Source organism: Nansenia antarctica (assembly GCF_963989245.1).
Source record: "Nansenia antarctica genome assembly, chromosome: 12".
In the NCBI taxonomy this organism is placed as follows: Eukaryota; Metazoa; Chordata; class Actinopteri; order Argentiniformes; family Microstomatidae; genus Nansenia; species Nansenia antarctica.
In genome coordinates, this window is record NC_137682.1 from 9,370,236 (window position 1) to 9,442,324 (window position 72,089).

The 72,089-nt window shown below is 44.1% G+C and overlaps 2 protein-coding genes across 2 annotated transcripts; one reads left to right on the top strand and one right to left on the bottom strand.

Annotated features, from left to right (window-relative positions):
* Positions 1–6,464: 6,464 nt before the first annotated feature.
* Positions 6,465–20,853, bottom strand: LOC308168787 (nuclear receptor-binding protein 2-like). Its single transcript, XM_080543428.1, has 17 exons — positions 20,245–20,853; positions 17,194–17,316; positions 14,820–14,921; positions 13,564–13,604; positions 13,376–13,470; positions 13,231–13,254; positions 13,008–13,091; positions 11,852–11,907; positions 11,428–11,523; positions 10,518–10,650; positions 9,558–9,660; positions 9,159–9,209; positions 8,636–8,771; positions 8,428–8,481; positions 7,901–7,964; positions 7,164–7,219; positions 6,465–7,032 (listed from the first exon to the last, which is right to left on the bottom strand). Exons 1-17 carry the CDS (start codon positions 20,362–20,364, stop codon positions 6,934–6,936), a joined length of 1,437 nt encoding a protein of 478 aa, XP_080399554.1. The 5' UTR covers positions 20,365–20,853; the 3' UTR covers positions 6,465–6,933.
* Positions 20,854–27,476: 6,623 nt separating this feature from the next.
* cdyl (chromodomain protein, Y-like) lies at positions 27,477–45,398 on the top strand. Its single transcript, XM_080542837.1, has 7 exons — positions 27,477–27,756; positions 38,525–39,356; positions 39,854–40,116; positions 41,865–42,037; positions 42,554–42,764; positions 43,806–43,949; positions 44,845–45,398. The coding sequence occupies exons 1-7, from the start codon at positions 27,733–27,735 to the stop codon at positions 45,001–45,003; spliced, it is 1,806 nt and encodes a 601-aa protein (XP_080398963.1). The 5' UTR covers positions 27,477–27,732; the 3' UTR covers positions 45,004–45,398.
* Positions 45,399–72,089: the final 26,691 nt, after the last annotated feature.

Genomic DNA, 72,089 nt, shown 5'->3' on the forward strand with positions numbered 1-72,089 from the left:
AAAACAAGAGGGCCAAGGGTAAAATAAAAAAGGGAAAAGAGCTGGTTTACATAAATAAAGGCTATGTACACTATCTACTATACTATACTACTATACTATACAATAAAACACTGTGCTGTACTCTATGCTATGCTATAAATATCCTAACTTTTCCTATATCTGAACCTTATGTACACAAGGGTTGTCATATTGCACATAGTATTGTTGCACATGTTGCACATGTACTGTATGCTCTACTACTACACCAGAAACCCAGATCATACACTCACCGAGGACTTTATTAGGAACACCTGTACTACACCTTCTTATTCATTCAGGTGGTGTAATGGTGTGGGGAATGTTTTCTTGGCTGGCTACACACGTAAATACCAATCAAGCATCATCGCTTGAATGCCACAGCCTATATGAGTATTGTTGCTGGCAGTGGAAGGGCCGGTCCTAGGCGTTTAGGTGCCCTAGGCGAGAGTATGATTTGATGCCCCCCCCAAAAAAATGTTTAGGGGTGCCACCACCACCACCACATTAAGCCACCAGTACTGCCTCATCACCACCCACACATTCAACAGTAAAAATATGGACAACAATGGTTTCAAGACAAAACATTTTTTTTAAATAATTTAACAGAAATCAGAAAACAAGGTACACATAAACATATTCAAACATTAATAGTGCAATCAGAAATCAGAAAACAAGCTACAAAATTACCTCTTTGAAGATGAGTTGGTGTTAGCTAAAGCATCTGCATCAATGGAGGAACTCAATGATGGCAAGATAGGCTTGCGTGCCTCTTCGAGCACCGATTCTGGGGAGGCGGGTGAACTTGAACTTGTGCCGGCGGTCACCTCGTTGGGAGTAGGCCTAACGTTATCCTCCTGGGGCTGGGGATCATCTGAGCTCCAAAGTGATATCCCCAAGGTTGACATTGCGTTGAGAATTTACCTGTCCCTCCCTGTGTCCAATGCTACCGGTGAAAGATTATTTTCTAAGCTGGCATTGATTTTAAAAATCGCCTGAGGACAACCATGACCGAAAACATGGGTCATGAAACTAAGCACTGACTCATCGCTGTTGACCACATTCAACACAGTGTTTCGGCAGATACCTCTTCCTCAGACTACCATTTGGCATTATCTCAGCTCAAGATGAGTTCCAGAGGTGCGTGGATGAAACCTATGAGGGACTTGATGGCGTGGCAGCCATAGTCAATGACATACTGGTCTTCGGCAAAACTGAACAGGAACACGACCGGCGCCTCAGGGCTATGCTGAAGCGCACAAGGGAGAGAGGGGTGAGGCTAAACCCTGACAAAATGTCCCGTTCGAGTGTCGGAGGTCAGCAACTTTGGACACACGTTCTCACATGAAGGCATCTAACCAGACCCACAGAAGGTGAAAGCAGTCAAAGAGATGCAACCTCCATGGAGCAAGGCGGAGTTGGAAACAGTCCTCGGGATAGTCAACTACCTGACCAGGTTCGCTCCACGTCTCTCAGAGGTAAATGCACCACTTCGACTTCTGCTAAAACAGGACAGTGAATTTGCATGGGATGCCAATCACAACAGAGCATTCCAACTGATGAAAGATCTGATAACGCAACACCCGGGCCCAGTACACTACATACTTTGACCCCCAGAAAGAACTATGGCTCCAAGTAGACGCTTCCAAACGTGGCCATGGCACAGTCATACTCCAGGACGGCAAACCAGTTGCCTATGCATCCATATCACTCAACAGCACAGAAGAGAATTATGCCCAAATAGAGAAGGAGCTCTATGCAGTACTCTTTGGTTGAAAACGGTTTCATGAATACATGTAAGGCCGGAGAATGATCGTGGAATCAGACCACAAACCATTGGAAGCCATACTGAAAAAAAACACTGGCAGCAGCTGCAGAGGATGATCTTGCAACTACAAAAGTACAACATCCATATCCTCCATCACCCTGGAAAAGAGATACCGGTGGCTGACACACTGTCACGAAAGTCAATCGAGTACCACGCCCACGCCCTTGACGAAGGTATGGAAGCCCAGGTGCACACAGTCCTCAGCAGCATCCCAGTGAGTTACAAGAGACTAGCCGAAATCAAAGAGGCAACAACACAAGATACACAGCTTCCTGCACTGAGAAAAGCCACACTGGCCGGCTTGGTGTGGGTGAGGACCCTGGCAGCTGAGTTCTGCATGTAGGGGGTTAGTTACAGGCAAGATCACCTATTTAACATAAAAAATGAGGCAGACACATTTAAGAATAAATTCTTCATTTTATAAAACAACGCCCCCCCCCTCCTTCCTACGTGCCTGTATATGCACCTATATACTGCTTTGCACATTGTCCCAATGAAAATAGACAGGTTGCTTGACTGGCCGGTAGAGGGCATGGTTTCATACTGTAGTGAACGATGGGGTGGAGTAGCTTGCCCTAAGCAGGTATTCAACTCACGACCTTCCACTGACAAATCGGCCGTGCTAGCTACAACAAGAGTGTTAACTGCGTTGGCGGAGTTGCTAACGGGTCTTATAGAGGGTCGTTACACTATCCCCTCCGTTTGGGAGAGCGAGCCCTCACGCTTCACTAGTGGATACCAAGTGTTTCACATGCCTCACATGTCTCTCTGATGGACCTCACGTTGGGGTGCCATCCCACTAAAGGAACAAATTATCCATGAGGGTCAGGCTTCTTGTGTCAAATCCATAGCTTTACACCTATTATGGTATATTTGTTTTTAATTAAATATGAAATAATGAAAATAATCTTTGTTGGAGATTAGTTCCCTAGCTGGACCATTCAAGTTAAGGCGTGAACATGATTGTTTGGTGGAAAGTAAATAAAAGAATAGCCTTACGTAGGCTAATGGTAATCAGTTGTCTTGTGTCCCGATCAGTTCAGTTCAGCAGTTATGGCCTGCGGGCAAAAACTATTCCGAAACCTGTTGGTCCGGGTCTGGATGCTCCGATACCATATGCCAGATGGTAGCTGAGACAACAGGTCGTGACTGGGATGGCTGCTTGATTATCTTGCTGGCCTTACATATCTTACATATGGCTGGGAGCTCATGGCCCGTAATGAACTGGGCTGTTTTCACCACTCTCTGTAGGCCTAGGGCCTTACAGCAGTGGGCAGTGCAGCTGCCATACCTGATGGGGATACAGCCAGACAGGATATTCTCAATGGTGCACCTGTAGAAGTTTGTGAGGATCTGGGGGGATCGCTGGATCACTGGTTTCCTCAAACATGGTGGTCAGGTTAAAGTTTGCTAAAAAAGTACAGAAAAAGCCTGGAGATATCTGGAAAAAAGAAGAAAAAAAAGTGTTGACGACAGATATTGGTAATATTGTAAATATTGTCATGTATCAGAGTAATTGCAAGATTTATAGCATTCCACCTCATCTGTGAAACATGGTGGAGGGGGTGTTATGGTTTGGGGATGTATAGCTGCCATTAGAACTGATGAACACTAATTCATTAGGGTAATTATGATATTAGAACAATTACAAACTCTTCTGGGAAAATACTGTACCAATTATGATGTGGTGATGATTGAATATATAGATATATATCTAGATATATTATATTATTATGGAGTTTAACTAGGGTGCTCTTATTTTGAAGAAATCCTCATTTACATTCACCGGTGGGCGGAGTTACACTACTTGTGTTGCATTGGTTTTATTGGAACATTGGAGCCTGGGAGATGAGATGTATAAATATTGAAATAGAGGTCTCGACTTGCTGAAATGTGGCCACGAGATATAAAACATTCCTACGAATTGATATAAAGCTCACCACGATTCATTCTACAAAAGACATGGTTTGTTCCATCACTACAAAATGATAGGTCCCCAGGTTTTGATGCATGAGTTACTCAATCGTGCTTGGACCCTATAGCACCTCTGAAATTATTAGAGAAAATAGAAGAAAAACAATCTTCCGGGGAGGTACAGTTAGTTACCTCTTTGGATGAATCATGAAGTTGTGGGGCTCCAAATGGAAACAGGGTTCTAAAAAAATGTATACAATTATTTTCTGAATCTGAAACCACAAACCACATTTGCATTACGTAAGAAAAGAATGAACCAGCAGTGCAGGTATTCCAAACATCCACAGGTGCTCTGGAGTAGGGGAATCATAGTATGAATAAACCATGACAAGGTGGTTGTGTGGAATAAAACAATCCAGTTTCAGGTACTAGTGTGAATTTCAAGGGTATAAAACAACTTTATTTAGCGGGTAGAAAATGAAACCCATAAAAGCATATTGGCTTTCGTCAGGCTGTGTTATTTCACTAGAACATATAAAAAAGAGAACACAAAAGACAAAAAGACTAATTATTACCTCTTTTAATAATACAGCATTCATGTTAATACATTATTGTAGAATTTCAAACAAGTTGTACAAGTTGTATGAACAAAACAAGGTAGAAGTGATTCATCATGATGAGTGGTGTGACACCTACAGACTCAAGCTTTATCTCCCTTTCCTTTTGAGGCCCTCCAAATCAGGATGATATAAGCTCTTTTTTCCAGTTATAAATGTTTTGTAGAGTAAATTGTAACAAAGGCCACCTCCACTTTCTTTACTATGAAAATCAGTTCAGTGTAGTGCTGAAATGCAGAGAATAGTGTTGTTTTTCTTTGGTTAAAAGGCACTCCACGACAGCTGGGTTGCAACTTGCTTGAGACTACAACAAACTCATTTTACGCAGGTGGTAGGTTGAGCAGTTGGGTATTATTATTATTACAACTTGTTGGTTGACTTCTGCAATACTATTAGCATGTTAGCAGCCACAATGTAAGCCAGCTGGTTACACTCCTGTTTACAAGGTGGATAAACATGCTTTACTTGTAGGTCGACAGAGGCACCATGCAGTTACGGCCTTATTGAGTAGCATTACAAGTTAGTTTGATAAAAATTAGTTTAACATTCATATATCTTATGATGATACGGTGGTGCTGAGACACTGAAAGGTTATACTGTGCATCAGCGGGTACATGGAGGGACTCGGACCTCTAAAATCCGAAAATTGACAACCCTCCTCTAAGCAAAATGCTTTTTGCATAGCCCTTCCCGAACACATTGACTCTGCCCGTACATAAAATAATGATTCAATTATATGATGGTGATGAAACACAATCTAAGTGATGCTTATTGAACAAGGACTTGTTTGAGACAACGTTACAGCTTACTGAATGGGTCTTGCCATGCTAAATTAGCCTAACACATTTGGGGATAATATATTATTATAATACATGATTTAATACCAACACTTGTTCTATATTAATATGAAACACCAGTTGTGTGGTTTTGGTTTATAGCCAATCATATTTGTAAACAAATAATTTGGCTGTGTAAATATTTTGCCTATTGTTGGAATTTGAGTTTGTATTAAAGGCTTCTTATATCAGTAGAGTGAGTACGAAGCCTAATTCTATACATTCTTTATCAGGGGGCAGATGGAAAAAGCTGATTTTTCTCCATCCTCCCCTGATCAAGAATGAATAATGGTCATAGATGTGTCATGCTGGGCTTAAGCTATTGCTATTGAAGACTGAAACCTGAAAAACAGAACATTTGAAATTCCAAAAAGGCGTTGATTGTTCTCCATCCACCACTGATTAAGAATATATAATTGTCATAGACATGTCATAAAAGAGGAGGGAATTGGCCGCCTTTATTAGGATTATTACATAGCCAGCAATTACAATAATAGTTCATGCTATGAGAACTCCCGGATCCATGCAAAACAAGTCCACCCTTTGATACACCGATCCAGTCAGAACTGAGAACAGCGCCCATCTCCTGTGCTGGGCTTTTGGCCGTACAGAGAGAGAGCAAAAGGAGCACAATGGGAGCATACAAGAGCAAATTCTGAGGCATTGAAATATAAATACATTTTATAAAATGCTAATTGCATGGCCCTCCCCTTGACTGAAAAAACCCTCCCTGGACTGAAATGAAAACTGACGACCCTCCCCCAAATCCCTCCATGCATCCCCCATCATCAATAACGAACAGCCCTTAAGCCCTTAGAGAGCATGTGTAGTGTGTCAATGTGTATGTATTTAAGACATCAGTGACAAATACTTGTGGTGGGATGTTCACAAATAATTAATACTGACTTAAAAATGGAAACAAGATTCAAGGTCACAGAACGAATTGCTGGATTCCGATGCTCACTTTGAAACCAGTACACCTCAAATAGTAACTAAGCAACTGATCGTGGAGTGTTAATGTGCTAGGCTGGAACAGAAACGTTGTGTTTAAAGGATATTGGCAACACAGACGGAGTTCATGTTCATTCAACACATTTGTTCCTAAGTGAGGCACTTGGGAGTTGGATGGACCCAAACACACAATTGGAAATCAAATGTAACTGCACAGGGCTGGTCTCATATGAATTCAGTGGGTGTTCATGAGAGAAGAGGTAATGGCCCTAAAAGCAACCACACAGGCAATATGGTGATTATGATACAGGTGGAATGTAACCAAAAATAATAAGGAAATGCATTCTGAAAATGTGCATCTTGCTGGTAGCTTCCTTTATTATCATGTCATGCAGCCAATTAGGTTGTGTTTTTTATGGACCCATAAACTAGGTCAATGGTGAAAACCCAAAATACGAACTGTTTTTATGAATGCTAACGAAGGGGTGAACATTCTATAACAATAATCTGCCGCTGTCAAGCAACAACAGCTGCTGCTGTCTCACCATGCTGCAGTAGTAAATGGATGGATGGATCAGATTGGATGGATGTGTGGACTGTGTCCTCCTTAATCCTGGCCCCAAGTTCTTGCCACGGTAATCCCTCAATGCCCTCTCTAAAATACCTACCCAACTGCACTCTCGCTCTCCCTATTCCTCACTGTCCTTTCTTTCCACGGTCCGTATTCGAGGTTCCTCTTGAGGGCAGCAGTTGGGACTACGGTAACTATGTGTCAGAGCATCGTAGCCGTGCTAGTAGAGGACCCTGACGCCGTGGCCCAGTGCTTGCCCAGGGCGTCCTCCAGAAAGCCTGCAAGCTTCTCACAATCCTCCTGGTGAAGTGAGAGAAAGGTTAAGGTGTTACATTGGTGAAGAGTGGCCCTGTCCAGAAATAACCTCCTTCCTTACAGTGGTGTAAAACAAAACATGAAACATCGTAAAGATTGATTGAATAACAACTTACCTCACTGATCAAGCCGTAGTGAACAAGCTCACTAGCCAGATCGTTGGAGCTGTCAGCTAGATTTAAAAGAACAACATCACAAGGTAGAATTATAAGGATCCACAGATGCCTAAAATGCTGGCTAAGCTAAGAAGCTAAGAATTTGGTCACATGAATGAAAAGTCCTGGGTCGTGTTCAGAATGCTCAAAATGTTTTGAAAGCGAGTGCAACTTCCCACTGCTAATTACCTCATACACTACACATTCCTCATGTCAGTACACCTCTACTAAGACATGTGGCGACATTTACATGTTGCCACCACACAATTTCATTTCTATTAAATAAACTCTAGGTTTCTGTTCCAGTTTGAAATGAGTGACAAGAGTGCCTAATATATGTTCAGCTACCGTAGCATTGTGGGAGTCTATGAGGAAAAGCTGCTATTCAGAGTAGAGTACACCGGAAGCGTCTGAAATAATTAGGCTTTTCTGATACCGGTTTGCAGTTCAAATAATAAGTAAGTAATATCATTGTTTTGTTCGCTCCAACAACTGTTTTAAAGACAAGTGGGTGCTACATATTGGTAAAGGGGTGAGTTTTCCCCCATACAATGTGGACCACGTTGAGTATCTGGAAAAACGCTATAAAATCCAATCAATTATAGAGCATGTCGTTCCAGGGCCATATTGGTGGCTCAATGGCAGGGAATATGGCAATTTGCGGTAATCAAGTTATTTGAAACATTGGATTAACTTACAGGGCAGGATATCACAACTCAGCTGACGATGGAGCTTGTCGTCCATCTTGAGGAAAAGAGAGAGCTGCAGGGAGAGTGAAAGAAGGGGTGAAAAACTGGACAGGGAAATATCAGGTGGTCATCAGAGCATGATTAGATTTTGGTTTTCAAGATTAGGTTGTGTAAGCTTATACAATTGTGACACGGTCATGGTCATTTGGGCCGCAAGTCGGCAACCAATCAAAATGTTTGGACTTTTATTTTGAAACACGGACAAACTCGCTAGTCAAGCCAAAATACTGCACTGCAATGGATTCGTGAGTAATCCCCACTGCTACCAAGTTAACTATAATACTACTTTACATTGTTAGAAGGCTCACAAAACAAGCTGCGTTAGTTGATTAGTGAGTGTGTCATTGATTTTCAACACCGCTGAAATGTGTTTACATTTTTCTAAAGAAAAGTCAGAACATTAAATTGGATGCCGACTTCCGAACCGATTGACCAGACCGTGTCACAATTTGCTAGGAAATGGACTGTGAACTCACATGACTTCTGGTGCACTCCTCATCGAACTCCAAGTTACAATGCATCTGGACTACCTGTAATCCATCACACAGAAAGAAAAAAGTTTGTTCTAAACTAATTTGAACTACCATTACATGCAAAGCAAGGTTTCACTACCATACTATAATTTAGTTATGATACCTGTTTTTAACAGTGCTCATACAAACACACACACACACACACACACACCTTCCTGGTCTCTATCTCCTGTGGCTCTGGGGTGGGGGTCTTCACTGTCTCCATGTGCTCCTGGGAGGAGGAAAGGGCTCTGGGCATGGAGTGGGGCCGCTGGGACGCAAAATTCATCAAGGGGTAAATCCCATTCCTGTACATAGCACAGAAAGGGCCCATTGAATCAAATCAAATTAATTAAATTACTGTATTAGTAGTATTCATTTAAATATAACTTAATCTCTATAACATATGAGTAAGTACTGACATACTATCATAAAGTAAAGGCCAATGCACATTGCACACGGCGTGCGATTTTGTCGCACGACAACATTCGATTCTCAATTCACACCACCGAAGTGTGTGGGTGTGAATGGATAATCAAATGTTGTCGTGCGACAATATCGCATCGCACGCCGTGTGCATTGCGATGCGATATTGTCGCACGACAACAACAAGTGTATGTAAACTTTTGACCACAACTGTATGTTCAAGCATAAGGCTATTGACCCAATCCCTCCTCCCCAGCACCCATGCTTACCTCACATCCTCCAGAAACTTGCCCAGCTCTAGCGGGGAGACATGAGAGTACCTTTGGGAATGATATTTGTAAGTGAGACAACAAATCACCCAAGCCAATCATCGAAACAGCTTCTCGGATGACATCACCAATTATATACAGATACACAGCCAGTTTAGGATAATTGTCAGTATCTCCAAGTATCATCAACTACGTCATCACACAGGTAGAAAGGTAAGTGATTGGCAAAGACATAAAAGGCAAATTAATCGGAGAGGAACTACTTCACTGCTGAAATCACCGTCATATTCAGCTAATCGAAGCATAAAGTCGACTAGCATTCAAAAAGACCAATGACTTGTTAAATTCCCTATCATCATTCACAAGAACAACAGACATGAACAGATGCTGCCCACTCACTTGAACTGTACCCCGGGCCGGTCATCATGGTCGATCTCAGCCATTATGCTGTCTGGGTCGAAAGACTTGCATTTCTCCTCGAGGCCGTACTCAGGGAGCAGATCTGAGTGCACAAGGTAAGGACGTTTTTTGTACTAACACAGTTGATTTAGCTCATCAACAAGTGTACAGTAAACATGATGAATTATGTAGCACCCCTGTAGCACCCCTCTATAAAAGGAGAGTGATGGAGAAGACTGTAAATTAAGTAAGATGTTTATTCATAAACTTTTTTACTATGACACTCTGATTTTTGGAAAGAGCAAGCATTTTGTCTTCTTTTTTTCTCCTTGCAGTGTCCTCTAACACTTATGGAGGGTACTGTATGTGTATATTATATTCTTTGCATATAATTCTGTAGCTTTAGTTTAGTTCATGGACTTCCCCACTGTACTTTGTAACATCAACTGAATAACTGGATATTCAAGTCTCTCCAAAGATGATGTGCAGTATCTTATACTGTAAATAGGAATGTTTATCCAACAGTGGCTTATATTAGGCTTCTGCTTGTACAGTGACTGCTGTGAATTCACCAATGATTTATGCTAACATTATGAAGGGTCTCACGGTAAGACCACTCAATTGATCACGCTTTGAATTGCTACTCTTGGAGAGAGAAGTGTGTTCTGTTTCCCGAGTGAACAGATCATTCCATTACTATCTGAAGTTTGCTTGACTCCACGCAAGTGAACTCTTCTATGCTTGACACGTTTATCACATCTGAACCTCCAAATCAACTGAACGAGTGAAGGGGACTTGCTTTCATCTGGAGAATCGCAATTGAGCCTATACCCTATCCACTCAAATAGGGTTGGACTTCAGCTGGGAGAGTACCTTTACACCTTTACCTTTTTGAGGCTTAGCAGACACTCTTATTCAGAACAACAATAGATACATAGAACAACTTTTCACACTACTCACACTGGTTGTTAATAAAACAGTGGGCTGCCAGCAGTTTAAGGGAGTGCACCTCAAACAGAACCCTATGGAACAGCAGGTCATGAGCAGTTGGTCTCATCTTGGCCTCCATGCGCACACATGATTGGGTGAACTCCTGTGTCCATTACAGAAAACAAGGAAACGGTTAGACATAGAGTTACTACATACAACTGGCTCTGTTCTGCATCATTTATACATGGACCCAGGGCCATCTATCTGTTATTTGATCACAGATTTGGCAGGACTGGCTGAAATGTCTTTACTACTGCCAAGTCCTGTTGACCTGTTTTTATTTTATTTTTTTAAATGTAAGTGGGACAGTGAAGCAGTAGGAAGGTGTAGAGGTAGATAGACAGTAGGAAGGTGTAGAGGTAGATAGACAAGGGATGGCGGGACAGAATTGTCCAGAAGGGGATTGAGTCTGTGCACGACCCTCGGAATTGTGGGGATTGAGATTGTTACCACTAAGCCACAACTTTGTCACGGCTGTACTTTAAGTTGAGTAAACAATTGAAAGAAGGAAGAAAAGAAAGCGGTTAATATAGAAGAATGACAGGAAAAACAGAAAGAAAGATAGAAAGATTAGAAACAGTTAAACAGATGACATGATTGTAGTCTCAAGACCACCTCCATTATACTTCACCCCACTTTGACCTCCCCCGTCTCTGCACAGGGACCCCATCTGAGTGCACCACTGTGACCGACGGGGAGCGAACCTGTATCTCCTGCCCACCACAACAATGCCGTAGCCTGTTAAGCTAAAGTCTAGTCAATAGCACAGGGAGCTAACATGTTTGTTTGTGCAGGTCTCAGACAAGGTTGTCACAAGAGTGCTCTCAGAACCAACTGCATTACATGGATGATTTCAGTGTTCAGTTCCTATGTTACTTGCCCTCATGAGTGGGTCCTCCAGGGATTGTACTGCATAGCTGATGGCCTCTGTTGACACTGGAGCGTCCCCGTTGGCCTGAATCTCCAACACTGCCATCTACAGGAGGGGGAGGACACCGATTCAAAATACTGTAGGTCAGTCGACTCCTAATCAATGCAACGGATTGGGTCTGTCACAAGTACATGCACTAAACTAGAGAACACATGCATCAAGGGTAATTAAATTGCAAAGAATGTAACACATATTGGGACCGGAAAACTTAATGGGCCTTAAAAAAGGAGCAAAATCAGGGGTCTGTATTAACCCTGGTTTGAGTATCAATCAACAACTTTGTACCACACTAATATCATGGCATTGATAAAGGATGTAAGGGTGTTTATCATTCAGATGTTTTGAGAGAGAGAGAACGAGGTTTGTGACTCACCTCCAGGACACATATGCCAAAAGAGAAGATGTCAATGGAGTAGTCGTCTTCTGCCACTAAAATGGATAAGTGAGGGAGAGAGCAGAATTCGGTTGTTAAGTCGTGACGTGTTTCCGGGTCCAAAGTTGGCTGAGGCGCTGTCTTCGAAATGCCTCAGTAATAATAATAATTAAGCTTTTCCGAGGCTCAAAGACGCTGACAAATATGGGAAAAAACGGGAAAGTGCTGTGTCCCTTGTCGTATGAATAGATCCGAGTCTAAAAAACGATTGAACTGACATTCTACCGCTGTAGTACACTGGTACTCTGGTACAGGGAATTTCTGGTTTGGACCCGGAAATTGCTAAACGTCACGTTTGACGTCAGACAACCGAATAGGGTCTGAGTGCCTTGACACAAATTCACAATACAGAGCAAAACAACAAGCTAACATATGTGTGGTGGCCTGGGAAAACCCGTCGGATGTCGCTGGCGTTCGTTTGTGGCAAAGAGCAAAAATCGCGATTTTGATATTATGTGGTATTCTAGTACTTTGAACTCCATACTACATTATGGTGAATAAACATTTTAAGAAAACAAAAGAGAAAGTACTTATTTGTATGTTTTTGTGGTGGGTAGTTTGCTAGAGAAACAACGTCACGTTGAACGTGTCTCATTCTCAGTTAAGCAACGCACGCACACATGAGCGAAAGGAGAGACGATACTTCCACCTGTGTTATTGCCAGTTTACTGATGCTCACAATAAGCATAAAGTAATAACATCTTAACTAGAAGACACACAAATGGATCTGTCCCTCGCATACCGACGAGGCGAGCAGACTAACACCGCATCACAAGCAGACAAACGAGACTGGCCGATCTGCATAGGCTCCTCCCCCGACCCGGAGGAGAAAGGGGTAGTAATGACCTTTCACTTTTTTTGACATGATACATTAAAATGCTCATAACTTTTTAAAATAAAGGGCTATCTCAGTCATTCAACCAGTTATGAATAGCTGAGAACTTTTAATTTATGGAAATATAAAAAAATGAAAATGTCAAAATGCCACCATGTGAAGGGTTTTCCCAGGCCACCACACATATGCATTATCAAATGTATGACAGAACAAGGGAGTGAGAGAAGTAGGAGAAGCAGAGAGTTGTGCCACAACACTTACAGCCGTATTCTGGAGCAAAGTAGTGCTGGTTACTTTGGTCGTCTCGATGCTGGTGTACATTCCCTTGGATTGCCTCTGAGAAAACTAGGAATGGGACAAACAAACACAATAGATTGAAAACAAACATCTACACACACACACACACACACACACACACACTGTTGTACAATCCTTTCGCAAAGGACTAAGAAAAACATGTTTTTAAAAAAAAGGTATATCTTACCATTGACAAACAGCCTGTGCCACACTACAAAAAAGAAAAACAGAGGGTGAGGAATAAAACAATAATGTGGACTACTCTACTCTACTGCACGAAGTACATAGAATAACCATAGTTATATGTTTTTCTTGCCATCAAGTGTACAAACCTGACCCGATCTTGATGAGCCCATTGTGCTGGATGAAGATGGTGTCACACGTCAGATTGCCATGGATGATGGGAGGACCACAAGAATGCAAGTAGCTGCAAACAGATATCCAAAGAGTTGGAGCGCCTGTGAGAAGTGAAGTGTATTGTGTGTGCCTAAAATTGAGTGGCGGGTTTTTTGTCTTTTACCTAAGAGCAGACAGGATCTGAGTGCACCATCGCTTCCATGCCTAGAACCGGTCATACAAGCACACATGCAAAAAGACAGATAGAGACAAGATATACAGGGGGTGTTATAACCTCTGCAGTGGCAAGAAAAAGTAAGTGAACCCTTTTCGAATTACCTGCATTTACAGTTGGGTTTACCAAAACATATTCAAGTTACAGTTATATAATGAATATGGGCTTAAAGTGCAGACTCCGCTTTAATTTGAGGGTATTCACATCCAAACTGGAGGCAGGATTTAGGAATTCCAGCCCTTTAATATGTTGCCCCCTTTTTTTCAAGGGATCAAAAGTAATTGGACAATTGACTCAAAATCTGTTTCATGGATTGGTATTGGCTATTCCTTTGTTATTTCTTTATCAATTAAGCAGGTAAAAGGTCTGAGTTGATTCCAAGTGTGGCATTTGCATTTGGAAGCTGTTGCTGTTTGCACGGGGCCCTTTTCCTTTTTTATAATTTAAAAGAAAAGAAAAATAAACCCTGCAGACCCTTCCCCACTGTATAAAAAGAGCTGATGCATAATAAACTTTATGATAATTGTTGAAGTGCCTCTTGCTAAGATGTTTCTAAGACGATAAATAATATCACAGCACTGGTTTATCAAGTGTAGGCTATTTATAGCACAAGACTTGCGCTGAATGGTTGGGTCGCATGCAATGCGCACACGACCTTTGATGCGCACACTTGTTACTTGCCACTCATAACTTTATTTAGCCTATATAGCACAAGTCATGCATTGACCTCAAGTGCTGTTATAGTTGCCCGAGGAGGAGTTACAAAGTACTAGCTGACAGAGTTCCCAAACTTTTGCACAAGGCCTTTTTCCTTGTTTTATTATTTTGAAACGGAAAAAATGTATCTTGCTTTAAAATGTGATAGAATGTGTCAATTAATGCACAAAACCAGGTAATTACAAACGGTTCACATACTCTTTCTTGCCACTCTATTTCCATTACACAGAGCAGAACTACAACTTGTCATCGTTTGGTACTGCTTATTAAATTGTGAAACAGCAATTAGAGGTTGATTACAGTCGTGTATGTTGACAGATTTCTATCCCTTCAATAGGCGGGGCTGTGTACACAATATTTCAGTTATCTTGGTCATTATATGTGTATGTGTATGTGTATGTGTGTGTGTGTGTGTGTGTGTGTGTGTGTGTGTGTGTGTGTGCGTGTGTGCGTGTGCGTGTGCGTGCATGTTTGCACACGTCTCTCACCCTTGACCGACTCTCCGTCATGTCCAGCCAGTAATTGTGGAATTTGACAATGTTGGGGTGTTCAACATGCATCAGGCTCTCAAACATTTCCTTGATTCGGTCCTAAAAGATTACAAAAATATACAAAAAATAAATAAATTACCTGTCTGAATGAAAACTGAATTGTCTGAATGAAAACCTTATGATGTGTGTGTGTGTTTACTACGCTAGCCAAACAAGTGTTAGCTAGCTAGCTAGCTTTGTTATGCACGGTAATGTGTGGAATTAAAAATAATGATTCATTCATTGATTTGTAGATTTGCTGTAGAATAATACTGTGGATTGAAATGATTTCACTAGCCTACTTCTTACAGTATACGATGACTTCAACATCAAGTACAGTACACTATGTTCATGAGAGTCTATGGAAATGCATGCAAGCCTACACTAGATAAGTGTCCACACCTCTGACCTGAAATTTGGGCTACAGAATGACGAGGTGAGAGGTTCTGAGAGATGAGACCTGAGTCACCAGCACTTCAAGTATTTGTCATTGTATTAGCAATTCTATTTTATCAACATATAAACATATAGCCTACATATGTTACGGTACACAAACAAGGGTTTAAACTGGGTTTAAACAAGGGTTTAAACTCGTTTGCAAACTATGCAGTAAAGATGTGGAACGCCCTTCCTATAATCTTAAAGGAGTGCAAAACACTGCCCACCTTCAAAACCACTCTCAAAAAACATTTACAGGAGGCTGCAATCCGTAACTGGACCCTCTAAAACAAAAATCAGATTAAAAGACCCGAACTACCCACTGTACATACTTTGTGTTTTGTCCCCCGCCCCCACCTGTGGTGTATGTCCCCACCTGTCCTACCCGCTGTACATACCTTATGTTTTGTTGTATTGTTCTTCCCATGATGGATGTACGTTTATCTTGTAGATAGTAATAGTTATTTGTCTGTATTATCATGTAGATAGTACTAGTTCTTTTCTTATGTCTGTCTTACATGTAACGATGAATTGAAAATCAAGGACCCCAATTGAAATAAGCCAGTGGCTTTCTTGGGTTTTTATCCTTTTAGTTTGACCTTGTATGTAATATGTACTTTCATGTACCTACTTCTGCAAACATTCTAATAAAGTTTTCTTTCAATCAATCAAAACACAATTTTTACGATATATATGTGTTACGGTACATGTGGGAAAACTAGGGTTAGGGTTAGGTGCTAGGGTGCCGTAGCACCTAACCCTAACCCTAGTTTTCCCACATGTACCGTATTCCCACATGTACCGTAACACATATATATCGTAAAAATTGTGTACCGTAACATATGTAGGCTATATGTTTATATGTTGATAAAATAGAATTGCTAATACAATGACAAATACTTGAAGTGCTGGTGACTCAGGTCTCATCTCTCAGAACCTCTCACCTCGTCATTCTGTAGCCCACATTTTTGGTAACAGTGGGCAATCATTTTAAATGTACTGTCTTCTATTTTTATTACAGCTTTGATGCCCATTTAGCAGAAGCTTTTAATCCAAAGTGATTTACAATTACAAATTACAGGGACATTCCCCCTGGAGTAAATGAGGGCTAAGTGCCTTACTCAAGGGCACACTAGTGGTGGTGTGGTTTCAGCTGGGATTTGAACTCACAATCTTCCGATCACCAGTTCAACTCACTATCCACTAGACCACCACTACCCCTAGTTCTCTTGCTGCTGCAATGTCGACTGAAACTGAAGCAATAAGAATGTTACTCTCTTGTATTTGTATAATGGGATGTAATACATTTTTGGCACACATGGCAATAAAAAAATCACAAATCTTTAATTATTATTTAGCAATTTAAACATATCAGCCCTGCAAATTTGTTTCCAGAGGGTTAGCTGACAACCCCACTGACAGATGACAGGTAGATAATGACAGGTGTTGTCTTGAGGGAGTGGTTGTGGTGGAGTTAACCAGCTATTGTTCCCACCCATTACTTACGTGTAAAAAGTGTCTGTGAATACTTTGAGGGTGAATTTCTCTGTTTGTTGATTTGGGGGGTATCAATATTCAAATACGCATAACTTATTCAACTTGTTTCAGATTTCAATGTATTACACATTATTTGAGTTTACAATCTGCCTTTCATAATCTGGAAAAAACAGAAAAATGACCGTGCCCTATTTGGGGACTTTTTCATCAGCCCCAGTCTTATTTCATTAACATGAAAACACTGGGTTTATGTCCAAAATGAGTTGTCAACTAAAGCATTAATCTGTACAGCTCCTACTGAAGCTCATTATCACTAACTTGATAACGTGAGTGTAGCCCCTTATTTAATGAAAACAATTAGTTAGCCAGAGAGGAATAAGTGGTAACAAATGTGTACCTCGTGGGATTCCAAGACCTTCTTATCTTCGTATTGCACTTCATTCCAGACCACCTCCACCCCTTCCTCTGTGTCCATGGCTAGGGAAGCAGTCTCAATGCCCGGGACATTCCCCTGACTCACCTGGAAATAGAGAGCAAAAGGGCTTTAGCTAGTCAGTAGTATTTTCTGTGATGAATAACAATAGTATAAAGTGTTGACAGCTGATTGTCTTGAATAGGCAACCCCAGTTACCTCATTGGATCACAAGTTCATTCAGTTCTTAATCATCATAACAGTTTACATTTACATTTTTGGCCTTCAGCAGACGCCTTCAGCAGACGCCTTTATCCAAAGCGACACACAACAAATACATTGACTAAGTAAGTGAATCATCCATCTGCCAGTCATAGCAGGAAAAAGTAATCTATGCTTAGGCCTGGGGCTATTGGCAGTCGTTGTGCTAGAACAAGGTTGTTTTTTACAGGGGGGTAGTACGGTAATAGTAACTCACACAAGCTATAGGAGATAGCATACACACCCGTCTTTGCCTGCCCTGCCTTGTAGGTGGGAAATACTGATCCCCCCTGTAAACATACACCTTGGACATGGAAATGGCACTGGAACCAAAAATATAATCCTGTTTGTTATACAAACACTCAAAACTCTGTTCCCGTACAATACCATAAACACAAAATGTCCTTGTCTCCTCGTCACAGGTTGCCTGTCATGAAGAATCTGTCCAAAAGAAAATGCCCCCCCACCCCCCCTACATTGGCAGTTTGCACTCCACTGACACTTGCACTCTTGCACTATACAATTTATTACATTTTGTTTTAGGCCTACTACCTACTACCGCTAAAATAATCCTGTATATCCTGTATATTTTTATTTTACTGTATTACTGTCATTACTTTTAGTGCTTATAGTTATGTTTAGCTACTTTTTATACAATTACACTGTATTGTTGATTGATGTTGTAGAGCTGTTTTGTCTCAAGCGTTTTGTTGATTGATGTTGTAGAGCTGTTTTGTCTGAAGCATTTTGTTGCATTGTATAGCCTACTTGTATATGATGTAAAGACAAATCAACTTGAAACTTGAGTGAAACTTATTAGGTCTACCGCTCAACCGGACGCCACAGCCTGATCATCTGTTCATCTGCCAATTCTTTCAATTACAAACTTACATTTGACATTCTATATGGTCTGGCAAATATATTTTAGATTACTTTGAGCCTGAATGTCTATAAACCTAACATAGTCCCCACCACAGCCCAACAATTGTGAAGCCCTGCTCTAAACAATGCTGTGTTACCACTCTACTGTATGTTAAGTTTACAGTAGGACCAGTGAGCTGATCCTACTGTATTTATTCTCTGGCCTTGTCGAAATGTCTTATCTTATATGCGTCTTAAGCAGTAATGTACAAAGACAGTCTACAGTGTTATCTGCGTTTGCCATGCATGTCAGTAGAACTTGGTAATATGATTAATTAGCATATGATTAATCGTGAGCGTTAGGGCGTTAACATTGACAGCCCTAGTTATGAATTAAAGTCATGCATGGAAAGATAGCATAATTCGAACACTTCATAGCCAAAAAAATCATAAAACTTAAAACACCGGCTTCATACATGACACACACCAAAGTGCTGAAGTGTGGATGTTGATTACATACAAGTGTGGATGTTGATTATCCTATAACAGCAATATTCCCTGCAATTATCATTTCATGAAGAAGTTAATCTCAAACTAACTTGCTTTGTCTGCAAAAGAATAGAGGCATGTTTCCACCTATAGCTGAACACAAAAAGGAGCTGTGAATCAGATGAATTGGGCTAATAATAGCGATGAATAACAGTATTCACAGTGTCAATAGAGGCAGTAGCTCATTGCACCTTTCTCCTTTTAGACTCAAGACACAGGGAGGTGCTGAATTTCAAGCCTCCCTGTAAAAATCAACAGGCACTCATCAACGCATGTCCCAATGGTCTCCCTTACTCAAATATACCTGGCACACCTTTGTCATAATGTCTGTACCAATATGAAACTGTAGTAGGGATGAGGAATGTAGTAGGAATGAGGATCGACAAGGTATAAGTCTGGATTGCCAGTGTTTGAGAATAGAGCAATTTGAGAGCGAAGTGGATCCACATTTGAAAAAATCTGGAACATTTTGTACATTTTGATGTAGCTATATGGCTACACAATACACGATTCAGAAACCAACATTTAAAAAAACGGTCTTTTCTCCATTTTTTATTTGGGATTTAATTATAAACCAACATCGAATGAACGGATACACGGACCCAGTGGAACAGTTGGGACATTTCAAGAGCTATCTAATTTTTTTTTTGGGGGGGGGGGGGTGTCGTGAGTAGTGACAGTAGTAGTAGACAGTTAGTTAACTACTGAAAACACTACTAGACTTTTTAATTTAGTTTCACTGCCACCAGGCTACAACAACATGTAGGACTAGTTAAATTAACAGTTGAGCAACATTCAGTCAGTGGAAACTACTCAACATCGCCAATTTGCATCGGACAACATGATTAGATAACAACATAACAGCGTTGATTAGATTACTGGTTTCTCAGTATGAATAAGGCATGCAGTGACAGAGATATTGAGCGTCAAAGTTTTTACATTCCATTATGTTTTGTGAGATGGAACCTTTGTATTTTAATAATTACTAACTCAAAAATGTCAACATTTTAAAAATTCCACCACACAGGCGTTAATAAACACCCAATGGATCAGATTATGTAAAAAAATAAAATAAAATAAAAAATTTGGAGATAGAACCTTATAATTCTAACGTCACGTAGATACTTTGAGTGAACGGCAGTATGAGCTTTCGGAGGGTCAGCCCAGCATAATCAGTGCTGCTGCATTACTGGACCATCACCCCGGCGCAGTGTGTGTCTGCGATAGCTTATGTCTTCAGGTTAGGTCTTAAGACGACTTAATTAATACATCTTGACAGACAAAATGTCTTATTTTGGTTAATTAAGACATCTTAATTAAGACATCTCATTAAAGACAAGGTGATGGCTGGGGGTATGAGGCTACCTGCTCCTTTCTCTTCTGCCAGCGGCCGCAGGGGCTCTCCTCCAAGATCTCACTCTCATCCTCGCTCTCCTCCTCCTTCCCCCCGGATCCCGAGTGGCTCTCTGCGACAGACATGGTCATGGTTATCCCCTGGTCGATCTATTATCCCGCTCTCCACGATCCAACGCAACGCGGGCGCATTAAAATCATAAAAATGCGCTCAAGTCAAGATGCTAAACACAAATATGTTCTATTTGTATTCGCAGTCACGTTGCGAGAAGAAGAAGAAGTGGTCTTGTAATCTGGATTAGAATAAGAATAGTAACATGGATCGCAGTAAAAAAACGACATTCTTAAACATCCATGATGTTGTACACATCCCGGCCCAGCCATAGAGTTGAAAGTGTCAAAAGAAGCTTTCCGCATTCCACATAGAAGCAGGCAGCGAGAGTTGTCATCGTGGGACCTGTCGCCACACGCACGCTATCGTAGGCAGAACAACGCGAACAGGGCAGGTGAACGTGGGTAGTTGACAAGGTGGCAACACTTCACTTTCTTCCCGTATTTCTTCGACTGCTTTTGACAGCAGACGTCAATATCTCCGACTAGCTGCTGCCCAGCCGAACTATAGACCACTCTCTCTCGCCCGACTCAACACGACGCTCGTAACACAGAGGGACATGCCAAAACGAGAGACCCGACTCCGCCCCTACGTCCCGGGTACAATTTAAATGCTGTAAAGACTGTAATAACCGCGCAAGGCAGATTCTGTTTGTGCATCATTTTTTCAAGGACTCTCTGCTCCCTCTCAATAATGTCATACTTTTGTATATGTTGCACTGCATTTTCTTTGGGGTTGTATACATTTGATAGTTGGAGAAAACACAGGAATTATGCGTATTTTTTTTTTTAAATGTGGTGGTAATGTAAAAATAATAATAATAACAATAATAAGAATAATGACAATAACAATAATAATAATAATAATGATAATAATAATAACATAATATGTCATTAATTTTAACATTGCAAAACTTATACATACAATACATATTATGTATTGCTATTGTGTAAAAAAAAAAAGAATATACATACACAATAAATATTGTAACTAGGGCTGTCAATGTTAAGGCGTTAACGCTCGCGATTAATCTGTAAACCTTAACTCGTAATTTTTTGAACACAAATTGACATGCGTGGCAAACGGTTGGTCACCGGCGAGTCGCCATAGCCCTAGCCCATGTCTGGTGGTGTGTAGTGTGTGCAGGGCCGTTTGGGAGATATGCGAGGCCCTGTGCGAAGTCAGATTTGCGAGGCCTTTTATAATGATGTAGGCTACTATTATAACCGCGCGACACGCACGCACCGATATATTGCAAGAAATGCGCTCACATGCTGTGCTGATAGACAATAGAATATCTACTTATTTAGATAGTTTACAACCATGTTTGTTTCATTTCAAACCTGTTATACTCGTAAAGGATTAGGATTTAGGATAAAGCAGTCATCATACCCAACATTAAATACGCACAAGCCATTATTGACATGAATAGAGATGTTACTCACCACCATGTAGGCCTATCCTTTATGTTGAAAAGCTTACAGCAAAAGCAAAAAGACATGTCCCGTTTTTGAGAGTTTTTTCCCCATTTGGTAGTTTTCTGAGAAATAAAGTTTCACTAAAGTTTCTGTTCTCAATATTTTTAGGATAACTAAATCCAGGTTTCATCTTTGGGGGACCTCTTCTAATGATCACATCTGTAACTGTAGAGTCCATATGTACTGGCCAATTACTATGCATTTTGTACGTTTGCACTAAGCAGTCACTATGCACAACAAGTGTCAACGCGCGGCGCGCCCAAAATTCACGTAAGGTGTCATAGGGGGAAATTACTTTTTTTACAGGGCTCTCAAGTTTTGAACAGAGTTCAGAGTGAGATTTTGGTGGCGGCGGGGGGGGGACGGGGTTCTGATCTGATAAATGACATCAATTTGTTGACAACCTTGTCAAAAAAAAAAAAACACACACACAGTCTCAGCGTCAAAGGATTATGGTCTTCTCCCACGTCGACCAGTCTGTAGCCACTTCGAGATGTGAATGATCAATTCAAATAATCTGTCCTCTTCTGTGTAGCGAGCATCTGAATCAATAGCTCCAGTCAGCCCGTGTCGTTGGAATCAGAACGTTGTTTGTTGTAGCGGGAATATCAAAATGTTACCCGGATACAGCAATGCTATTATTTTCTGATTGGCTGTTCGGTAGCTATATTTTTTTTATTTGATTAGCTGGTGCGTGGCCTTCTGAACTCTAGGGGAACCAGAGGGAACTCACTTGATTCTCGACCTGTTCTATTAAAAAATAGCGGCGCAACTTGGTGGGCGTTACCCTGGTAAAATACAAGGTGTGGCGTGTGAACGGGTTGAAATGCGTGTGTCTCACGCCCAATGCGTGTATATATTAAGCCTGTTTTCGTCGCTAACAGAGCTAACTCTACTGTCTGTAGCTATAGTAACATCATCACCATAGAAACCAGCCAGGCTGTGCTAGCTAGCCTAGTTAGCTTCTCAACACTTGGCTAGAACAGTTTGGGAAAAAGGTTTTATCTGACAGACTTTAATGGTCAGTCTTACCTGTAACTGCCTCCATCGTTAACACCGTCGTGTAGTATAACAGTTTAAAACGTTCAAAGTAACATATATAAACATATAAAACTATATGAATATAGAATTCAACTGAAGTCCTTTGTGTTGTGTGGCTTTAATCCCCGCGGTGAATCTGTCATATCAGCGCAAAGCCGCAGCGCAAAGCCGCCAAACAGGGTTGCCAGATGGGATTGACATATTCCTGCCTAACCACAGTGTAAAAACCACTAAATCCATTAAATAAATAAAAAAGCCCAAAACCTTAGATTATCAGAAAAACTCTAATTACTATTGGGCAGGTGCCCAAATGCTTTCTCCCCCCCCCAGCCCAGTGTGATCAAAAGTAGCCCCATTACATGGTAACCCGCCCCACCTGGCAACCTTGGTCTCGCGGTCTATCGTGAGATTGTGTTACTGTAGAGCAGGCCTGTTACAGACCCTTGTACTTTCCTGACGTAAAAAATAAAAAGCTAGCTACACAATTACGTTACTCTGAGGTACTAACCCTAACCCTAACACAATTACATTACTCTGAGGTACTTTTACTAGAGCTCCAAGTACGACATTCAGCTCTATGTCAATACAACCCAACTTGTGTCCTCAATAAGTTTATTAAAGCCGCTAGCAGATGTGGACAAATTAAGCTAGCTAGCTATACTTACCCATAATTGATGATTGTCGTAAGAGAATATAGGTCCTGATTCAAAAATTCCCGCTATGAACTTAACCGCGCGCTCCTCGCGCTTGGTGGAGCGGGTAGAACGTGACGTTGACGCAACGCTAGGTGGAGCGATATAAATGCAGGGCTCTCAAGTTTTCAAGTTTTTCAGAGTGAGATTTTGGCGGCGGCGGGGGGGGGGGGGGGGCGGGGGTCTGATCTGATAAGTGACATCAATTCACACAAACTCTAGGGGAACCAGAGGGAACTCACTTGATTCTCTACCTGTTCTATTTTTTAAAAATAGCGGCGCAACTTGGTGGGCGCCCCTGGTAATTTCTCTGCGTGAGAAATACAAGGTGTGGCGTGTGAGCGTGTGAACGGGTTGAAATGCGTGTGTCTCACGCCCAATGTGTGAGACTTGAGAGCCCTGTTTTTATATAAGGACTGTTGCTAAGAATCTCCCTGTCCTCACAGTCTAGGTATGCTAGATTTTAGATACTGTATATGATTGACTATGAGTATCACATGTGTGAACATTTAGAAATGTATTAAAGGCAAAAATAATAATATGGTCCCTTGCCTGGCGCTTTGGAGGGCCTCGCCAGCCAGGGTACATTTTATTTTATTTTATCTTTTTATTTATTTTTTTACCCTGCCTCACGCGAGGCCCTCCAAAGCGCGAGGCCCTGTGCCACCGCCCCAGCTAGCCCCCCCTAAAAGCGGCCCTGAGTGTGTGCATAATCAACATCCACACTTGTATGTAATCAACATCCACACTTCAGCACTTTGGTGTGTGTCATGTATGAAGCCGGTGTTTTAAGTTTTACGATTTTTTTTTGCTATGAAGTGTTCGAATTATGCTATCTTTCCATGCATGACTTTAATTCATAACTAGGGCTGTCAATGTTAACGCCCTAACGCTCACGATTAATCATATGCTAATTAATCATATTACCAAATTCTACTGACATGCATGGCAAACGCAGATAACACTGTAGACAGGTTTGTATACTGGGTTGTAATAATGATGACAGCCATTGGTTACCTTCTTTGGATCAATCAAAGTGACGAAAGGGCGGGATAAACAAAATTGTCACAACAAGATGGCGGCTACTTCACTGGAAATTCAAGTTCAAGCTGATAAACATACCTATCTTTTTACACCTTTTTATCTATCTATCGAGAGAGCTGACGTCTAATGATCGCAAGGTTGGCAGATCGGCGGTTCGAGCCCTGGCTGGCCACATGTCGAAGTGTCCTTGGGCAAGACACTGAACCCCAAATTGCTCCCAGTGAGCGGGCCGGCGGCTTGCATGGTAGCTTGCCACCATTGGTGTGTGAATGGGTGAATGAGAGGCCGTTGTAAAGCGCTTTGGATAAAGCGCTATATAAGTGCAGTCCATTTACCTATCTATCTATCTAGCATACTATCAAAATATCAAATGATCTATCTAACTCAAAAGGTGGGACCTAATATTTCCAAAAAGACAGTGGAGGAATTGTCGTTCGGGATTTAGTTTCCACCGGTGAGACATTTTTGACACACTTATTACTTAAACCAGACTGTAAACCTGGTCGCTACCACATTTGTTCTTCTGAAGGATTGGTTGCAAAGCAACCAAACAGCGAATTATTCCAGCCACATTCAGGGAAGGGAACTCAAACTGAAATTATCTGAAATTATGAAAACAAGCCGGAATTAGCTGTAATCGAGTTTCGTGGAATACCCCCCTTGTGTGTTAGGCGTAATCCACTACATAAACGTCTTCCTTGACCTACCAAGCCATTTGCGAGTTCTGAGCTCACCAGTGCTTTCTTTTCCTTTTAGTGAACTGTTGATTTTTTATGTTTAAGGCTCTGGCTATGATTCAGATTTTTTTCTCCTGATATTTAAACCTCATAATGGCTTCCCAGACTTGTATTGATGTCTCTTTGGTCCTCATGTTGACAGACACCAATAGCAGACTACAAAGGCAAATACAAAGCATAGAATCAATACTAGACATTGAGAGCTCTCCTATGACTGCACAAATACTGTTTGTGCATTGACAGAACACACCTGACAAACCAGAAACACCTGTCAAGCCAATTGTCCCAACACTTTTGGGTACCCTGAAAAAAGGGGGGGTTGTTATTTCTGAATAGTGAAGCCAATAGGTAGCCGACACAAACACCATCAAATAAAATCTGATAATCTGTACTTTAACCTCATAGTGATTGTTTGATTAAAAAATGAAAAAAAGTAGCATCCACACACTCAAAACTGTGCAAAAATCTATGTTTTATTGAGCTTTCGGTCTTTCAGTGTGTAATGTAGAGCCAAAACAACTAAAAATGCTTTACTGTTAAGGGCACACTAAAGGTACAGATGATGAATCAAAGTTGAAAAAGTTATTAACAGGATTTTGCTGCTTTAAATGTATGTATATGTATAGGCCTATGTCTATTCATTGATTCACTCGTATACCAAATCTATTTGAATTGAAAACTGTTGCTTCTAGTGTCAATTATTGATATGCGATTAAAATGCAATTAATTTTGAATAGTTAATTACAAAGCCTCTAATTAATTAGATTTTCTTTTTTAATCGCGTCCCACCTCTAAATAAATTAGTTGAAGATCTATAGTGATGAGGCAAGCTCACTAATAATGTGAAAAACATGTTGGCCGTTTGTGCTGCAGGACATACTGCAGAAGACAAAAACTAGGCTACTTCATTCAAGTCATTTGTTAGGACATGTAAACTTACTTTACTTTTAGGAAAAGTGCTATACAAATAAAAGTTATTAAACAGTTACTTCCTAAAGGCCACTTGAATTTGCAATCATACAGTTATTGTATGGAATGTTGGCTAAATTGACAAATTGTGCATGGAATTATAATCATTGATGCAATCATGTATTTGTCATCTCTCCAGAACCCCGCAATCAATGCAACACTACTTATTCCATAAAGTGATGTACTTCAAAGACTCATATTCTATGAAAATTGCACTACTTTAAAGGGGCAATCTGTAATAGGTACAGTACAGGCCAAAAGTTTGGACACATCTTCTCATTCAATGCGTTTCCTTTATTTTCATGACTATTTGGTACATTGTAGATTCTCACTGAAGTAGCCACCCTTTGCTTTTTTGTTGTTAATAACATATATAATATTAAATATAATATGTGTTAATAATAATATGTTATTATATATATATATAATATTATTATTATATATTTTATTAACAACAATTTTATTTTATTTTATTAACAACAAAAAAGCAAAGGGTGGCTACTTTGAGGAATCTAAAATATAAGACATATTTAGAGTTATTTCACACTTTTTTGTTAAGTACATCATTCCACATGTGTTCATTCATAGTTTTGATGCCTTCAGTGAGAATCTACAATGTAAATAGTCATGAAAATAAAGGAAACACATTGAATGAGAAGGTGTGTCCAAACTTTTGGCCTGTACTGTACATCCATTTTGTTAATGATAGTGTTTGTTTACAAACAATGGAATAAAACTCTTCAAAACATGAAGACATTAAAACTATAACTTTGATATCATGGATGGTCAGCCCCCTTGTATCAATATCTCTGTCTATTACATGTGTCCAGCCCCATCCCTTACCCAAAAAGTGGCCGCTTTGTTGTTGTTTTAATTAGACAGTTAATTCCACCGTAATTTTTTTTATTTAAAAGACATATTCATCATAAGAAAGGGGTAGCCTACATTTCATCATTTGAAATGGGTGTAAAAGTGGGGAAAACTGTTAGGGTGGGAAAATCCTGTACCTACATAGGCTATCATCATCATGATCACTTTCTCTGAGTTCGATTAGGAAAGACTTGCCGCTGTGAAGCGTTTCATCCCCAGTGTCGATGCCCGAGACGAGAGTTCAAAGTTACCGAGGTAACATCCCTCTCTGGAGGTACACTACTCTGTTTGACAAAAACCTCCTTGTTGCTACTTATGAAGATGCTAGCGAGTCAAACACTAAAAGATAGCAGCGAAGACATTTCATGCCGGACAGAACCACCATATCAAGCGAGGGTTTGGTGAGGCAGCGAGGAACTGGGGTGTAACCAGGCCGAAGACGTCTAGCTAGCTAAGTGTTTGTGTTGTGTGAGGGCTTCAACTGTCTGGAGGCAGGAGAAGTGTTCATCAATCCCTGCGGATTACCCCATCCCAAGCGTCGAAAAAAAGTGCAACTCATGGCCTCGGAAGAGATGTATGAGGTACGAAGGCTGCCCAAAATAAACGAAATCACATCGAACTAAGAAACGCGAGTGCGTTTTCCTCTTCGCTTACCGTATATGTTGAGTTTTTAAACAACAGAAAGCTAGCTAGCTAATTTAGCCTCAATCATCATGTTTAGAAAGCTGCATATTGTTTTTTCCTTGTTGTACATCGCTTTGTTGTTCGCCAGCTAGTGGGAGTCCGAGTAACCCCACAGCCCAGAAAAAACAACAGTTAACATCAGTTTTGCTTGTAATCCTGACATATTCTCCCTCGTTGACAATTGTGTGCTTGAACTTAAAATAATATTCATTGCTTTAGCGAAAGACCTGTTCTGGAATCAACTGTCAATCAATGTATGTCGCTTGCTGCATCGAGTGGTCGGAATATGCGTTCTATCAACCATTCTATCCGTTCTGTCAACCGTTCTATTAACCGTTCTATCAACCGTTCTGTCAACAGTTCTATTAACCGTTCTATCAACCGTTCTATCAACCATTCTATCAACCGTTCTATCAACCATTCTATCCCTTCTATCAACCGTTCTATCAACCGTTCTATCAACCATTCTATCCCTTCTATCAACCGTTCTATCAACCGTTCTATCAACCATTCTATCAACCGTTCTATCAACCATTCTATCCGTTCTGTCAACCATTCTATCAAACATTCTATCAAACATTCTATCAACCATTCTATCAACCATTCTATGCGTTCTATCAACCATTCTATCAAACATTCTATCAACCATTCTATCAACCATTCTATGCGTTCTATCAACCATTCTATCAAACATTCTATCAACCATTCTATCAACCATTCTATGCGTTCTATCAACCATTCTTATCAACCATTCTATCAACCGTTCTATCAACCATTCTATCTGTTCTATCAACCATTCTATCCGTTCTGTCAACCATTCTATCAACCGTTCTATCAACCATTCTATCTGTTCTATCAACCATTCTATCAACCATTCCATCTGTTCTATCAACCATTCTATCTATCAACCATTCTATCAACCATTCCATCTGTTCTATCAACCATTCTATCAACCGTTCTATCAACCATTCTATCTGTTCTATCAACCATTCTATCCGTTCTATCAACCATTCCATCTGTTCTATCAACCATTCTATCAACCATTCTATCCGTTCTGTCAACCGTTCTATCAACCATTACCATTCTATCAACCATTCTATCCGTTCCATCAACCATTCTATCAACCATTCTATCAACCATTCTATCAACCATTCTATCTGTTCTATCAACCATTCTATCCGTTCCATCAACCATTCTATCCGTTCCATCAACCATTCTATCTGTTCCATCAACCATTCTATCCGTTCTGTCAACCATTCTATCAACCATTCTATCAACCATTCTATCCGTTCCATCAACCATTCTATCAACCATTCTATCCGTTCCATCAACCATTCTATCAACCATTCTATCCATTCTATCAACCATTCTATGCGTTCTATCAACCATTCTCTCAACCATTCTCTCAACCATTCTATCAACCATTCTAACCATTCCATCTGCCCCGGTGGGAAAACCTCCCATCTGTTGTGTCTTGTTGTTCTCTCTGACTTACAAGATACACTTTATAATAATAATGACTCTGGTCTCTGGAGCAACGTTCAACGTGCGTCTTTATTCACCATTCCAACAACAACTAGACCACACTAGTCAATCGATGATAACATTGTCAAGATGTAATGCTACGGAGGCAATAGCAATCAATCCCAGATCTATGCTAAACATAGCAATATACTACATCCCCCCTTTTAAGCATTAAAAGTCTCTCTTGGGTCAACTGAAAATTAGTCTCTGAAAAGATGAAACAGACAATAAGTGTCACTGGGCCTTATGGCTTCAGTCGATGGATTGATCTTCTTTAAGAACTGTACTCACTGTACTCACTACTAATGTATATGATCTAAACAATAACAGTGCAGACCTGACTATAACTTGTCAAGTAACTTGTGAACTTTCACTTGGAGTAAAATCAAACTGTAAACATACCACACTTTCTAAATGTGTCCAACTATCATCTAGTAACTAACTAAACTAAGGGTCAGAGGTCACCAGTACTTAACCCTGGTGGAGCACAACCTTCAGCGTTGGCCCATCTCAAAGTCTTGATACCTTGCCGGAAGCGCCACAGCTCTGCCACTTCTGGTGCGGCAGGTAGGAGTGGAGCTCTCGCCCTCACAGGAGGACGGGTGCTGAGCTGGATGATCCGGTGACTCTGGGGGTCCTCCCAGCGGGCTCACAGGTGCAGGCTGCTCCAGTGGCTCAGGATCTCTCTCTTGATGCAGACTTGGATGAATACGCCTGAGATGACGTCTGTTCCTTCTGAAGACAACACCAGACGGGCTTCTCACGTTGTATGACCGTGGCTCTTCTCGTTGGTTTAGGACTCTGGCTGGCATCCATCCACGTCTTGTTTCCATGTGAACCGTTGCACCAGGAGCAAACTCAGGTAAGGGCTGTGAGTTGCGGTTGTAGTAGTGCTCCTGTCTGGTTTGGAGATCTTTCAGCCTGGCATGAACTCCTCTCGGGGTAGCTGGCTGTAGAACAGCTGTAGAGCAGGGCAGCGTGCTTCGTAGTACTCTTCCCATAAGCACCTGAGCTGGGGAAACATCTGTGCCTGTTATTGGAGTGTTTCTCAATGCTAGCAGGGCTAGATGGGGGTCTATGTTGGTCTGCAAAGCTTTCTTGAGTGCATGTTTGACCGTCTTCACCATCCTCTCTGCCAGACCGTTGGATTGAGGATATGCAGGGCTGGAGTGAATGAGCTGTATTCCCCAGGATGCTGCAAACTCCCTCATCTCTGCACTTGCAAAAGGAACATGGTCGCTTACCAGCTCTTTTGGGATCCCGTGCCTCGCGTAGACTGCTTTCATCTTGCGGATGACTGTGTGAGCGGTCTTGTCAGGTAGATGGAGCACCTCTGGGTACTTGGACAGATAGTCCACCACGACAAGGTATGACTGGCCCTGGAGCTCAAAGATGTCAGCCCCGACCTTTAGCCATGGTATCTCAGGGATATCATGTGACATGAGGGGCTCTCTCTGGTTCTGTGGTTGGAGTTGTTGACACGGAGAGCATCTCTCCACTGCGTTGTCGATGTCACGAGTCATTCCCGGCCAGTACACTACTTGTCGGGCCTGTGCCTTTGTCCTCTGGATACCTTGATGTGCGAGGTGTAGTCTCTCTAGTATCACCTGTCTGGCGGCTTGAGGAATCACAATTCTGTCGCCGGTCATCAGTAGTCCGTCCCTGATGTGGATAATGTGCCGCTGAGGCCAGTATTGGTAGAGACTGGCGGGCACACTACGTCGTCTTTGGGGCCAGCCGCTGCGGTGTCTCTCAGCCACTGCCTGTAGTGTCTCGTCAGCTGCTGTGGCTTCTTTGAGCATCTTGAGCATGTCTGAGCTCATGGCAGCAGTAGCCTCCATCGTGTGGATCACTCTCTCCTCGAAGAGGTCCTCTTTTCCACTGTCGGCCTGTTCGGTGACAAACGCGCGGGAAAGGGTGTCGGCGACGTGCATGTCTTTTCCTGGCGTGTATGTTATTTTCAAATCATACCGTTGAAGCTGGAGCAACATGCGCTGTAGTCTTGCTGGGGCTTTGCTCAGGTGTTTCTTAAAAATCACTTCAAGTGGCTTGTGATCAGATTGGACTGTAACAGTGTTGCCGTAAACATACTGGTGGAAGCGTTTGGCTGCGAACACTATCGCCAGCAACTCCTTCTCTATTTGGGCGTAGTTTCTCTCAGCTTCTGTGAGAGCTCGTGAGGCATAGCACAGCGGTCTCCCCTCCTGGAGAAGACAAGCTCCCAGTCCATCTTTCGACGCGTCAGCCTGTATGGTGAGAGGCATGGCTTGGTCATAGAACTTCAGCACAGGGGCGTTGGTGAGGGCTGACTTCAGCTTGATTAAAGCATCATCATGTTCATGGTTCCACTGCCAAGCTGCATCTCTCCTCAGCAGCTGTCTGAGCGGGGCAGTCACTGAAGCTTCATCAGGGATATACTGAGCCAAATACCTCGTCATCCCCAACAGCCTCTGCAGCCCTGTCTTGTCCTCTGGTGGCGGCATGTTGTTGATGGCCGTCACCTTTGTGTCATCCGGTTTCACTCCCTCTGGTGTAATGACGTGGCCCATGTATCTGACGGTGTTGATTTTGTACTGGATTTTTTCCTTGTTGAACTTGACGTTGGCTCTCTGTGCCCTCTCCATGACCTTGTGAAGGATGCCATCATGTTCCTCTTCTGTGGCGGCGGCGATTATCATATCGTCTGCGATGATATGGACTCCTTCGATGTCTCCAAAAGCCTCACAGTTTTTCTGCTGAAAAACTTCGCTGGCGGACTTGATGCCAAAAGGAAGTCTCTTAAAGCGGAATCTTCCCCACGGCGTACTGAATGTGCACAGCATAGATGATGGCTCGTCAAGTCTCACCTGCCAATATCCGTCCTTCTCGTCCAGGATCGTGAATATTGACTTCCCAGAGAGCTTGCTCTGGACTTCCTCCGGGGTTGGTATCGAGTAGTGCTGCCTCTTGATTGCCTCATTCAGATCACGAGGATCCAAACACACCCTCAGTGATCCGTTCTTTTTCTCAGTGATGACGAGGCTATTCACCCACTCGGTCGGGTCTGTCACAGGTGCTATGACGTCCTTTTTTACAAGCTCTTTCAGGGTTGTTTTCAGTCTGTCCACGACACTGACTGGGATCTTTCTGCATCCGTGGACGACTGGGGCCACACTTGGGTCTGTGTGTATGTGGTGCACACCGGGGAACTCACCCAGGCCACTGAAGACAGATGCGTACCGCTCCACCAGCTCCTCTTTTGTAGCTGGTGCCTTGACTGCAAGCGTCTCTATTCTCCTCACGAGCTGCAGTGTCTCGCACGCTTCTCTGCCCAGGATGGGCGTGGTGGACTGTGCAGTCACAAAAAAAAATAGATTTGCTCTTGCTCTATTGGGTGTCTCACACGTGAATGTCACTGTTCCTTTCGGTTTCAGGCGTGCTCCTCCATAGGCAATGAGAAGTGTCTGTGTAGGCTTTAGTCGTGGGGGCCCCGGTATCTCCTCGAAAATGCACATTGGAAGCACGTTCGCCTCCGCCCCCGTGTCCAGCTTGAATCTGACCGGGGTGTCTCTGAGGTTGACTGTGGTGTACCACGCGTTGTCTGTCTGCTGCGTGATCTTATCTACCCTAACACAGAACACTGAGCCTACAAATAAAGAATCTACCTCGCTCTCAAGTTGACTGACGTCCCTTGCTGTGACTGTCCCATGCTGTGGTGCGCCACACACTTTGGACTAATGGTTTCTCTTGTTGCATTTGTGGCATGTGGTCCCGAAGGCAGGACATTGGCGGGGCGGGTGTGTCCCTCCACACTTCCCGCATGTGTTTGTGCTGTCCGTCTGCTCATTTGCTCTTCCTGACGATCTTTGTTTTCTGTATCCTCTTCTCATCTCAGAGTAGCTAGTAGTTCCTCTGGACAGTGCTTGAACTGGGGCGTCTGCGTGCCCTGTCCCCATAGCTTGCAGCTGTGACTTGGCAGCTTCTGCAGCTCTGCATATGGTTAGTGCTCTGTCCAGGGTTAGGTCTGTCTCTCTCAATAGTCTCTCTTTCATGCGAGGATCAGTTAGGCTAAACACCATTTTGTCTCTCAATGTGTCATTCTCACCTGCACCAAACTCACAGTCTCTGCATTTCTGACGGAGTTCAGTCACAAACTTGTCGACACTAACTCCCTCTGACATAGAATGGGACCAGAATTGGTCAAAAACAATGTTCTTTTTGGGGATACAGTATGCTTCAAATGCATCCATGATCTCTTTCATTGTCTCGTATGCTGGGTCTTCAAAATCAATGGTGAATGTATTATATACCTCTAATGCCTCTTCTCCTATGGTGTGCAGCATGATGGCTATTTTCACATGCTCATCTTTATCATCTGCACCAGTGGCAATCATATACAGTTCAAAACGTTGTTTCCACCGACGCCAATTCTCACTCACGTTTCCAGAGAGCATGAGCGGCGCGGGAGGCTTGAACTGTTCCATGCTACTCGCTAGCTCACTCGCTAGCTACTACGAACGAACGTCGCACAGGGTCGATAGCTAACTATAGTTCTCCACAAAGTTTCTGCGTAGATCGACGGCGCCTCGCAATTCCTTATATTTGTGAAGAAGTCACATCTTCTGACACCATGTTGTGTCTTGTTGTTCTCTCTGACTTACAAGATACACTTTATAATAATAATGACTCTGGTCTCTGGAGCAACGTTCAACGTGCGTCTTTATTCACCATTCCAACAACAACTAGACCACACTAGTCAATCGATGATAACATTGTCAAGATGTAATGCTACGGAGGCAATAGCAATCAATCCCAGATCTATGCTAAACATAGCAATATACTACACCATCCGTTGCATTCGGCGACCTAAATTGAACGCACCTGTTGGCTCTCGGTAACATGTCTGAGGTGAAAAATCTGAATATTGCCAATGTTATTGGTACATACGGTAATAATTTCCCGAAACAAATGCGTTGAGACTACTACACGGTAAGTGTTTTACACTGATACCACCTTGTGTAGGGTGTTCACGCGTATACTTATGCTTTCACTTTTAGATTAAAATAAATATGTCCATCACATAGAGATCACAATTGTATGCAAAAAACAATGGTCCAAACCCCATGGCTCATCATGTATGTTCTATCATGTATGGTTCAGAAGTGATCAAGCAAGGTTTACATATGCGAATTACTGGAGTTTATCTCAATAGAATCTAGACCTAACAAGTGGTCATTGCTATGCAGAAATTGAACGCAAATTATGAAATTCAACTTGATCTTTTAAACTATATATTTTTATTACACAAACCTATATATCATTCTTTTCAGAATTTTAAGACCAATATTAATAGCAAATGGTCAAATTGATCACGCAATTCATATTGCGCCAGCTGATTAAGCGTTATGGAACGAGAAGCCGTGGTATATCGTGGATATCGGCACAGCTAACGGGGTGGTTAGGAACGACGCAAAGCGGAGTACTTACTTACTTACTTACATACTTACATACTTTGGAAAGCAATGGCTTTATATTATAATATATATAAAATAGATTATAATTTCTGCCTCGTTTGCGTCCATTGTTTACTTTCGTTTTCGATGTACGCATGCGGGTCGTTTCAAGTGTTACCAGTGTAAGCACAGATATCAGATATGAGTCGTTTGAAAAAGTAGGTGTAAGCAGGCGTTCACTAAATCGGAACTAGGCATTACGACCTGCGGTGTAAATGCAGCCCAAGTTTCCAAGTCTTCTGTAGATGAACAAACCTTTGCTAAATAAGCATTTGTTCACGAATGTGGGGAGGTGTACCCCTCACAATATTTGGTCGATTTGGGGGACCCACTTAGCTCAAGAGGGTTAGGCTGCACTCAATGAAAAGAACAGTAGATGTTCCCTCCTTATAGTGTGGCAGCTAGAGGCCACATTTTGAAAGAATTGTGCCATTTGTAATAAAAGCACATTTGACAGCAAGAGCAGGTCTTAAGGGTTAGGGTTAGTTATAGGCCCATCACAGATTCTGTCTTTTAATCCTTGAAGGCCATTTTCAAGATCACTGAAAGGCCAATACCACACTAATTTTGAATGGCCATACCTGAATAGATTATTGGTGCAGCAAGACCAATGATGGTTTATTATGTCTCTCCGGCAATTACAGGCTTGCGACAATAGGCAGTCATCTCTGATTCTGCGCGCTCCTCTCTCTCTTGATTCGAATAAACTTCCTCTAATTCGCACAAGGTCGATTAGAATAAACTCTGACGTAGCGAACATTCAACTCACGTGACTCTGTCAGCTGTTTCTGCTCTGTGCGTCTTCCCGGGTATTCCCTTACGCTTGATGAAAACATGTCTGCTAAACAACTTAGTTGACAAACGGCAAAGAAATGCCACAATATACCAGGACCAGGAAACAAGATGCTCAACAAAGGATCTGAAAAAAGTGGAAGAGTCTGAAGCAGCGAAGAGTCTACAGATAGTATGTTTACATATCACGCTGCTGGTAGTTGAGATGCACAATATTTGTTAAAATAAATAAAGCTTTATTGTACTTTTCAAAAGATTTCTTTACATCAAACTATAATGTCAATACTGACTAAATACTCTGACGCAATTAGGCTACCTAACTAACTTTCCTTCGTCTCTGGACAGTCTGCAACATGGCCAATGCTAGCTGACATGCAAGAATTATTAGGCCTAAAAACTTGCCCAAGTGAAACTAAATCCTGAATTCCTGTCAAATTGAAACTAATTCCTCTCTCAATTTTCTCTCCTGGTTTGTTTGTTTACTTACTCCACAACTATGTGTAACGTAGACACGTAGCCTATACCGCGTCATCCTCTGACGAAATTACGTTTTACGTAGCCTAGCTTATTCGCTCTAAACCAGTTAATGGAAACGCTCATAATTCACATTTTCTGATTCGCATTTTCATGATTTGCATTTTGGAATTCGCTTGACTTTTATGGAAAAACAGCTAGTGAAGCATTTGTTCAATGTATTTTTGCACATTTTGACATGAAATTGGCAATTACTATGAGGTTAAAGTATAGATTGTCATCTTTTATTTAAGGCAATTTTTGTACATGTTGGTCTCACCATTCAGAAAGTATCCTCATTCCCCCTGTTACAGCACCGAAGTAATGGGACAGATTAATATAATGTCCAAATTAAGCACTCATGTTTAGTATTTGGTCGACAATCCTTTGCATGCAATAACTGCCTGAAGTCTCAGCAGATGCTTAGTATCTCCTTTGGTGATGCTCTACCAGGCCTGTACTGCAGCCATTTTCACATGTTGTTGGTTTTGAGGTATTTCTGCCTAAGATCTTACCACGGAAATGAAATGCATACAACTAAAGATTGATTTGGCCAGTCAAGAACATTCTACTTTTTGGAAAAGCTCTGTAGTTGATATTGCAGTATGTCATTGTCTTACTGTACAATGGATTTGAAGGCATTTGCTTCTGGACAAGATGTTTCTGTACACTTCCGAATACATGCTGCTGCTGCTGCCTTCAGGAGTTACATCATCAATTAAGACAAGTTTCTAATGGCAGTTATAATGCCGATACATTAGGCCAGTGTTCAATACAAGCACGCCATTAAGGTTTACCCCGCGGCGATAAGCGAGTATAAGCTACCTCAATGCCGCTGTTGCACAATGTGAAATGTGGACTTGCTGATATAAGTACCCACTTTTAGCTTCCTTCGCCCCCAAAATCTCAATAGAGATTATGGTATGTAGCCTAAACCAGGGGTTTTCAACCTTTTGGGGCCAGGGACCCCTTACAGGGTAGAACATTTTCCAAGGACCCCCTCATAATACAGTGTTTCCTCTACATGCATTTCATCGTGGCGGTCCGCCACGATGGAATTTCCTCCGCCACCATGCAGATTTCTCAACCCCAAAAAAAAAAAAAAATTTAGGCCGCTTTTCAGACCTTCACAGCGCTAGACACACCCACAAGCGCGAAGCGACGCGCTTGCAAAACTGTTTTGTGATTCCTCATTTAAATTACGTTGTACCTGTTACAATGACAATAAAGATCATTCATCTTCATCAAGATGAGAGATGGAGCGATCCGCTCACACAGCTGTCCCGCATCCGCTAATCAGCGCAGCACCGAACCGCCGGGCTCGTTGAGCGGATGCGAGGCAGCTGTGCCCGGGACCGGCCACTTCACATAAAGGAAGGAAGGAAGGAAGGAAAGAAAGAAAGCCGTGCACAAACGAGAGCTAAGTCAGACCGGGACGCTGCCAGTATGTGTGAGAGCCGGACTGCCGGCGTGAACATTTGAACCGTGTCATTTTATTTAATGGACCATTTCGTTGTCTGGTACCTGTACTGTAGCAATGACAAATAAAGTCCATTCCATTCCATTCCAGAGAGGGACGGACGGACGGACTACCCTTGTTTTTAATTTACAGGAAAACATTTTATTTTCGAGTTTTGGCTGAAATGACGTCGTTGTTTTGAGCGCGCGTGCGCGTTTCATGCGCGTGCACGCGAAAAAATCGCGCGCGCGCGCGGTCAGCACTACCCGCCACCATGGTAAAAATTCCTGGAGGAAACACTGTAATAGTAACAGATTAAGCATGTGCTTACCATCACATTTGTACTCTTAGATGCCATGGGATTATTTTAATTCTAAAACTTTTCCTCAGACCTGTTCCATAGTGATAAACAGAATCATATTAATGCAGTATTTTGCAGACCCCCTGGCTATGAGACCCCTTGAGAACCACTGGCCGAAACTACCTACATAGAGAACGATAGGCCCGTCACTCACAATAAAGAGTTTAATAACAAATATTTAGATTGACGTTTCCATCATGCTGGCCCTCATCAGAATGAGTCAGACAGACAGCAACACACAATGCATACTGTAGTAAAAAAACAAACATTAAATCAAGCATGATGAGCCCCAGGTGAGTGTGTGGGGAGGGGGCGTGACAGTACTGCGGAAATACCTCCAGTGCAAACACACACAACAACAAACAGACAAAAAGTCACAATGGACTGGTAATGCAACACCAGTTCCATACAGTTAAATGAACATTCTTGTATGTTTTCTTGATTTGTGCATTTTGGTTGCATGATTCATTATCAGTCTGATAATCGTTACCACCTCCAACTCTTCTGTGTTAAACTCTCCCTAGGTTGAGAGAATCGTGGACAAACGGAATAGCCTTAAGAAGGGAAAGAGAGAGTACCTGGTGCGTTGGAGGGGCTATAGCTGTGAGACGGACACCTGGGAGCGTGAGGCAAACCTCTCCAACTGTATGGAGCTCATCCATGAGTTTAACCGCCAACCAAGTGTACGGCAGAGAGACAGCACTTTCTTACGTTCCACACGCAGCTCCCCCAGCACCGCAACCCACAGTCATGGTGGCTCCAGCAACAACGCCCGCAAGCAGATCTGCAGGCCACAGCCGTACAGTGTCAGCAGCGGCAATGGCAGCAGTCACACAGGAAGCCATGCCTTAGTAATTCCTGGGAATGCTTTTTCACCCACCACAGCAGCCACGGCTGGCTCCAAACAGCAGCAGCAGTTGCCACCACTTGACAGAAGTGACACAGAGACTAAAATGGATCCACAGCAGCTCGTCACAAGTGAAAATTACCATCGCTCCACCTACAGTGCCATATCCAGCACAGGCTTCACCGCTGCTCCGGTCGGCACCGCACGGCGGAGCATGGACCTGGCCAAGTCTGGGATCAAAATCCTGGTGCCCAAGAGCCCAATGAACAGTCGGGCCGACTCTGAGGAGTCCCCGAGCGAGGCGGCCCACAGTCTGGAGCAAGGGGGTCAGGAGCCAGACTCTGTTCCCCCAGAGGTGGCCTTGCTAGAGAAGCCTCTGGGGGTGCTGCTGGTGCCGGGAGAAGAAAGGGCACGAATGGGGACCCGCCCTAGGACCCAGGCCCAAATCCTCTTGGCTCTTCCACAAGTCCCTATAACACCAGCAGCGATACAGACCCTCAATGGCAAAGGTAAAAGACTGAAAGAACTGTGTCTTTATTGTAATGTGATTATTGAACTCTGATCTGGTTCAAGTAAGGTAAGTTCAAATATCAAATAATATCAGTATGAGGGCTAAAGTTGAGTAAGGATAGTATGCAACTCTATTCAAGGTGCTCTATGCAGCATTTCCACACAGTGTAGGAATACAAATGTTTGAGAGGAAAAATTTATTTTATCTCTAAAATTGCTTATTTTAGCTGGACTGGCCACCTTCAGTGTATACAGACAGTAGCATCCTCCTGATTTTCTATTGTCTGTTTGAGAATTATTATTATTATATTTCACATTCCTGAAAATATGTGTCCTCACTCAAGCTTTCTTATATCCACATTAGATTCCAAGTTCTTCATTTCTTTCCGGAATTTGTGCTGATTTCATGACACTGTTTAGCCATCATATCCTTCCTATTTCCATCTCTGCATGCGTGTTCTTTAACATGTTTTTATTAACGTGTTATATTAACCAGGTACATCAACAATCAGGGAGGCCCTGGCAGCCAATGGGGTGGCCAGCCTACAGGGTGCGGTGGCAGGAGGCAACAGTGCCTCTGGAGTGTCAGGGAAACGACGCTTTGAGGAACGCTCAGCCTTCGACAAGCGGCTTCGGATCAGCGTCCGGCAGACAGAGAGCGCCTATCGCTACAGGGACATTGTTGTCAAGAAGCAGGATGGCTTCACACACATCCTGCTCTCCACCAAGTCCTCTGAGAACAACTCGCTCAACCCTGATGTGAGTCATTAGTCTTTTAGGGCTGTCCAAAAAAATCAGTAGTCATTATATATCCTATGTCCCATATCTTATATCCTCTATCTTACGAAGGTGGGGTTTCGGATGGTACATCTAATCACACACCTCCAAGAAACAAATTCTCAGTTGCTTTTTTGGAAAATCAAGATGAAATTAGCCACTGCAGCAGTTCATCTTTAACTCTTTTTAAACATACTTAATAGCATTTCCATAGCTTGACCCTTGCAAACACTGAATTAGTAATAGTCTTGATATTTGATCCCTATATTCATATTTCAACCATAAATAGTTTTGAGTGCCTTTTGGACTAAATAAATCAAATTTGTTAGTACATTGCTAAGCTGAGTTTCACCAATTTTCCGAGCTAAACATACGCTATGTAGTAGGACCAATCAGTCATCTTTAAGGGTATTTTCACATACAGTATAGTCCCTTTTTTAAAGTCAAACTCAAAAAGTAAAGGAGAGGAGAAAAAAAGAGTCAAAGAACTAAGAAATCATATTTTTGTATTCACACTGCCCTTCTGTTTGAATGACGACTAATTTTCCTTGCTGGTCAATTTTAACAGTGATGAGGTCTCAGTCCACTTTGCTTTCACTGCACCATCTTTCATTGAAACTCAGGCCAATTAACTGCTTTGCACCTTGGGTAATTGCACATTGATTGAGTATGTGACGTATACGGCAAAGACCGAGGGAGAGTCATGCCAGGATAGGACACAGTGTTTACAATGACGAGGACTGAGAATGCTTTGTGCTTACATTGCACTCAAAAATCGAAAGTGAACAGAACTCAGATCCCCTCCCAATATGGTTTAAGTTAGGTTCGCCTTAACCCCTATACGCACGGGATTAGTATTATGTGGTGACATCCGTATGTAATCATTCCGGAGGTCATCTGTGTTCTTTATCCCGTGCGAATCGGCCATGTCCGTAAACATTTTACCACAAATTACCCTATTTTGCTGATTCTGTAGGTCCTGGGATAATAGTAGTCCAGCGCAATTTCGGTAATTTGGAGTTTGTTTTATCCGCCCCCTTTTTTTGCTGCGTGTTTGAGAACTAACCAAAGCCTATTGTGCTTGTTCATGAACCGGATGTTACACAGAGCCATGACATCATATCCTGGGGGATGTCCGTAAATTCCAGTAAAACACAGACTTCGCATAATCCCTCGCAAATGTGCCACACGAGACACAGACGTTGGGGGGGAGTTCTAAATGATGGACGTCACCACATTATAGTGCTTTAGAGGGGTCTGAGTTCATTTGAAGCATTATGCATGAACATTTTGCCGAACCGAGTTCACAAAATTGGCTGAGTGTCATGTCAGTAAGCAAAACAATGTCAGTACTATTTACTGAATGGGCATTCTAGAATGTCAATATTATCAGATTCGCTGAGCGGATAGGCTGACATGAGCTGTTCCCAAAACCGGAGCATGTTGACAGTTGGTGAGTGATTTTAGAATTTGGACTGGGGAGCTACTGCCGGTATCCCATTAGCACTTGTGAGTCAACTCGACCGCCTCCTCTCTATACCTCTGAAATGCACCCTTCATCTGCACCCTTCATCAAGGACCCCAATTGAAATAAGCCAGTGGCTTTCTTGGGTTTTTATCCTGTTAGGTGACCTTGTATGTAATATGTACTTTCATGTACCTACTTCTGCAAATCTTCTAATAAAGTTTTCAATCAATCAATCAATCAATCTCCCTCTCATCTGCTTCAGGTAATGAAAGAGATGCAGAGCGCCATGGCCACTGCAGCAGCTGACGACAGTAAGCTGGTCCTGCTGAGTGCGGTGGGCAGTGTCTTCTGCTTTGGCCTGGATTTCATCTACTTTATGAGACGGCTCACCGATGACAGGAAGAAAGAAAGCATCAAGATGGCAGAGACTATTAGGTACAGAGATGGAGAACTCATAGTTCATATTTAACTCATGGCTTGTCTTGAGCACAACACAGGGAATTATTTAGTAATGTATGTGAGTGTGTGCAAACCACTGCAAAGAGTTGGCATGAAGCAGCATACCGTGCCCTTTTGTAACGTGTTGTGGCATCAAAACAATGTGTGAAGGCTAGGCTATACTGGCTATACTATGCATATAGGTTTCTGACCAGGTATTTGGTGTTTTCGAAGCTATCAAACTCCAGGCCCAGTGAAAACTAAAAAAATACAAATTTTGCTTTGTTCAATTCAATGGAAACTCTAAACAAAATCTACAATTTGATACATGTTTCTGTACCATAGGCATTGATAGCACATGCTCAAGAGTGATTATTAAATGCCCAACAGAAAAAGTGATGTTAATCTTGTAAGTAGAAAGATAAAACACTCCCTTGAACCAGAAGTTGTGCTGTTGGTCTGATTCTTAAGGATAAAAGGGTGATATGCTCAGTCTCTCATTCTGATCCACAGGACATTTGTCAACACATTCATCCAATTCAAGAAGCCCATCGTTGTAGCCGTGAATGGGCCAGCAGTGGGCCTTGGGGCCTCAATCCTCCCGTTGTGTGACGTGGTCTGGGCCAATGAGAGAGCCTGGTTCCAGACACCCTACACCACATACGGACAAACCCCAGATGCCTGCTCCTCCCTCACCTTCCCTCGCATCATGGGTGTAGCCTCGGTGAGTTCCCGTGTCATGCAGGGGAGGCTGCTGGAGGTAGACATCGGAGGATGGGCTCATTGTAATGCATGGAATAAAATGAGGAATGATATCAAAGATCTTTTGAAAAATGAAATTGAAACATCGGAGTGAAACCATTTTTCTTCTTTTGGCTCTATTCAGTCAGGTTTTGAAATCAAACAATTAATTTGAGGTATTTGAGCTTTCTTTTTTTGTCAACATGGGAAACAACAACATAGTCACTCCCTATTTTAGGCTGCCAAAAGTATTTGGAAAGATTAATGTAATGTCCAAATGAAGTCTGCGACCCGTTGACCCCACTAGACATGGGCATCTTCTTTGGTGATGCTCTGCCAGGCCCGGACTGCAGCCATGTTCAGTTGTTTGTTTTGAAGTCTTTTTGCCCGAAAAGCTTCAGCAAATAAGTGTGTTCAATTGGATTTAAATAAGGCAAGGACGTCAAGAACATTCCACTTTCTGGCCCTGAAAAACTCCTTAGGTGCTATGGCAGTATGTTTGGGGTCATTGTCTTGCTGTATGATGAAGCACCGCGAGTTTGGAGGCATTTGCTTGTACTTGAGCAGACAACATGGGCACCAATTTGCTTCTGTTAAAGAGTGCCGCACACCGCTTAAACCATGTGTAAAGACTGTTGCTGGTAATTTGGTGTCACTGCAAAATCTGTCTTCCCAGACCAACACAAACTTTGCACCGATATAGCCAGAGCAGTACATGAGAAGAGGGACAATGATCAATTCCATGCTCAATAATAACCAATAGGTGAAAATAGACACTGATTTGATTATAACCGGCATAGCAGTTTTCAGGGATAATCCCTCATACCACCAGTACATCCTCAACATAATAAATGGACGTAGGCCTGTAGGTGTATATCGCCTTCTATACCTCTCTGCTCCCTCGCTCCTCCCGCCTCCTTATTCCCTTGGCTTGCTTCACGTAATTGCCTCTCCTCCACCTTAATGATGTCTCCCCTCCACCTTAATGATGTCTCCCCTTCACCTTAATGATGTCTTCTTCCAGGCCAGCGAGATGCTACTGAGTGGGCGGAAGCTGACGGCCCAGGAGGCCTGTGCCAAAGGCCTGGTGTCCCAGGTGCTCTGGCCGGGGACTTTCACGCAGGAGGTGATGGTTCGCATTAGGGAGCTAGTCTCTTATAATTCAGTTGTAAGTCATCCTTTTCCTTTGATTTTGACGTTTTTAAATAATTTGTGGCATCTTTTTCCACAGTCACAGCACACCCCTCCACCCCCACCCCTCGTCCTCCTGATTTAGTCTTTTGTTCTCTCTCCTTTTACGTCTCATCAAAATCCATATACAACAACACACACACACAGACATACTGTATGCTCATGCATTCTCCACTCCACACCACATCTAACATACTGTAGAGTCCATTTGAATCGTTATCTCTTTAATGTGTCTCTTTAACATAACGTTAACATGCTTTTATCATTAAATCGAATTACATTTCTTTAAAAATTAAATTCTCATGATGTACAATTGCCTTTGTATATAAAAATCTGCCATTGCAGTCGTTGTAAATAGCAGGTGAACTGTCATAACCTACATTTATAGGATACTGTAAGTAAATGGCATGCTGTAGATGGGCACATTTTGTGTGAATTTGCTTGGTTTTGGGAAACATACCCCATCAGCAATGCCCTTCATCAGACAACAATGGAAATGCTAGGTGGCAATTAAGCAACCGTGAATAAAGGCTCCTAAAGCGCACAAATACTGTATGTCCTTTTTGAAAGCTCCCAGTATAGTGATGCAGGTCTTTACTCTATGCTGTCCATCTGAAATGATGGCCATCCAAACTTTTTCCTCAATGTTATTTTGCATTTTGTTGGACTCAAATAATACTTCACGTGTGTGGAAGAAAAGTGCAAATTATGAAGACATTGCACAAATCTGCAGCTGTTGTTCACTTGCCTATTGACCCTAGCACTGCCTTTGTCCTTGTTAAATGGATAAAAACAATTGTTATGCTGATTATTTTCCTTCTTTCTTTTGTTTCCCTTGGGGTTGACGGGGACCTCTGCTTGCTGCATTGTAGGTCCTGCGGGAGTCCAAAGCACTGGTGCGAAACACAAACCGGGCTGCCCTGGAGCAAGTAAACGAGCGTGAATGTGAGGCATTGAAGAGAGTGTGGGGTTCCTCACAAGGGACAGACTCCATCCTTAAATACATACAGAAGAAGATCGACGAGTTTTAAGTCTTACATGGCTTGGGATAGATTTAGGGTAGATGTTGTATCAACATGAATCAGAATTTATTTATGACACAACAAAAGTGCACAGGGAAAAACTTAAACGGTTCTTGTTTGTTTCAAAGTACTTTTGGGTGGGTGCTACACATTGGTAGTGGTCATCAACATAAAACGATTTGAGCATATGAAAAAGTGCTACGTACAAAAAGTCTGATTCAATTGATTGATTATACATTTTGGTTCAACTGATATCTTTGTTGTAGACAATTCACCCAGGCAGTGGTTCTTCTTTTTTTGGCTTTACAGTAATTCTTATCAAATACTTTCTGTGGAAAATGTTTTTGTTCTAAATTAACAGATATACATGAATAGTATAAATTAATTAAACCCGTTGAAACACGCCTGCATTGTTCCTTCCATGAAATATACATTAAAGGTTTAGTTCACTCTAAAATCAAATGTCTGTGATCAACCAAATACCTTTTATCCAGTCAATACGCTCAATATCCCAGTTATTTAGAGAGTTGCACTTGCCATCTGGTGCACCCCATTCACTTCCATTATATTAAAAAATGTGCAACCTGCTCTATAACTAAGATTTATCAAAAGTCCTGAAAACAGTTACTGCTTTGATTGTGTTGAGCAAAAAGTGTTGTAATTTCCACTTTTTTTTGTCTTGGAGTGACTTGTGGCCATTACTATCATTTGGTCATTTGTCCTTGTTTTTCACTGGATGAATAATTGCAACATAGCTCTTAGTATGTAACAGTTCAACAACATATGACCCAAAATCTGGCATTGTTTTAAGAGATGCTCAACTACTGTTATCCCTGTCTCTCCATCTGAAGAGTGACATTTGTAATTATTTATATTGGGCAAAATATATATTTATTTATATTTAAGGCAGAAATTAGAAAAGTAGTGTTAAGTAATGTTTTAGTGGCTCATGGTTTGTCTCACAACAGTTTTTCTAAATGTGAAGTGATTAGTCTACTCATGGACAGATCGCTTCTGGCTCCAATGTCTCCTCCATTGGAGCAGTCTGTCTTTCCACTGTCCTCCTTGTCGGAATTCAGTTTTAACCTCTGTCACATCAATGATGACTTACTAAAACGTCAGCTCAAGGGACAGATTTGTTTGTACCTGTCATTTTGAATATGGTAGAGCATATAAGGATCAAACGCTTGTTAATGATAAGTGTTTCTGAAACCGTTTCATGCTTTTAGATTAGATTTTTTATTTTTTATTTTTACCAAGTGAAGGGTTATTTGTCACCAAATGTTCATACACTGTTGATATTTCTTACTTGACCTACAGCAGTGGAGGCTCCTCCATAGAGGTGGAGGAGGCGTGGCCTCCCCAATAATTTGAGAGAAGAGAGAGAGATTTTAAAAAGCAATAATTATATTTATTTTATTTATTTATTTAACAAAAACCATATTTTATTTTATTTTATATTAATATTATTTCCGTTTTGTTCATTAATCTGACATTTTCCATGGCTAAAACCCAATATTGCAATTGTAAAGCACCTACAGGCCAGAATCCCTATCCGTTTGGCCTCCCCCAGGAAAGAGCTTTCTCATAGAAGTCAATGTAATGAAATTTTTTTCATGGCAATATGTGATTGGCCAAATCACTGAAAATGGGTGGGCAAGGGAGGCCTGGCCTCACCATGCATTGAGTCCAGGGCTGAAAGATTGACATTTTGTTCGTCCAATCACATGAAGCCATTTTGAGAATTCGCCAGTCACTTCAGTCAAAGAAACACTCGCCATAGTGGCTACGAGTGTCCTATCAACTTTGCAGGACACGTCTAGAACACCCATGGCTATTATCCCTGAAAATAATAGCTAATTTGGCCAAATACTTTTGCTTAAAATTACCTCGGAAGTCGGTGAGATTCTGGCGCAATTTATACATCGAATAGGTAGACAACATTTAGGATTTATTGAACAGTTTTATTTTTAATGTAGTCGATTTTGTTTTATTACAAGTCAATTTAATATTCTTCCATATCAAATTACTGCAAAAAATAAATAAAACATTTGGCCTCCTATAATTTAATTTTGCCATTTAGCAGACGCTTTTATCCAAAGCGACTTACAATTACGAATTACAGGGACATTCCCCCTGGAGTAACTGAGGGCTAAGTGCCTTACCCAAGGGCACACTAGTAGTGGGGTGGCTTCAGGCGGGATTTGAACTCACAACCTTCCGATCACAAGTCCAACTCACTATCCACTAGACCACCACTACCCCCTCCTCAATTCTGGAAGTCACCAGCCTCCACTGACCTACAGTATAGACCAGTAGTGCTACTATGAGCCTTTCATAACACTGCTTCAGTCACTACAGGCTGATGTCATAAAGCCTGTCATTACTGACATAGGTTCAAATTGTTCTCAATGAAGGCATCGGCAAACTGATTCAGGGCCTGCACTCAAATTTGGTTGAATTATTTCAAGGAGAGGGAGCACTGTTATGCTTGCTCCATCCTTTCTACAGTATCCAGCTGGGGAGGATGCATTACATTGTGCATTACAATGAGCCTGTCCTCTGATTTCTACCATTGGTACCCAGAGTGAATAATCATGTAGAAACCCTTCGTTTAGTGCATGCTGCCCACCGGGGCCGGGGTTCGTATCCCGGCTCGCCAGATCCAGATATGGCCGAGGCACACGGGAAGCGGCATATTGGCCGGCCGCTTCCGAGGGGGGTATAGGAGTATTTCTGGACTAGGATCCGTCGCGCAACACCGCCCCCTGGGGTGCCGGAATAACGGTACTGGGCTCGAGGAGCCAGTCAGCCTAGTCTGCCTGGCGCCCTCCTCTGGGACTGCCGGCCACGGGGTCGGGCGGCGGATCCAATGCAATAGGCAGGGGATAATTGGATGCTAAGTTGGGTTAAATTGGCTACCAAATTGGGTGAAAAAGGGATAAAATCTGAAAAACAAATTAAAAAAAAAAAAAAGAAACCCTTCGTTAGTCAATAGAAAATGACTAAGGGTCAATTTCACAGACAAAACTTAATTTTCCAAAGTTTTCAGCTGAAGAAGTGTGTGTGTGAGACTGCCTTAAGACTGAAATCTTGGTACAGTATTTGTGCATCATTGGGACCTATTATTTTGTAGTTGAACTGATATAAATATAAATACTGCACGATCTGTAAATATCTGTAATATATATATATATATATAGATGACTTACGAAATACTCCTGTGAAATAAACTGGCTTAACCTGTTGAAGGAAAATGTTGGTGTGTCAATTACCACAGTGAACTCTTCCTAGGCTAACAGCACCATTAACCTAAGGGCTATGCCAATCGAGTTGACACAAAGTGAGCCTCACCTGTGATTAGCAAACGACAATTTCATACCACCTCAAAGCCATGAAGTGTTTTCTTGCATACAGTCATGGAAAATATCTGCCTCTGGACACATCTTTAGTGATGTTCCTGGAATCATCGGGTGTTTCGGGTCTTTCAACATCATACACCCTCCTCCAGGTGACATGGAAATAAATCCATGTTTTAATGCCAATAAAGGATTTAGTACATCATTACATGTCCCAGCCTTATGATATACACTGATGAGCCAAAACATTGTGACCACCTGCCTAATATGCTGTTGGTATTATGCCTAATATGCTCCGCATCGATAAGCCTTGGGGACCCAACAACCTGTCACTGGATTGCTGTTTGCCCCTCGTCGGACTACTGTCGGTAGGTACTCACTAACGCTAGCCGGGAGCACCACGCAAGCCTTGCCATTTCAGAGATGCCCTGACCCAGTCGTCTGGCCATACCAATTTGGCCCTTGCCGTTCAGGTCTTCACTCCTGCCCATTTCTCCTGCATCCATCACGCCAACCAACCTAAAGAACTGACTGTTCACTTGCTGCCTAATATATCCCACCCCTTGACAGGTGCCACTGCAACAAGATAATCAATGTTATTCACTTAACCTGTCAGTGGTCATAATATTTTGGCACATCGGTGTTGTATCATAGGGAACAACGGGTTAGAGTAGCTTGCTCCAAGACAGGATCAAACACACAACTTCCGCTTGCTTACCTGTCCTAACTGTCCTATATGAAGAAAGAGAGACACAGACACTCTAGTGCTGTCTGCAGTGATAGCAGAAGTATATTTCTCTGTGGCATATTTAGCTTCTGCATATTTCCTGAGTAAACAGACAGTTTAGTATACATGTAGGCAAACACCTGCTAATGGTGGACATCTCACTCTCTCAAACACACACACACACAGTACAGTGGATTGTGTACATAGCCTTTATTGATGTAAACCAGCTCCTTACCTTCTTGTGATTTTATGCATCTATGCTTTTTCTAAAATGTGTTTTCTTTTTCCTTTCCTAACACCAGGGGAGCCACCCCTCCTAAATTTCGTTGTTTGGTACCTGTACTGTAGCAATGACAAATAAAGTCCAGTCCATTCCATTCCACACACACACACACACAGAGCAAACTGAGGCAATATCGCCCCCTGGTGTCTATCATTTGAATCAATAGACATTTCTCTCAAGGTCTTGTTTCCTGCAGTTGAGTGACTAATCTCATCGATCAATGTTGAAATTGTTCAATCATATATATGCATCTTTCTACCAACCATAGAAGTTTTTGTCTGCCGAGACCTTGGTCCAGCTCTTAGCTTCTGCAACAGAGCAGGCATCGTCACTGGATCTCTGTAATAGGGTGAGATCGCTGTGGATATTACATGGATGACAGTAGTTATCTTTTTATTATACTTTCTGTTTACAGGTTTTGTCTGTAAACCTTTTTGTTCTTCTTAAAATATTAAGACCTGGGCCCTATTCCAAACACAACAAACAGAACAAACCTGGTAGCGACCAGGTTTATGGTCTGGTTTAAGTAAGAAGTGTGTCAAAAAAGTCTCACAGGTGGAAACTAAATCCCGAATGACAGTTCCCGTCAAATGTCTTTTTGGAAATATGAGTTCCCACCTTTTACAATATACTGTAGATAGATAATTAGATATTTTGATTGATAGTTTGATAGTGTGCTAGATAGATAGATAGATAGTTTGATAGATAGATAAATAAAATGGTGTAAAACGATAGGTATGTGTATCAGCTTGCATCTGGTAGGCTATAGTAGTGTGGTCTGTTTGGCACAGGGGTTAAAGCTGCCAGCTTGCAATTAGAAGGTTTCTAGTTTGATCCTTGCCTTAGGTGAGAGTGGTTGATTTTAAATGTGCCCCTACCCAGCAATGGAACCTCAGGTTGGAGGATGTGTCCGCCCTGTCGGGAAATTGAAGGGAGTTTCTCTCCACTGTGTGTGCATTGTTGTAAGATATTTCTCACCCCCTATCCTTTTTTTACTGAGTAATCCAGCCCATGAAATAAAAGTGACAACAAATACCACAATAAATGTTGAAAGGGTGAGTCATGGATTGTCATATGATGGTAGTGGTCATGAATGGCCATGTCTATGTTGCGGTCCGTCCTGATGTCATCAATGCATTGGTGGTATAGTGGTGAGCATAGCTGCTTCCCAACCAGTTGACCCGGGTTCGATTCCCGGCCAATGCAAATTATGTTCCCTCTTGCTTAGGCCTGTATTTCCAAAGGATGTGGACTGACACTTCAGTCTTGATGAAAGCGGAGGTTCCAACCGCGGCTCTGGTTAACCTGTGTTTGTCCTCAAATAATCCCTTGCATCATTTTAATGTGCTCTACAAATCAAGTGCCAAATGCTTTGCATTGTTTCTCCACCGCGGCTATCTCCTGTGTTTACATGGTCCGGCAGTCAAGAACAAAAAGCAGCAAGGCTGTGTGATGAGGATGGGATTCCAGTCAACCTGTGCAGAGCACAAAGGATTAGCAGCCCTAACCACTCGGCCAACTCGTTATACGCTCACATCGAGCTGGTAGCCCTTCCGTCCGGATCCTTGAAGCCAGGACGTGACGAAAGGATTTTTGAACATGGATTTTTGCAGTAACCTGATGCAACATCTGGTGAAGCATTGAGCCAGAGCACTTCCATTTGGTGGTCCCAGCTGGTGAAGGGTTTAGTCAAAGGGCTCGTCCGGGATTAGAACCCGGTACCTCTCTCACCCTAAGCAAGAATCATTCCCCTAGTGCATTGACCAAAGAGCCATCTGATTAAATGCTGCCCCTACCCAGCAATGGAACCTCAGGTTGGAGGATGTGTCCGCCCTGTCGGGAAATTGAAGGGAGTTTCTCTCCACTGTGTGTGCATTGTTGTAAGATATTTCTCACCCCCTATCCTTTTTTTACTGAGTAATCCAGCCCATGAAATTAAAGTGACAACAAATACCACAATATATGTTGAAAGGGTGAGTCATGGATTGTCATATGATGGTAGTTGTCATGAATGGCCATGTCTATGTTGCGGTCCGTCCTGATGTCATCAATGCATTGGTGGTATAGTGGTGAGCATAGCTGCTTCCCAAGCAGTTGACCCGGGTTCGATTCCTGGCCAATGCAAATTATGTTCCCTCTTGCCCTGGCCTGTATTTCCAAAGGATGTGGACTGACACTTCAGTCTTGATGAAAGCGGAGGTTCCAACCGCGCCTCTGGTTAACCTGTGTTTGTCCCCAAATAATCCCTTGCATCATTTTAATGTGCTCTACAAATCAAGTGCCAAATGCTTTGCATTGTTTCTCCACCGCGGCTATGTCCTGTGTTTACATGGTCCGGCCGTCAAGAAGAAAAAGCAGCAAGGCTGTGTGATGAGGATGGGATTCCAGTCAACCCGTGCAGAGCACAAAGGATTAGCAGCCCTAACCACTCGGCAAACTCGTTATACGCTCACATCGAACTGGTAGCCCTTCCGTCCGGATCCTTGAAGCCAGGACGTGACGAAAGGATTTTTGAACATGGATTTTTGCAGTAACCTGATGCAACATCTGGTGAAGCATTGAGCCAGAGCACTTCCATTTGGTGGTCCCAGCTGGTGAAAGGTTTAGTCAAAGGGTTCGTCTGGGATTTGAACCCGGTACCTCTCTCACCCTAAGCAAGAATCATTCCCCTTGTGCATTGACCCAAGAGCCATCTGATTAAATGCTGCCCCTACCCAGCAATGGAACCTCAGGTTGGAGGATGTGTCCGCCCTGTCGGGAAAAAGAAGGGAGTTTCTCTCCATTGTGTGTGCATTGTTGTAAGATATTTCTCACCCCCTATCCTTTTTTTACTGAGTAATCCAGCCCATGAAATAAAAGTGACAACAAATACCACAATAAATGTTGAAAGGGTGAGTCATGGATTGTCATATGATGGTAGTGGTCATGAATGGCCATGTCTATGTTGCGGTCTGTCCTGATGTCATCAATGCATTGGTGGTATAGTGGTGAGCATAGCTGCTTCCCAAGCAGTTGACCCGGGTTCGATTCCCGGCCAATGCAAATTATGTTCCCTCTTGCCCAGGCCTGTATTTCCAAAGGATGTGGACTGACACTTAAGTCTTGATGAAAGCGGAGGTTCCAACCGCGCCTCTGGTTAACCTGTGTTTGTCCTCAAATAATCATTTGAATGTGCTCTACAAATCAAGTGCCAAATGCTTTGCATTGTTTCTCCACCGCGGCTATCTCCTGTGTTTACACGGTCAAGCCGTCAAGAAGAAAAAGCATCAAGGCTGTGTGATGAGAATGGGATTCCAATCAACCCGTGCAGAGCACAAAGGATTAGCAGCCTTAACCACTCGGCCAACTCGCTTTACGCTCACATCGAACTGGTAGCCCTTCCGTCCGGATCCTTGAAGCCAGGACGTGACCAAAGGATTTTTGAACATGGATTTTTGCAGTAACCTGATGCAACATCTGGTGAAGCATTGAGCCAGAGCACTTCCATCTGGTGGTCCCAGCTGGTGAAAGGTTTAGTCAAAGGGCTCGTCCGGGATTTGAACCCGGTACCTCTCTCACTCTAAGCAAGAATCATTCCCCTAGGCCTAGTGCATTGACCAAAGAGCCATCTGATTAAATGCTGCCCCTACCCAGCAATGGAACCTCAGGTTGGAGGATGTGTCCGCCCTGTCTGGAAAAAGAAGGGAGTTTCTCTCCATTGTGTGTGCATTGTTGTAAGATATTTCTAACCCCCTATCCTTTTTTTACTGAGTAATCCAGCCCATGAAATAAAAGTGACAACAAATACCACAATAAATGTTGAAAGGGTGAGTCATGGATTGTCATATGATGGTAGTGGTCATGAATGGCCATGTCTATGTTGCGGTCCGTCCTGATGTCATCAATGCATTGGTGGTATAGTGGTGAGCATAGCTGCTTCCCAAGCAGTTGACCCGGGTTCGATTCCCGGCCAATGCAAATTATGTTCCCTCTTGCCCAGGCCTGTATTTCCAAAGGATGTGGACTGACACTTCAGTCTTGATGAAAGCGGAGGTTCCACTTCCAACCACGCCTCTGGTTAACCTGTGTTTGTCCTCAAATAATCCCTTGCATCATTTTAATGTGGAATGGAATGGAATGGGCTTTATTTGTCATTGCTACAGTACAGGTACCAAACAACGAAATTTAGGAGGGGTGGCTCCCCTGGTGTTAGGAAAGGGATTTTATTTTTTTTATTTTTTTTAGAAAAAGCATAAAAGCATAAAATCACAAGAAGGTAAGGAGCTGGTTTACATCAATAAAGGCTATGTACACAATCCACTGTACTATACTGCACAGATAGTCAACTAGGGTTGTCATATTGCACAAAAGTATTTTTTCACATTATTTTAAAGTGTCACAGTTTGCAGGCTTGAAAATGTACATGTTTGTGCCTCAGCACTAGCTGCCATACAATCCGTCCGGACTGTCCTGGGCCCAGAACTTAGGCCTTTTCTGTGTTCAGGGCCTTGACGGCCCTGTGGTAGAAGCAGTCCTTCAGTCTGTTTGTCTTAGCGGCCGGGGTCCTGTACCTCCTGTTCGAGGGCAGCTTGACAAAGTGTACGTGCCCAGGGTGGGTCGGGTCCCTGGAGATCTTGGAGGCCCTCCTGAGACAGCGTGTGTTGTACAGCTCCTCCAGAGAGGGGAGGGGGGCGCCGGTGATCTTCTGTGCTGTTCTCACGACTCTCTGTAGCGCATTTCTCTCCGCTGTTGTGCAGCTGTGGAACCAGTTGGAGATGCCGTAGGTGAGGATGCTCTCCACTGCGCCGTGGTAGAAGGCCACCAGTATCTCCTGCTTGTTGTGTTCTTTCCTGAGGCATCTCAGGGTGTATAGCCGCTGTTGTGCCCTCTTGATGGTGCCTTTTGTGTTGTCCTTCCAGGCCAGGTCATCCCGCATGTGGTGTCCCAGGAATCGGAGGGTTGAGACTCTCTCCACGCTCTCTCCGTCGATGAGCAGGGGCTGGATCTCGGACTTTTTCCTCCTGAAGTCTACGATGAATTCCTGGGTCTTTGACTTGTTTAGCAGCAGGTTGTTAACCTTGCACAGCTTGCTCAGTTGCTCTACCTCATCCCTGTACGCCGCCTCGTCCCCCCCCGAGATACATCCCACCACGGTGGTGTCGTCTGCAAACTTTACGATGTAGTTGCTGGGGTGGACGGGGGTGAAGTCGTGGGTGTAGAGGTTGTAGAGGATGGGGCTTAGCACGCAGCCCTGGGGGGACCCAGTGCTGAGGCTGAGGGCTGTGGAGGTGTGGGGGCCCACCCGCACCCTCTGGGGGCGGTCGGTCAGGAAGTCCTTGATCCACGCACATATAGAGTGTGATAGACCCAGGTCTAGTAGTTTGGTCACTAGCCTGTCTGGAAGGATGGTGTTGAAGGCGGAGCTGAAGTCCACGAAGAGCAGTCTCGCGTAGCTGTTTCCCCTCTCCAGGTGGGATAGAGTGGCGTGGAGAGTCGTCGCTATGGCGTCCTCTGTGGACCTGTGGGCTCTGTAGGCGAACTGGTATGGATCCAGGTTGGGCGGGAGGCGTGTGAGTATGTGGGCCCGGACTAGTTTCTCGAAGCACTTCATGATGATTGGTGTGAGTGCCACCGGGCGGTAGTCGTTTAGGCAGCTCACCGTGCTTTTCTTCGGGACTGGGATGATAGTTGAGGTTTTCAGGCAGGGTGGGACGGTGGCCTGGGACAGGGACTGGTTAAAGATGTTGGTGAAAACCCCGGCCAGCTGGTCGGCGCAGTCTCTCAGCACCCGTCCCAGGACGCCATCCGGCCCCGAGGCTTTCCTGGGGTCCACCGCCTTCAGTACGCGTCTCACCTCATGCTCTGTGAGGGTGAGGCTGCTGAGAGCTGGAGAGAGTGGTGTTTGTGTTGTGGTTACCTCCGTTCGCCCCTCGTCGAACCGGGCGTAGAAGGTGTTCAGCTTTCCCGCCAGCAGGGGGTCGTCCTCTGCGGCTGTGAGCCTGTTGGCTCTGAAGTTTGTCATCTGCTGAACCCCCTGCCACATCCGCCTGGAGTCGTTGCTCAGGAGGCATTCCTCAATCTTCTCTCTGTGCTCTGCCTTGGCCGCTTTGATGCCGCGCTTTAGGTTGGCCCTGGTAGAGCTGTACAGCGGTGTGCGCTTCCCTGCGAAGAAGGCGTTGTCCCTCTCATTTATAAGTTTTTGGACCTTCCCAGTCATCCATGGCTTCGTGTTGGGGTAGACCCGGACCCGTTTGTCCACGGTGACTGAGTTGGTGCAGTTCACTATGTGGTTCAGAACCGACGACGTGTACTGTTCCAGGTCCTCATGCTCATATTCCTGCCATAGGGTGTCATTTAGGCAGATCTGCAGTGGAGCGGACCCTTCTGGCCAGTTTCTGACAGTCTTAGTGGTGGTGGGAGCACTTTTCCCCATTGTGGTGTATGCAGGAATCAGGAGGATTGACACATCAATGTGCTCTACAAATCAAGTGCCAAATGCTTTGCATTGTTTCTCCACCGCGGCTATCTCCTGTGTTTACATGGTCCGGCCGTCAAGAAGAAAAAGCAGCAAGGCTGTGTGATGAGGATGGGATTCCAGTCAACCTGTGCAGAGCACAAAGGATTAGCAGCCCTAACCACTCGGCCAACTCGTTATACGCTCACATCGAACTGGTAGCCCTTCCGTCCGGATCCTTGAAGCCAGGACGTGACGAAAGGATTTTTGAACATGGATTTTTGCAGTAACCTGATGCAACATCTGGTGAAGCATTGAGCCAAGAAGGGAGTTTCTCTCCATTGTGTGTGCATTGTTGTAAGATATTTCTCACCCCCTATCCTTTTTTTACTGAGTAATCCAGCCCATGAAATAAAAGTGACAACAAATACCACAATAAATGTTGAAAGGGTGAGTCATGGATTGTCATATGATGGTAGTGGTCATGAATGGCCATGTCTATGTTGCGGTCCGTCATCAATGCATTGGTGGTATAGTGGTGAGCATAGCTGCTTCCCAAGCAGTTGACCCGGGTTCGATTCCCGGCCAATGCAAATTATGTTCCCTCTTGCCCAGGCCTGTATTTCCAAAGGATGTGGACTGACACTTAAGTCTTGATGAAAGCGGAGGTTCCAACCGCGCCTCTGGTTAACCTGTGTTTGTCCTCAAATAATCATTTGAATGTGCTCTACAAATCAAGTGCCAAATGCTTTGCATTGTTTCTCCACCGCGGCTATCTCCTGTGTTTACACGGTCCGGCCGTCAAGAAGAAAAAGCATCAAGGCTGTGTGATGAGGATGGGATTTCAGTCAACCCGTGCAGAGCACAAAGGATTAGCAGCCTTAACCACTCGGCCAACTCGTTATACGCTCACATCGAACTGGTAGCCCTTCCGTCCGGATCCTTGAAGCCAGGACGTGACGAAAGGATTTTTGAACATGGATTTTTGCAGTAACCTGATGCAACATCTGGTGAAGCATTGAGCCAGAGCACTTCCATCTGGTGGTCCCAGCTGGTGAAAGGTTTAGTCAAAGGGCTCGTCCGGGATTTGAACCCGGTACCTCTCTCACTCTAAGCAAGAATCATTCCCCTAGGCCTAGTGCATTGACCAAAGAGCCATCTGATTAAATGCTGCCCCTACCCAGCAATGGAACCTCAGGTTGGAGGATGTGTCCGCCCTGTCGGGAAAAAGAAGGGAGTTTCTCTCCATTGTGTATGCATTGTTGTAAGATATTTCTCACCCCCTATCCTTTTTTTACTGAGTAATCCAGCCCATGAAATAAAAGTGACAACAAATACCACAATAAATGTTGAAAGGGTGAGTCATGGATTGTCATATGATGGTAGTGGTCATGAATGGCCATGTCTATGTTGCGGTCCGTCCTGATGTCATCAATGCATTGGTGGTATAGTGGTGAGCATAGCTGCTTCCCAAGCAGTTGACCCGGGTTTGATTCCCGGCCAATGCAAATTATGTTCCCTCTTGCTCAGGCCTGTATTTCCAAAGGATGTGGACTGACACTTCAGTCTTGATGAAAGCAGAGGTTCCAACCGCGCCTCTGGTTAACCTGTGTTTGTCCCCAAATAATCCTTGCATCATTTTAATGTGCTCTACAAATCAGTAGTAACCTGATGCAACATCTGGTGAAGCATTTAGCCAGAGCACTTCAATTTGGTGGTCCCAGCTGGTGAAAGGTTTAGTCAAAGGGCTCGTCCGGGATTTGAACCCGGTACCTCTCGCACCCTAAGCAAGAATCATTCCCCTAGTGCATTGACCAAAGAGCCATCTGATTAAATGCTGCCCCTACCCAGCAATGGAACCTCAGGTTGGAGGATGTGTCCGCCCTGTCGGGAAAAAGAAGGGAGTTTCTCTCCATTGTGTGTGCATTGTTGTAAGATATTTCTAACCCCCTATCCTTTTTTTACTGAGTAATCCAGCCCATGAAATAAAAGTGACAACAAATACCACAATAAATGTTGAAAGGGTGAGTCATGGATTGTCATATGATGGTAGTGGTCATGAATTGCCATGTCTATGTTGCGGTCCGTCCTGATGTCATCAATGCATTGGTGGTATAGTGGTGAGCATAGCTGCTTCCCAAGCAGTTGACCCGGGTTCGATTCCCAGCCAATGCAAATTATGTTCCCTCTTGCCCAGGCCTGTATTTCCAAAGGATGTGGACTGACACTTCAGTCTTGATGAAAGCGGAGGTTCCAACCGCGCCTCTGGTTAACCTGTGTTTGTCCCCAAATAATCCCTCGCATCATTTTAATGTGCTCTACAAATCAAGTGCCAAATGCTTTGCATTGTTTCTCCACCGCGGCTATGTCCTGTGTTTACATGGTCCGGCCGTCAAGAAGAAAAAGCATCAAGGCTGTGTCATGAGGATGGGATTCCAGTCAACCCGTGCAGAGCACAAAGGATTAGCAGCCCTAACCACTCGGCCAACTCGTTATACGCTCACATCGAACTGGTAGTCCTTCCGTCCGGATCCTTGAAGCCAGGATGTGACGAAAGGATTTTTGAACATGGATTTTTGCAGTAACCTGATGCAACATCTGGTGAAGCATTGAGCCAGAGCACTTCCATTTGGTGGTCCCAGCTGGTGAAAGGTTTAGTCAAAGGGCTCGTCCGGGATTAGAACCCGGTACCTCTCTCACCCTAAGCAAGAATCATTCCCCTAGTGCATTGACCAAAGAGCCATCTGATTAAATGCTGCCCCTACCCAGCAATGGAACCTCAGGTTGGAGGATGTGTCCGCCCTGTCGGGAAATTGAAGGGAGTTTCTCTCCACTGTGTGTGCATTGTTGTAAGATATTTCTAACCCCCTATCCTTTTTTTACTGAGTAATCCAGCCCATGAAATTAAAGTTACAACAAATACCACAATAAATGTTGAAAGGGTGAGTCATGTATTGTCATATGATGGTAGTGGTCATGAATGGCCATGTCTATGTTGCGGTCCGTCCTGATGTCATCAATGCATTGGTGGTATAGTGGTGAGCATAGCTGCTTCCCAAGCAGTTGACCCGGGTTCGATTCCCGGCCAATGCAAATTATGTTCCCTCTTGCCCAGGCCTGTATTTCCAAAGGATGTGGACTGACACTTCAGTCTTGATGAAAGCGGAGGTTCCAACCGCGCCTCTGGTTAACCTGTGTTTGTCCTCAAATAATCCCTTGCATCATTTTAATGTGCTCTACAAATCAAGTGCCAAATGCTTTGCATTGTTTCTCCACCACGGCTATCTCCTGTGTTTACATGGTCCGGCCGTCAAGAAGAAAAAGCAGCAAGGCTGTGTGATGAGGATGGGATTCCAGTCAACCTGTGCAGAGCACAAAGGATTAGCAGCCCTAACCACTCGGCCAACTCGTTATACGCTCACATCGAACTGGTAGCCCTTCCGTCCGGATCCTTGAAGCCAGGACGTGACGAAAGGATTTTTGAACATGGATTTTTGCAGTAACCTGATGCAACATCTGGTGAAGCATTGAGCCAGAGCACTTCCATTTGGTGGTGCCAGCTGGTGAAGGGTTTAGTCAAAGGGCTCGTCCGGGATTTGAACCCGGTACCTCTCGCACCCTAAGCAAGAATCATTCCCCTAGTGCATTGACCAAAGAGCCATCTGATTAAATGCTGCCCCTACCCAGCAATGGAACCTCAGGTTGGAGGATGTGTCCGCCCTATCGGGAAAAAGAAGGGAGTTTCTCTCCATTGTGTGTGCATTGTTGTAAGATATTTCTCACCCCCTATCCTTTTTTTACTGAGTAATCCAGCCCATGAAATAAAAGTGACAACAAATACCACAATAAATGTTGAAAGGGTGAGTCATGGATTGTCATATGATGGTAGTGGTCATGAATGGCCATGTCTATGTTGCGGTCCGTCCTGATGTCATCAATGCATTGGTGGTATAGTGGTGAGCATAGCTGCTTCCCAAGCAGTTGACCCGGGTTCGATTCCCGGCCAATGCAAATTATGTTCCCTCTTGCCCAGGCCTGTATTTCCAAAGGATGTGGACTGACACTTCAGTCTTGATGAAAGCGGAGGTTCCACTTCCAACCACGCCTCTGGTTAACCTGTGTTTGTCCTCAAATAATCCCTTGCATCATTTTAATGTGGAATGGAATGGAATGGACTTTATTTGTCATTGCTACAGTACAGGTACCAAACAACGAAATTTAGGAGGGGTGGCTCCCCTGGTGTTAGGAAAGGGAAAAAAAATAATAAAAAAATAGAAAAAGCATAAAAGCATAAAATCACAAGAAGGTAAGGAGCTGGTTTACATCAATAAAGGCTATGTACACAATCCACTGTACTATACTGCACAGATAGTCAACTAGGGTTGTCATATTGCACAAAAGTATTTTTTCACATTATTTTAAAGTGTCACAGTTTGCAGGCTTGAAAATGTACATGTTTGTGCCTCAGCACTAGCTGCCATACAATCCGTCCGGACTGTCCTGGGCCCAGAACTTAGGCCTTTTCTGTGTTCAGGGCCTTGACGGCCCTGTGGTAGAAGCAGTCCTTCAGTCTGTTTGTCTTAGCGGCCGGGGTCCTGTACCTCCTGTTCGAGGGCAGCTTGACAAAGTGTACGTGCCCAGGGTGGGTCGGGTCCCTGGAGATCTTGGAGGCCCTCCTGAGACAGCGTGTGTTGTACAGCTCCTCCAGAGAGGGGAGGGGGGCGCCGGTGATCTTCTGTGCTGTTCTCACGACTCTCTGTAGCGCGTTTCTCTCCGCTGTTGTGCAGCTGTGGAACCAGTTGGAGATGCCGTAGGTGAGGATGCTCTCCACTGCGCCGTGGTAGAAGGCCACCAGTATCTCCTGCTTGTTGTGTTCTTTCCTGAGGCATCTCAGGGTGTATAGCCGCTGTTGTGCCCTCTTGATGGTGCCTTTTGTGTTGTCCTTCCAGGCCAGGTCATCCCGCATGTGGTGTCCCAGGAATCGGAGGGTTGAGACTCTCTCCACGCTCTCTCCGTCTGTGAGCAGGGGCTGGATCTCGGACTTTTTCCTCCTGAAGTCTACGATGAATTCCTGGGTCTTTGACTTGTTTAGCAGCAGGTTGTTAACCTTGCACAGCTTGCTCAGTTGCTCTACCTCATCCCTGTACGCCGCCTCGTCCCCCCCCGAGATACATCCCACCACGGTGGTGTCGTCTGCAAACTTTACGATGTAGTTGCTGGGGTGGACGGGGGTGAAGTCGTGGGTGTAGAGGTTGTAGAGGATGGGGCTTAGCACGCAGCCCTGGGGGGACCCAGTGCTGAGGCTGAGGGCTGTGGAGGTGTGGGGGCCCACCCGCACCCTCTGGGGGCGGTCGGTCAGGAAGTCCTTGATCCACGCACATATAGAGTGTGATAGACCCAGGTCTAGTAGTTTGGTCACTAGCCTGTCTGGAAGGATGGTGTTGAAGGCGGAGCTGAAGTCCACGAAGAGCAGTCTCGCGTAGCTGTTTCCCCTCTCCAGGTGGGATAGAGTGGCGTGGCGAGTCGTCGCTATGGCGTCCTCTGTGGACCTGTGGGCTCTGTAGGCGAACTGGTATGGATCCAGGTTGGGCGGGAGGCGTGTGAGTATGTGGGCCCGGACTAGTTTCTCGAAGCACTTCATGATGATTGGTGTGAGTGCCACCGGGCGGTAGTCGTTTAGGCAGCTCACCGTGCTTTTCTTCGGGACTGGGATGATAGTTGAGGTTTTCAGGCAGGGTGGGACGGTGGCCTGGGACAGGGACTGGTTAAAGATGTTGGTGAAAACCCCGGCCAGCTGGTCGGCGCAGTCTCTCAGCACCCGTCCCAGGACGCCATCCGGCCCCGAGGCTTTCCTGGGGTCCACCGCCTTCAGTACGCGTCTCACCTCATGCTCTGTGAGGGTGAGGCTGCTGAGAGCTGGAGAGAGTGGTGTTTGTGTTGTGGTTACCTCCGTTCGCCCCTCGTCGAACCGGGCGTAGAAGGTGTTCAGCTTTCCCGCCAGCAGGGGGTCGTCCTCTGCGGCTGTGAGCCTGTTGGCTCTGAAGTTTGTCATCTGCTGAACCCCCTGCCACATCCGCCTGGAGTCGTTGCTCAGGAGGCATTCCTCAATCTTCTCTCTGTGCTCTGCCTTGGCCGCTTTGATGCCGCGCTTTAGGTTGGCCCTGGTGGAGCTGTACAGCGGTGTGCGCTTCCCTGCGAAGAAGGCGTTGTCCCTCTCATTTATCAGTTTTTGGACCTTCCCAGTCATCCATGGCTTCGTGTTGGGGTAGACCCGGACCCGTTTGTCCACGGTGACTGAGTTGGTGCAGTTCACTATGTGGTTCAGAACCGACGACGTGTACTGTTCCAGGTCCTCATGCTCATATTCCTGCCATAGGGTGTCATTTAGGCAGATCTGCAGTGGAGCGGACCCTTCTGGCCAGTTTCTGACAGTCTTAGTGGTGGTGGGAGCACTTTTCCCCATTGTGGTGTATGCAGGAATTAGGAGGATTGACACATCAATGTGCTCTACAAATCAAGTGCCAAATGCTTTGCATTGTTTCTCCACCGCGGCTATCTCCTGTGTTTACATGGTCCGGCCGTCAAGAAGAAAAAGCAGCAAGGCTGTGTGATGAGGATGGGATTCCAGTCAACCTGTGCAGAGCACAAAGGATTAGCAGCCCTAACCACTCGGCCAACTCGTTATACGCTCACATCGAAATGGTAGCCCTTCCGTCCGGATCCTTGAAGCCAGGACGTGACGAAAGGATTTTTGAACATGGATTTTTGCAGTAACCTGATGCAACATCTGGTGAAGCATTGAGCCAGAGCACTTCCATTTGGTGGTCCCAGCTGGTGAAAGGTTGAAACAAAGGGTTCGTCTGGGATTTGAACCCGGTACCTCTCTCACCCTAAGCAAGAATCATTCCCCTAGTGCATTGACCAAAGAGCCATCTGATTAAATGCTGCCCCTACCCAGCAATGGAACCTCAGGTTGGAGGATGTGTCCGCCCTGTCGGGAAAAAGAAGGGAGTTTCTCTCCATTGTGTGTGCATTGTTGTAAGATATTTCTCACCCCCTATCCTTTTTTTACTGAGTAATCCAGCCCATGAAATAAAAGTGACAACAAATACCACAATAAATGTTAAAAGGGTGAGTCATGGATTGTCATATGATGGTAGTGGTCATGAATGGCCATATCTATGTTGCGGTCCGTCCTGATGTCATCAATGCATTGGTGGTATAGTGGTGAGCATAGCTGCTTCCCAAGCAGTTGACCCGGGTTCGATTCCCGGCCAATGCAAATTATGTTCCCTCTTGCCCAGGCCTGTATTTCCAAAGGATGTGGACTGACACTTAAGTCTTGATGAAAGCGGAGGTTCCAACCGCGCCTCTGGTTAACCTGTGTTTGTCCTCAAATAATAATTTGAATGTGCTCTACAAATCAAGTGCCAAATGCTTTGCATTGTTTCTCCACCGCGGCTATCTCCTGTGTTTACACGGTCCGGCCGTCAAGAAGAAAAAGCATCAAGGCTGTGTGATGAGGATGGGATTTCAGTCAACCCGTGCAGAGCACAAAGGATTAGCAGCCTTAACCACTCGGCCAACTCGTTATACGCTCACATCGAACTGGTAGCCCTTCCGTCCGGATCCTTGAAGCCAGGACGTGACGAAAGGATTTTTGAACATGGATTTTTGCAGTAGCCTGATGCAACATCTGGTGAAGCATTGAGCCAGAGCACTTCCATCTGGTGGTCCCAGCTGGTGAAAGGTTTAGTCAAAGGGCTCGTCCGGGATTTGAACCCGGTACCTCTCTCACTCTAAGCAAGAATCATTCCCCTAGGCCTAGTGCATTGACCAAAGAGCCATCTGATTAAATGCTGCCCCTACCCAGCAATGGAACCTCAGGTTGGAGGATGTGTCCGCCCTGTCTGGAAAAAGAAGGGAGTTTCTCTCCATTGTGTGTGCATTGTTGTAAGATATTTCTCACCCCCTATCCTTTTTTTACTGAGTAATCCAGCCCATGAAATAAAAGTGACAACAAATACCACAATAAATGTTGAAAGGGTGAGTCATGGATTGTCATATGATGGTAGTGGTCATGAATGGCCATGTCTATGTTGCGGTCCGTCCTGATGTCATCAATGCATTGGTGGTATAGTGGTGAGCATAGCTGCTTCCCAAGCAGTTGACCCGGGTTCGATTCCCAGCCAATGCAAATTGTGTTCCCTCTTGCCCAGGCCTGTATTTCCAAAGGATGTGGACTGACACTTCAGTCTTGATGAAAGCGGAGGTTCCAACCACGCCTCTGGTTAACCTGTGTTTGTCCTCAAATAATCCCTTGCATCATTTTAATGTGCTCTACAAATCAAGTGCCAAATGCTTTGCATTGTTTCACCACCGCGGCTATCTCCTGTGTTTACATGGTCCGGCCGTCAAGAAGAAAAAGCAGCAAGGCTGTGTGATGAGGATGGGATTCCAGTCAACCTGTGCAGAGCACAAAGGATTAGCAGCCCTAACCACTCGGCCAACTCGTTATACGCTCACATCGAACTGGTAGCCCTTCCGTCCGGATCCTTGAAGCCAGGACGTGACGAAAGGATTTTTGAACATGGATTTTTGCAGTAACCTGATGCAACATCTGGCGAAGCATTGAGCCAGAGCACTTCCATTTGGTGGTCCCAGCTGGTGAAAGGTTTAGTCAAAGGGTTCGTCTGGGATTTGAACCCGGTACCTTTCTCACCCTAAGCAAGAATCATTCCCCTAGTGCATTGACCAAAGAGCCATCTGATTAAATGCTGCCCCTACCCAGCAATGGAACCTCAGGTTGGAGGATGTGTCCGCCCTGTCGGGAAAAATAAGGGAGTTTCTCTACACTGTGTGTGCATTGTTGTAAGATATTTCTAACCCCCTATCCTTTTTTTACTGAGTAATCCAGCCCATGAAATAAAAGTGACAACAAATACCACAATAAATGTTGAAAGGGTGAGTCATGGATTGTCATATGATGGTAGTGGTCATGAATGGCCATGTCTATGTTGCGGTCCGTCCTGATGTCATCAATGCATTGGTGGTATAGTGGTGAGCATAGCTGCTTCCCAAGCAGTTGACCCGGGTTCGATTCCCGGCCAATGCAAATTATGTTCCCTCTTGCCCAGGCCTGTATTTCCAAAGGATGTGGACTGACACTTAAGTCTTGATGAAAGCGGAGGTTCCAACCGCGCCTCTGGTTAACCTGTGTTTGTCCTCAAATAATCATTTGAATGTGCTCTACAAATCAAGTGCCAAATGCTTTGCATTGTTTCTCCACCGCGGCTATCTCCTGTGTTTACACGGTCCGGCCGTCAAGAAGAAAAAGCATCAAGGCTGTGTGATGAGAATGGGATTCCAATCAACCCGTGCAGAGCACAAAGGATTAGCAGCCTTAACCACTCGGCCAACTCGTTATACGCTCAAATCGAACTGGTAGCCCTTCCGTCCGGATCCTTGAAGCCAGGACGTGACGAAAGGATTTTTGAACATGGATTTTTGCAGTAACCTGATGCAACATCTGGTGAAGCATTGAGCCAGAGCACTTCCATTTGGTGGTCCCAGCTGGTGAAAGGTTTAGTCAATGGGCTCGTCCGGGATTAGAACCCGGTACCTCTCTCACCCTAAGCAAGAACCATTCCCCTTGTGCATTGATTAAAGAGCCATCTGATTAAATGCTGCCCCTACCCAGCAATGGAACCTCAGGTTGGAGGATGTGTCCGCCCTGTCGGGAAATTGAAGGGAGTTTCTCTCCACTGTGTGTGCATTGTTGTAAGATATTTCTAACCCCCTATCCTTTTTTTACTGGGTAATCCAGCCCATGAAATAAAAGTGACAACAAATACCACAATAAATGTTGAAAGGGTGAGTCATGGATTGTCATATGATGGTAGTGGTCATGAATGGCCATGTCTATGTTGCGGTCCGTCTGATGTCTTCAATGCATTGGTGGTATAGTGGTGAGCATAGCTGCTTCCCAAGCAGTTGACCCGGGTTCGATTCCCGGCCAATACAAATTATTTTCCCTCTTGCCCAGGCCTGTATTTCCAAAGGATGTGGACTGACACTTCAGTCTTAATGAAAGCGGAGGTTCCAACCGCGCCTCTGGTTAACCTGTGTTTGTCCCCAAATAATCCCTTGCATCATTTTAATGTGCTCTACAAATCAAAAGCCAAATGCTTTGCATTGTTTCTCCACCGCGGCTATCTCCTGTGTTTACATGGTCCGGCCGTCAAGAAGAAAAAGCAGCAAGGCTGTGTGATGAGGATGGGATTCCAGTCAACCCGTGCAGAGCACAAAGGATTAGCAGCCCTAACCACTCGGCCAACTCGTTATACGCTCACATCGAACTGGTAGCCCTTCCGTCCGGATCCTTGAAGCCAGGACGTGACGAAAGGATTTTTGAACATGGATTTTTGCAGTAACCTGATGCAACATCTGGTGAAGCATTGAGCCAGAGCACTTCCATTTGGTGGTCCCAGCTGGTGAAAGGTTTAGTCAATGGGCTCGTCCGGGATTAGAACCCGGTACCTCTCTCACCCTAAGCAAGAATCATTCCCCTTGTGCATTGACCAAAGAGCCATCTGATTAAATGCTGCCCCTACCCAGCAATGGAACCTCAGGTTGGAGGATGTGTCCGCCCTGTCGGGAAATTGAAGGGAGTTTCTCTCCACTGTGTGTGCATTGTTGTAAGATATTTCTAACCCCCTATCCTTTTTTTACTGAGTAATCCAGCCCATGAAATAAAAGTGACAACAAATACCACAATAAATGTTGAAAGGGTGAGTCATGGATTGTCATATGATGGTAGTGGTCATGAATGGCCATGTCTATGTTGCGGTCCGTCCTGATGTCATCAATGCATTGGTGGTATAGTGGTGAGCATAGCTGCTTCCCAAGCAGTTGACCCGGGTTCGATTCCCGGCCAATGCAAATTATGTTCCCTCTTGCCCAGGCCTGTATTTCCAAAGGATGTGGACTGACACTTCAGTCTTGATGAAAGCGGAGGTTCCAACCGCGCCTCTGGTTAACCTGTGTTTGTCCCCAAATAATCCCTTGCATCATTTTAATGTGCTCTACAAATCAAGTGCCAAATGCTTTGCATTGTTTCTCCACCGCGGCTATGTCCTGTGTTTACATGGTCCGGCCGTCAAGAAGAAAAAGCAGCTAGGCTGTGTGATGAGGATGGGATTCCACTCAACCCGTGCAGAGCACAAAGGATTAGCAGCCCTAACCACTCGGCCAACTCGTTATACGCTCACATCGAACTGGTAGCCCTTCCGTCCGGATCCTTGAAGCCAGGACGTGACGAAAGGATTTTTGAACATGGATTTTTGCAGTAACCTGATGCAACATCTGGTGAAGCATTGAGCCAGAGCACTTCCATTTGGTGGTCCCAGCTGGTGAAAGGTTTAGTCAATGGGCTCGTCCGGGATTAGAACCCGGTACCTCTCTCACCCTAAGCAAGAATTAATCCCCTTGTGCATTGACCAAAGAGCCATCTGATTAAATGCTGCCCCTACCCAGCAATGGAACCTCAGGTTGGAGGATGTGTCCGCCCTGTCGGGAAATTGAAGGGAGTTTCTCTCCACTGTGTGTGCATTGTTGTAAGATATTTCTAACCCCCTATCCTTTTTTTACTGAGTAATCCAGCCCATGAAATAAAAGTGACAACAAATACCACAATAAATGTTGAAAGGGTGAGTCATGGATTGTCATATGATGGTAGTGGTCATGAATGGCCATGTCTATGTTGCGGTCCGTCCTGATGTCATCAATGCATTGGTGGTATAGTGGTGAGCATAGCTGCTTCCCAAGCAGTTGACCCGGGTTCGATTCCCGGCCAATGCAAATTATGTTCCCTCTTGCCCAGGCCTGTATTTCCAAAGGATGTGGACTGACACTTCAGTCTTGATGAAAGCGGGGGTTCCAACCGCGCCTCTGGTTATGAATGAATGAATGAATGGTCTTTATTGTCATTTCTACAGTACAGGTACCAAACAACGAAATTTAGGAGGGGTGGCTCCCCTGGTGTTAGGAAAGAAAAGAAAAAAAACTTTTAAAAAAATCACAAGAAGGGAAGGAGCTGGTTTACATAAATAAAGGCTATGTACACTATCCACTATACTATACTGTACAGATAGACGACTAGGGTTGTCATATTGCACAATAGTGTTAACAGGGTTAACCTGTGTTTGTTAACCTGTGTTTGTCCCCAAATAATCCCTTGCATCATTTTAATGTGCTCTACAAATCAAGTGCCAAATGCTTTGCATTGTTTCTCCACCGCGGCTATCTCCTGTGTTTACATGGTCCAGCCGTCAAGAAGAAAAAGCAGCAAGGCTGTGTGATGAGGATGGGATTCCAATCAACCCGTGCAGAGCACAAAGGATTAGCAGCCCTAACCACTCGGCCAACTCGTTATACGCTCACATCGAACTGGTAGCCCTTCCTTCCGGATCCTTGAAGCCAGGACGTAACGAAAGGATTTTTGAACATGGATTTTTGCAGTAACCTGATGCAACATCTGGTGAAGCATTGAGCCAGAGCACTTCCATTTGGTGGTCCCAGCTGGTGAAAGGTTTAGTCAAAGGGCTCGTCCGGGATTTGAACCCGGTACCTCTCTCACCCTAAGCAAGAATCATTCCCCTAGTGCATTGACCAAAGAGCCATCTGATTAAATGCTGCCACTTCCCAGCAATGGAACCTCAGGTTGGAAGATGTGTCCGCCCTGTCGGGAAAAAGAAGGGAGTTTCTCTCCATTGTGTGTGCATTGTTGTAAGATATTTCTCACCCCCTATCCTTTTTTTACTGAGTAATCCAGCCCATGAAATAAAAGTGACAACAAATACCACAATAAATGTTGAAAGGGTGAGTCATGGATTGTCATATGATGGTAGTGGTCATGAATGGCCATGTCTATGTTGCGGTCCGTCCTGATGTCATCAATGCATTGGTGGTATAGTGGTGAGCATAGCTGCTTCCCAAGCAGTTGACCCGGGTTCGATTCCCGGCCAATGCAAATTATGTTCCCTCTTGCCCAGGCCTGTATTTCCAAAGGATGTGGACTGACACTTCAGTCTTGATGAAAGCGGAGGTTCCAACCGCGCCTCTGGTTAACCTGTGTTTGTCCTCAAATAATCATTTTAATGTGCTCTACAAATCAAGTGCCAAATGCTTTGCATTGTTTCTCCACCGCGGCTATCTCCTGTGTTTACATGGTCCGGCCGTCAAGAAGAAAAAGCAGCAAGGCTGTGTGATGAGGATGGGATTCCAGTCAACCCGTGCAGAGCACAAAGGATTAGCAGCCCTAACCACTCGGCCAACTCGTTATACGCTCACATCGAACTGGTAGCCCTTCCGTCCAGATCCTTGAAGCCAGGACGTGACGAAAGGATTTTTGAACATGGATTTTTGCAGTAACCTGATGCAACATCTGGTGAAGCATTGAGCCAGAGCACTTCCATTTGGTGGTCCCAGCTGGTGAAAGGTTTAGTCAAAGGGCTCGTCCGGGATTAGAACCCGGTACCTCCCTCACCCTAAGCAAGAATCATTCCCCTAGTGCATTGACCAAAGAGCCATCTGATTAAATGCTGCCCCTACCCAGCAATGGAACCTCAGGTTGGAGGATGTGTCCGCCCTGTCGGGAAATTGAAGGGAGTTTCTCTCCACTGTGTGTGCATTGTTGTAAGATATTTCTAACCCCCTATCCTTTTTTTACTGAGTAATCCAGCCCATGAAATAAAAGTGACAACAAATACCACAATAAATGTTGAAAGGGTGAGTCATGGATTGTCATATGATGGTAGTGGTCATGAATTGCCATGTCTATGTTGCGGTCCGTCCTGATGTCATCAATGCATTGGTGGTATAGTGGTGAGCATAGCTGCTTCCCAAGCAGTTGACCCGGGTTCGATTCCCAGCCAATGCAAATTATGTTCCCTCTTGCCCAGGCCTGTATTTCCAAAGGATGTGGACTGACACTTCAGTCTTGATGAAAGCGGAGGTTCCAACCGCGCCTCTGGTTAACCTGTGTTTGTCCCCAAATAATCCCTTGCATCATTTTAATGTGCTCTACAAATCAAGTGCCAAATGCTTTGCATTGTTTCTCCACCGCGGCTATCTCCTGTGTTTACATGGTCCGGCCGTCAAGAAGAAAAAGCAGCAAGGCTGTGTGATGAGGATGGGATTCCAGTCAACCTGTGCAGAGCACAAAGGATTAGCAGTCCTAACCACTCGGCCAACTCGTTATACGCTCACATCGAACTGGTAGCCCTTCCGTCCGGATCCTTGAAGCCAGGACGTGACGAAAGGATTTTTGAACATGGATTTTTGCAGTAACCTGATGCAACATCTGGTGAAGCATTGAGCCAGAGCACTTCCATTTGGTGGTCCCAGCTGGTGAAAGGTTCAGTCAAAGGGCTCGTCCGGGATTTGAACCCGGTACCTCTCTCACGCTAAGCAAGAATCATTCCCCTTGTGCATTGACCAAAGAGCCATCTGATTAAATGCTGCCCCTACCCAGCAATGGAACCTCAGGTTGGAGGATGTGTCCGCCCTGTCGGGAAAAATAAGGGAGTTTCTCTCCATTGTGTGTGCATTGTTGTAAGATATTTCTCACCCCCTATCCTTTTTTTACTGAGTAATCCAGCCCATGAAATAAAAGTGACAACAAATACCACAATAAATGTTGAAAGGGTGAGTCATGGATTGTCATATGATGGTAGTGGTCATGAATGGCCATGTCTATGTTGCGGTCCGTCTTGATGTCATCAATGCATTGGTGGTATAGTGGTGAGCATAGCTGCTTCCCAAGCAGTTGACCCGGGTTCGATTCCTGGCCAATGCAAATGATGTTCCCTCTTGCCCCGGCCTGTATTTCCAAAGGATGTGGACTGACACTTCAGTCTTGATGAAAGCGGAGGTTCCAACCGCGCCTCTGGTTAACCTGTGTTTGTCCTCAAATAATCATTTGAATGTGCTCTACAAATCAAGTGCCAAATGCTTTGCATTGCTTCTCCATCGCGGCTATCTCCTGTGTTTACACGGTCCGGCCTTCAAGTAGAAAAAGCATCAAGGCTGTGTGATGAGAATGGGATTCCAGTCAACCTATGCAGAGCACAAAGGATTAGCAGCCGTAACCACTCGGCCAACTCGTTATACGCTCACATCGAACTGGTAGCCCTTCCGTCCGGATCCTTGAAGCCAGGACGTGACGAAAGGATTTTTGAACATGGATTTTTGCAGTAACCTGATGCAACATCTGGTGAAGCATTGAGCCAGAGCACTTCCATTTGGTGGTCCCAGCTGGTGAAGGGTTTAGTCAAAGGGCTCGTCCGGGATTAGAACCCGGTACCTCTCTCACCCTAAGCAAGAATCATTCCCCTAGTGCATTGACCAAAGAGCCATCTGGTTAAATGCTGCCCCTACCCAGCAATGGAACCTCAGGTTGGAGGATGTGTCCGCCCTGTCGGGAAATTGAAGGGAGTTTCTCTCCACTGTGTGTGCATTGTTGTAAGATATTTCTAACCCCCTATCCTTTTTTTACTGAGTAATCCAGCCCATGAAATAAAAGTGACAACAAATACCACAATAAATGTTGAAAGGGTGAGTCATGGATTGTCATATGATGGTAGTGGTCATGAATGGCCATGTCTATGTTGCGGTCCGTCCTGATGTCATCAATGCATTGGTGGTATAGTGGTGAGCATAGCTGCTTCCCAAGCAGTTGACCCGGGTTCGATTCCCGGCCAATGCAAATTATGTTCCCTCTTGCCCAGGCCTGTATTTCCAAAGGATGTGGACTGACACTTCAGTCTTGATGAAAGCGGAGGTTCCAACCGCGCCTCTGGTTAACCTGTGTTTGTCCCCAAATAATCCCTTGCATCATTTTAATGTGCTCTACAAACCAAGTGCCAAATGCTTTGCATTGTTTCTCCACCGCGGCTATCTCCTGTGTTTACATGGTCCGGCAGTCAAGAACAAAAAGCAGCAAGGCTGTGTGATGAGGATGGGATTCCAGTCAACCTGTGCAGAGCACAAAGGATTAGCAGTCCTAACCACTCGGCCAACTCGTTATACGCTCACATCGAACTGGTAGCCCTTCTGTCCGGATCCTTGAAGCCAGGACGTGACGAATGGATTTTTGAACATGGATTTTTGCAGTAACCTGATGCAACATCTGGTGAAGCATTGAGCCAGAGCACTTCCATTTGGTGGTCCCAGCTGGTGAAAGGTTTAGTCAAAGGGCTCGTCCGGGATTAGAACCCGGTACCCCTCTCACCC

Coding starts and splice junctions, on each gene's coding strand:
- cdyl (XM_080542837.1), top strand. CDS start 27,733: ATGGCCTCGGAAGAGATGTATGAG. Junction 40,117..41,864: donor ACAACTCGCTCAACCCTGAT/GTGAGTCATTAG, acceptor CATCTGCTTCAG/GTAATGAAAGAGATGCAGAG. Junction 43,950..44,844: donor TAGTCTCTTATAATTCAGTT/GTAAGTCATCCT, acceptor GCTGCATTGTAG/GTCCTGCGGGAGTCCAAAGC.
- LOC308168787 (XM_080543428.1), bottom strand. CDS start 20,364: ATGACCATGTCTGTCGCAGAGAGCCACTCGGGATCCGGGGGGAAGGAG. Junction 9,661..10,517: donor CTGTTTTATTAACAACCAGT/GTGAGTAGTGTG, acceptor TTGTGCACTCAG/ATCTGCTCCCTGAGTACGGC. Junction 9,210..9,557: donor CGGCCCGGGGTACAGTTCAA/GTGAGTGGGCAG, acceptor TCATTCCCAAAG/GTACTCTCATGTCTCCCCGC.